Source organism: Hippopotamus amphibius, chromosome 9, assembly GCF_030028045.1.
Source record: "Hippopotamus amphibius kiboko isolate mHipAmp2 chromosome 9, mHipAmp2.hap2, whole genome shotgun sequence".
NCBI classification, from domain to species: domain Eukaryota; kingdom Metazoa; phylum Chordata; class Mammalia; order Artiodactyla; family Hippopotamidae; genus Hippopotamus; species Hippopotamus amphibius.
The window spans coordinates 74,012,462-74,084,550 of NC_080194.1; the positions used below are offsets into that span (position 1 = coordinate 74,012,462).

At 40.8% G+C, this 72,089-nt stretch overlaps 2 protein-coding genes across 2 annotated transcripts; one reads left to right on the top strand and one right to left on the bottom strand.

Moving 5' to 3' along the window:
• Window positions 1-23,829: 23,829 nt before the first annotated feature.
• On the bottom strand, window positions 23,830-25,276 carry GVQW3 (GVQW motif containing 3). Its single transcript, XM_057749016.1, has one exon. It carries the CDS (start codon window positions 24,759-24,761, stop codon window positions 24,129-24,131), a length of 633 nt encoding a protein of 210 aa, XP_057604999.1. The 5' UTR covers window positions 24,762-25,276; the 3' UTR covers window positions 23,830-24,128.
• Window positions 25,277-25,422: 146 nt separating this feature from the next.
• THAP12 (THAP domain containing 12) lies at window positions 25,423-50,705 on the top strand. The gene is made up of 5 exons (XM_057695476.1): window positions 25,423-25,854; window positions 39,462-39,582; window positions 43,011-43,118; window positions 45,904-45,940; window positions 47,820-50,705. Exons 1-5 carry the CDS (start codon window positions 25,766-25,768, stop codon window positions 49,751-49,753), a joined length of 2,289 nt encoding a protein of 762 aa, XP_057551459.1. The 5' UTR covers window positions 25,423-25,765; the 3' UTR covers window positions 49,754-50,705.
• The last annotated feature ends 21,384 nt before the right edge of the window (window positions 50,706-72,089 follow it).

The window sequence follows — 72,089 nt, forward strand, 5'->3', positions numbered from 1 at the left end:
AAATTTTAAATCATCTATAATTTCATCACCCAGGTAAAACCACGGGTAACATTTTGAGTATATCTTGAGACATTTTTTAGCATATAGAAAGTAAAAATGGACTATATAATGCATGTGGTTTTACAGTCTGGCTTTAGCATCTATTCCATTGTGAACATAAACACATCATTGACAATTCTTCAAAAACATCATTTTAAATGGCTGCATTATTTTCATTTAATGTGTATATCACAATTTACCTGACAATTTCCTCATTGTGGGAAATCTGGGCTAGTTACTTCTTTTTACTTTTTTACAAATAAAATGAGTAGCTGTATACATAAATCTTTGTCTGCATCTTTGACTATTTCCCTGAGAAAGATTCCTGGAAATGATTGTCTAGGTTTATACTCTTTAAAGTTTCTTGATGCTCAATGCCAAATTGCTCTGAGAACCAGTTTACAATTCCACCACTCATGCACTGAGCTCACAATGCTCTGACCTACATCTGGTATTATCCCATTGGAATATCTACCAAGCACAGTTTTCTTTTCACAATGCCCCTCAAGGTGAATAATTTTTCTTAAACATGCCAAAAATTATTCAACTACACTTAAAGTTGTCATCTTCCAAGATATCAACCTAGGAGGTATATTTATTTGAACAGTTCTTCTGCTGCTTTAAAGATTTCTATAATTTTGATTTGAAAATTGCCTGAACAGCAGACAACCTGTTCTTTTGCATCTCAATTGCAATACAATTCTGTCTTTGGGGAATGATTTTTTTTATTTTTGGCAACAGTCAAAAGCCATTTGGAACTTGTGGTAAATGAGATGAGGAGCTGCAGCTGGGTTTGGGTCAGAAATGAGGTGTAATTTTACAGTAATGAGATTGAGGTCTTTTTGTGACTTGTAAAGGGGAGTCCCACAGGAGTTCTTGGGCAGTAGTGGCATCATCAGAACAAGTGCCAGGCCTCCCAGCATGACCATTCCAAAGTGGCTACGTGCAGGGGGAGGCATGAGTCTAGCACATGTAATGAGGGGACCTCTTCTCATGACCTCATCGTTACTCCATGTATAACCCCAGGTACAGGTGTCAAGTCATTTCAGAGCTGGTCCTGTTCCACTTTCTCTCTTCATCAAGCGCACTTGGGCCTGATGTGACTCCAAGACAAAGATCTTCAAGGGCCAGTTTAGGGGGAGGGTAGGCCTGGAAAGAGCCTTCGGACTGCAGTCAGAAAGAACTGGGTCTGAAACCTGGCTTTGCCTTTTACCAGCTGTGTGTTAGGCCTCTTTTGTAGATGATTTTACTTCACAGGATTGTTAGGAGAAATGGGGACTACATACAACCACACAGACATAGATACACATACACACGTACACATATGCACATTCATGCGCACAAAATAGCGAACATGTATTGAGCATTTACTCTGTGCCCAGTATTGTGCTTTATATGCATGTGGCAGACACTGCTTTTTGGTCACCCAGAAGCAATTTCTCCCTTGCTACCTCCCACCATGGCTCTCTTGTAGTTGGGGCTGATTGTGTGGTCCAGTTCTAGCCAGTGAGATTTACATAAAACTCTGCTGGGAGTTATTGGGAGAGCTTTTGCTTTCCTGATGAAACAGGACTGCTAAGTCTGAACTGTCTTCCTACCTCCACCCCTTCCTGCCTTAAACTTGGAGGTATAGGTTGGGCATTGCAGCCACCTTGTAATCAAGATGGAAAGGCCAAAGGAGCACCTCTGGAATTCTTGTTACGTCAGAAAGTACCTATTTGTTTAAGTCACTGTTAGTTATTGCTTGCAGCTAATAATATTCTAATACACATGCATAATAGATGTGTGGACACTTTAAAGTGTTTCCATTTACACTCACAGTCAAATATAATTCCTCCATCAGGAGAACTAATGATATAAGTGATGAGCATCTCATGTTTATGCAGTACTTAATTTTCAAAAGATTTTCATATCCATTTTGTCATTTGATCCTCACAACTCTGTAAGGAAGGCAACTTTTTATCCTAAAGACCCTTTTTAATTGCAAAAGGATATTTAAGAAGTATTTTAGAATGCTTATATGTTACACATAGGCTTGTCTTCTTTTCTTCCTTTATTCCTTCCTTCTTTCCTTCCATGCCAATCCTGGGCCTATTTTCCTCACCCCTCAGCCTTTTTCTGCTCTGCTGTGCTCTGTGACACAGGGAGGTTCATCCATCCAGGCTGTGAATCCAGGCCCCAAGACATCTGACTTTGGCCCAACGGAAGTACTAGCAGGAGTCTGGGGGCAAGTTGGTGGGGGAAAGTGGGGAGGAAGAGGGATGCCCGCCCCTTTCCCCACATCTGCCTCAGGTGGCATTTCTGGCTACACATTTTCCATGGCTCCTGCTTCCACTGTTAGGGTTCCAGCTTCTGATCATGTGGCTCCTGGCTTCCGTCTGTTGGCTCCTAGTGCCTGGGAACACTGCCTCCTCCCGCTGCCCCTTTGCCTTAAGGTAGCAGTGGTTTCCTTGATAAGCTCTGGGATGCCTCTTTGTCCCCTATCTTATCACTTGTGTATCAGTCCTCCTCATTAAGGTCCCTCTACTGTAAATACCTGATGTGGCTTCTTTTTCCTCAGTTAGACTCGTTGATCCACATCACCTTCACAGGGCACCCACTCAGGGCCAGGCTCTGTGCAGGATGCACAGGGCAAGAGGTGCTCTAGTCTAAGGAGCATAGTGAAAAGCCTGAGAGTGTACCAGTCTCTGCCATCACCTGGGCTTCTTCCTTCTTCCAGAGGCAAGCCAAACACAATGTGTGAGACCCTTGGTATGTCCCCTTCACTGCCCACTGCACTAGTGAGCTTAGGGATGCTTCTGGATGGTGGCAGAAATGCCTGTTGGCTTTCACCTCCTCCCAGGCAAGTGCTCCTACCAGGCTCAGGACAGCTCAGCTTCCACAACTTGCATTTTACTCCCTCCCCTTCTCTTCCAAACAGCCTTAGCTAAGAAGCAGGAAGAATCTTTTCCAGAGTATTTGCTTCAGCGAAATGCCAGGGGTGAATTATCCATAAAAGTAATAATGTAGAGAAGCCAGAGGTACCAAGTCAACTTTAAGATGTCTAGATACCTTGCATGGGATTCTGCAGACCGATTGGACACAAAACTCACTTCTCCATTTGAAGTTTTATGGCTTTGGCAATTTAGAAAACCATTCTGAGCTTTGGTTTTCTTATCTACAAAATGAAGACAATAAACGTCTTCCTCACACAATGATTCTTTCCGATCTGGGAACTTCCAGAAACATGACCAACTATCCTAATATAAATGGTTTTCCCATCCCACCCCCTGCTACAGATATGTAGAGATGCTGGATGAACTATTACAGACATGTTATATTTTTATTGCCAAATTTGAAAAATATAAAGAGAAATCCCCAGATATCAGAAATAAAAAAGAAATGAAAAACTCAAAGCCAGAACGGGGCTCAGGTGATGTGCCTTAGCTGCCGGAGGGATTTCACACTTAGCTATAGGTCGTGAGAGCTGCAGGCCAGGGTTCCACTGTACACAAAGGAGTAGGAGATGGGGCTTCAGTCCTGGACAGGTGAGAAAGCTGGAACTTAGCCCCCTGCATACAGCCCTGACATTGGAACCTTTGTCCCCTTCCATGAAAAGGAGACTGGAAAAACTCTATCCCAAGGTTAGAGAAGTTCAAGGAAGCTTGATGTCTGAAGAGGTCTTGAGTTGGGAAAGAATGGCACTCATGAGAAACAGAGTGCCAGTCTGTTTGCCCATCACTGCCAAATGCATATGGGGGTTTAAGTTTACTCTACCTGTATGTGCAGGCAGCTACTAAAATAAGTTAACACAAAAATTCGTCCAGACCTTAAAAGTCTTAGGTTAGGGCTGAAGTAAGACCTATTAAAATTCTTAGGTTTAGGCTGAAGCGAGTTCAAAATAGCTCTGCAGGGATGCTTAACAGTCCAGGACTTGCAGAATCCGCTAGAAAAAAACAATCCCCGATGAAGATGCTCACAAAAAGTATCAAACCACACAAGGAAAGAAATGAGCAAAACTGGAGAGTCAACCAACAAAACAAACCAGAGAGAAGGAGGGTAAAAATAGAACTATTTGAAAGAGACTATGAATTAGGATGATTAAAATAGATATGAGAAGCAACAGAAGCCATAATAAAGGAAAAGAATAGTATGAGAGGAAGAGAGTTGGGGGTTTTGAAAAAGAACCATGTAGAACTTCCTGAAATGAAGAACATAGCCACTGAAATGCAAAACTCAAAGGATGTTAAACTACCTACAGATCTAGCTGAAGTGGGAATTAGAAGAGACATTTGAGAAAATCACCCAAAATGAAGTAAAAAGAGAGAAAGAGACAACCTGAACAAGAGTTTAAGAGATATGAGCAATAAAAAGAGAAAGTCAAGCAGATGCCTAATAGGAGTTCCAGAAAGATTTAACAGAGGGAATGGTGGGAAACCATTATTAAAAATATGATAGCTATATAAGTCAGGGTTCTCCAGAGAAACCAAACCAACAGTTTCATAACTAGTCATACCCTGATGAAATTGCAAAACCACAAGGCAAAGAGAAAACTATAAAAGCCCTCAGTGAAAAGGGCCAGATTACCAAAAGGGATGTTAACTACGACAGCAGCCTTTTCATAAGCAACAGTGCAAACCAAAAGACAGGAGGATAATATCTTCAAAATGTGGAAAGAAAATAAATCTCAAACTACAATTCTGCACACAGTTAAATTCATCAGTGACAGCCAAATCCTCAGACATTTTCAGACAAGCAAAGACAATTAGTTTACCTCACACAAACTTTGCTGAAAGAATACTAATGGATATACTTCAATAACAACAAAATGTAATCCAGAAAAATAAATTAGATGTAAGAGGGGGAGGCAAGTGAGGTGCTAGACTCAGTTCACATCAGCGCAAAGAGCCGAATGTTAAAATTTCAGGAATTTTGAGAACTGGTTGTTAAACACAGTCATTGTTAAAAATTAAATTATATAAACTTGCAATTAAATGAATTACTTTAAAAATAAAGGTAAAAAATCATCACAATACATCACTTATTAATTATTTTACTACAATTTTGCTATTATCTATGCTCTTGAAGTTTTTTACATTTCCTACATCTATATGGTAGAAATATTGGTTTCGTGAAAAACCCAAATGAACTTTTTGGTGAACCCAATACTGTAGAATGGTGTGCTGCTGTGTGTCTTTTCCCTTGTCTATATTTTAGTGATGTCACATCAATAGCTTGAGTATTTGCACTTCAGAGATCAACAAATGCTACAAATCAAGACTTCCTTACCCCCTACCACATGAGAGCTGGTTGTTAAATATCTATCAGTGCACCACTGAGTATAAGAAATAATGGTTTCCACTGCTAGGTATATATTCAAGAGAACTGAAAACATAGGTCCCAAAAATACTTGGACACAAATGTTCATAGCAGCATTACGTATAATGGCCAAAAAGTGGAAATAACTCAAATGTCTACCAACTAATGAACAGATGAATAAAATGTAGTTTGTCCATACAATGACTATTATGCAGGTATAAGAAGGAATGAAGTACTGATACATGTTCCAACATGGATGAACCTTGAAAACACTGTGCTGAGTGAAAGAAGCCAGACACAAAAAGCCATAAGTTATATGACTCCATTTATATGAAATATCCAGAATAGGCAAATCCATAGAGACAGAAAGTAGATTCAGGTTTGCCAGGGGCTGGGAATAGAAGGAATGGGAGTGACCAGTAATGGGTATGGGATTAGAGAGTGGTGATGGTTGCATAATTTTTTGAATGTGCTAAAAACTATTGAATTCTAACTTTAAAAGGGTGAATTTTATAGTACACAAATTATATTTCAATAAAAAGAAAGGACTAAAGAAATGTAGGCAGAGAAATTGGTATGCGTGTTTGTAAATCTAAATAAATACTACCTGTTAAAACATCTAATGGAGGGGATGAGTGGTTAAAAGTAAGTTGAAACCAAATTACTTGGAAGATAGGAGGGGGTGGAGATCAGAACTAAAGAATTCTAAAGTTCCTATAATCTTCACAATGAGCTAGAGTTAGTGTTTAACTTAACAATGTTAGGTCAAGTATGCACATTAATAATGCAAGGACACCCATTGAAGGAATATAATTAGAATGTATAACTTCCAAACCACTAGTGAGACTAAAAAGGGAGTAAAGCAAACAGCCAGAGTAAAAGACGGCAGGATAAGAGAATAAAGCAAACAAAACACACGGCAAACGATAAAACAAAGGGGGAAATGTCCCCAGTGTATCATAATAAGAAGAGATATAAACATGCTTAAGAAAAGACAAAGACTCTCAGATTGGATTTTTAAAAATCCAGCTGTATGTTGGTTACAAGAATACATTAAAAAGACAGTGACACAGGGACTTCCCTGGTGGTGCAGCGGTTAAGAGTCCGCCTACCAATGCAGGGTACACAGGTTTGATCCCTGGTCCAGGAAGATCCCACATGCTGTGGAGCAACTAAGCCCATGCACCACAACTACTGAGTCTGTGCTCTAGAACCCGAGAGCCGCAGCTATTGAGCCTGCGTGCCACAACTACTGAAGTCCACACGCTTAGAGCTCCACAACAAGAGAAGCCACTGCAATGAGAAACCCCTGTACCACAACAAAGACTAGCCCCTGTTCACCACAACTAGAGAAAGCCCATGTGCAGCAACAAAGACCCAACTCAGCCAATAAATACATAAATTTATTTAAAAAAAACACACACACAATGCTTTAAAAAAAAAAAGACAATGACAGAAATGTTAAAAGGATGGGGGAAATAGGCAAATACAAAATGAAATAATGCAACAATAATAGATTTCAAGTCAAAAAGCATTATTAGGGGATAGAGTCAAATGCCTTAATGATAAAAGGGATAGTTCCTCAGGAAGATATAATAACCAGAACATATTTGTACCAACTGGAAACATCACCTCCAAATATATAAGACAGAATTACAAGGAGAAATAGACAAATCCACATAGTGGGAGATTTTGACTCATCTCCCTCAGTAGTTGACAGAGTAAGAAGACAAAATATTTGTAAGGCTGTAGAAGATTTGAACAACACAAAGATCATTTTTTCTGTCTTCCATACTTCCATTCCTCCTCACTATAGCTATACACTGAGTTAACTGCCAAGCCTTGTGGATTCTCACTGTACAGTGTGCTGGTTCCCTGCAAACACTTCATCTGGGAGTTAGTTCTTTGGCTCAGGCTTTAGTCGTCTTGCCTGAACCATTGTAATTGGTTCCTAATTGACCCCCTTATATTTATGGACAATTGCCCAAATGACGTGGTTCAGTAGCTTCATGTTGACACTATACATTTTATTGTTGGATTAAGCCAGACCAAAGGTACTACAATATTTCAGCCCCAGTGGAATCATTTTTACTGAACTGACCCCTGGTGTGAAGCTATTGGCTATTTGGAGGGATGGTAAAGACAAAATCCTGGGAAACTCCCTCTGGCTGGTATATTATTCCAGGCACACACAGTATCCTCTTTATGAGGAAATATTGGGAGGAAATATTCTGAAATCTGTACTTCTCTTGTACCAGAGTTTGTATATATTTTATGGACACTAAATCATGTAACCAATATTTCCACTTTGCTAGGGTCACTAGGGAACTCACAGCCAAATTTGCTGGCTAATTTTAACAAGTACAGTAGTCCTCCCCTTATCCGCTGTTTTGCTTTCCACAGTTTTAGTTTCCTGTGGTCAACTATGGTCAGAAAATATTAAATGGAAAATTCTAGAAATAATTCGTAAGTTTTAAATTGCACGCTATTCTGAGTAGCTTGACGAACTCTCATGCTGCCTGCTCTATCCCACCCAGGATCCCCAACCATTAATGTCGTCTGTTCCTGACAGCCAACAGTCAATATTGTCATGGTTCTCCCTAGTTACAGGGCAGGAATAAAGACACAGACGTAGAGAATGGACTTGAGGACACAGCGGAAGAAGGGGAGGCTGGGACGTAGTGAGAGTGTAGCGTTGACATATACACGCTACGAAAGGTAAAATAGATGGCTAGTGGGAAGCTGCTGCAGAGCACAGGGAGATAAGCTCCGTGCTTTATGATGATCTTGAGGGGCGGGATAGGCAGGGTGGGAGGGAGACTCAAGAGGGAGGGGATATGGGGATATCTGTATACATATAGCTGATTCACTTTGTTGTACAGCAGAAACTAACACAATATTGTAAAGCAGTTATACTCCAGTAAAGACATATTAAAAAAATATTGTCATGGTTCCCAATGATCCAGTATCACCTGGAGCAGATGATCCTCATCAATACCTCAGAAGGTCAATAGTAGCCTAATGATACATCACAATGCCAACTTTATTCACCTCACTTCATCCCATCACACAGAGATTTTATCATCTCACATCATCACAGGAAGTGGGGTGAGTACAGTACAAGATATTTTGAGAGAAACCACACGCACATAATTTTTATTATGGTATATCATTATATAATTGTTCTATTTTTTTATTCGTTATCGTTGTTAATCTCTTACTGTGTCTTATTTATTAAACTTTATCATAAGTATGTGTGTATAGATAAACAGTACATACAGGGTTCAGTATTATCCATGGTTTCAAGCATCCACCGGGGGTCTTGGAATGTATCCCTTGCAAATAAGAGGGGGAGACAACTGTATTTAGAATAGTAATAGCTAATATTTATTGAATGCTTGCGCTGAACCAAGCACTTTTTCAAATGCTTTACATGTATCAATCCATTTAGCCCTCATCTCACTCCAATAAGATAGGACCATTATGATCCCCACTTAAAGATGAGGAAATTGAGGCCCAGAAAGATTACATAACTGGCCCAGGGTTTATAGCTAGTAAGATAGGAAGCTAGAATTTGAATCCAGGCAGTCTTTTTCCAGAGTCTTACACTTAACCACTATATGATATTACTTCTCTGAGTTTTATGATGTGCATGCCTGTGTACTGATCATAACCCCTCACTCTATTAATTTTCTATGCTTATACTGTTGCTTCTGGCCAAGATGTAGTAACAGGGATTGGACTTACTTCTGGACAAAATATATGAAACAATGGTTAAGACACTGGATATCAGGCAACTAAAGACAGTGATTCCTAAGAGACAGGAAATAAGTGAAGTAAGCCCTATAATTGTCCCTGCTTACCTCCTGGAGAGGATTTCCAGGCCATGGTACCAAGAGAGGAAACCCAGGCAGTGCCCAATAGTTTCCCTCAGTTGAGGAGATGGAGTGAGGAATCAGGGGTGGTCAAGGTGGTGAGTTCACAGGAAGAATGCCAAAGAGAAGAGAGGTGCACAAAAAGGAAGCTCTGGCTATTTGGTGAAGGTCCCCCTCAAGCCTTCAGCATGCATGTGAGGAAACTACATGAAGTCAGAAAAAGAACCATCCAAGAGAATTAGAAGGAACAATTCTTGGAGATCACACAGGTCCAGTTCCTGTTCCCAGCGTTCAGAGCAGCAAGGCATATTTCACAAGGCATCAGATGGACTTTGCCACAATAGTGGGGCAAAATTAACCCTATGCTAATTTAGTTGCTGTAGTCCCATCTAACAAAGTTTAAAAGTAATACCCAGAACTTCCTAGGTGGTGCAGTGGTAAAGAATCCACCTGCCAATGCAGGGGACATGGGTTCGAGCCCTGCCCTGGGAAGATTCCACATGCCACGGAGCAACTAAGCCCGTGTGCCACAACTATTGAGCCTGTGCTCTAGAGCCCATGAGCCACAACTATTGAGCCCATGTGCCACAACTATTGAAGCCCACGTGCCTAGGGCCCGTGCTCCACAACAAGAGAAGCCACTACAATGAGGAGCCTGCGCACCACAATGAAGAGTAGCCCCCTCTCTCAGCAACTAGAGAAAGCCCGTGTGCAGCAACGAAGACCCAATGCAGCTAAAAAATAAAATAAAATAAAAATAAAAATAAAAAGTAATAGCCAAAAGCTCTTTCCAAAAAGCCAAAGGGCCCATATAGACAGAACTATAATAAGAGGGGAAAAATCAGTCAATTTAAACTAAGACAGAAAGAACGGATAGATAAGAACACTAAAATACTTCTAACTATATTCCACATTATCAAGAAGTTAGAGAAAAGAGTGAGCTTGTTAAATAGAGACATGGACGATATAAAAAAAGACTCAAATCCAAGTAGTAACAAACACAGTGTCACCTGGAGCAAGTGATCCTCATCAATACATCAGAAGGTCAATAGTAGCCTAACGATACATCACAATGTTAACTTCATTCACCTTACTTCATCTCATCACATAGAAAGATAAAGACATTAAAATAGTTATAACACTATTCCACATGATCAAGAAGCTAGAGAAAAGAGCAAGCTTGTTAAATAGAGACATGGACAATATAAAAAAGACCCAGGGACTCCCCTGGTGGTCCAGTGGTTAAGACTCCATGCTTCCACTGTAGGGGGCATGGTTTCTATTCCTGGTCAGAGAACTAAGACCCTGAGTGCCAACAGCATGGCCAAAAATTTGAAAAAATAAAAAATAAATAAAAAATAAGAAAGACCAAAATCCCAGTAGTAACAAACACAGCCAGTGTCCATGTCTTGGCTTCTACATACCATTCTCCAATAAAAGAAACCACAGTTCTTTAGAGAAATGGTTGACTGCAGATTTGGAACAGGGAAAATGCAAGATGATCCTGAAGCATAATGTAATAGTAGAAATTAAGGAAGTATTCAGAAAACAAAAGGATGGAGTATGCTAAAGAGACACAGAAATCAACCTGAAAGGGCATCTAATGACCAAAGCTGGAACAATTTGAGCAATAAAATAAATAACATGGTATTGGATTATAATTCAAAATATTAAATAAGTATACATGAGTCCAAACTGATATAAACAAATCACTGAATAAATAAATAAATTGGGGAGAAAATATAACTATTCCATATAGAGGGATTCTGAATAATATATGCAGATACAACCCCCCCGTAGAAGGTAGAACTTAATCACTCCCCTCTCCTTGAGTGTGGCCTGAACTTAAGTGATTTGCTTCTAAAAAACAGAGTATGGAAGGGGAAGAATAGTAACTTTATGGTAGGAGAATCTAGCAAAACTACCTTAACCAAGTGATTAAAGATAACATCACCAGTGATGTTTTGTGGATATCATGTGCCCTCTAATTTGATGTAATAATAATGACCCTTGACCTCTATGTTATTCTTTCCCAAAACCCATAACCCAGTCTAATCATAAGGAAAACATCAGACAAACCCAAATTAAGGATGTTCTAGGGAATACACGAACAGTACTCTTCAAAACTTTGGAAGTCATAAAAAACAAGAAAAGACTGAGAAACTGTAATGGGTCAGAAGAGAATAAGAGACATAACAACTAAATGAAATGTGATATTTTTAACTGGTTCCTGGAATAGAAAAAAACGTAATGGAAAACTGTTGAAATGTGAATAAAATGTGAAGTTTAGTTACTATTAATGTACTGATGTTGATATCTTAGTTTTGATAAGTGTACTATGGTAGTGTAAGAAAACATTAGAAGAAACTGAAACTGGATGAGAAGCATATGGAATACTTTGCAAATTTTCTGTGAATCTAAAATTATTCCAAAATTAAAAAGCTACTTAAAAAACCCCAAATGCAACTTCTAGGGATAGGGACTTCCCTGGTGATGCAGTGGTTAAGAATCTGCCTGCCAATGGGACTTTCTAGGTGGCGCAGTGGTTAAGAATCCTCCTGCCAATACAGGGAATACCAGTTCAATCCCTGCTCCAGGAGGATCCCACATGCTGCAGAGCAACTATGCCCATGTGCCGCAACTATTGAGACTGTGCTCTAGAGCCTGTGTGCCACAACTATTGAGCCCATGTGCCACAACTACTGAAGCCCACGTGCCTAGAGCCCATGCTCTGCAACAAAAGAAGCCACTGCACTGAGAAGCCCATGCACCACAACGAAGAGTATCCCACACTCGCCGCAACTAGAGAAAGCCCATGTGCGGCAATGAAGACCCAATGCAGCCAATAAATTAATTAATTTTAAAAATTAAAAAAAAAAAAAAAAAAAAGAATCTGCTTGCCAGTGCAGGGGACATGGGTTCAATCCCTGGTCCAGAAAGATCCCACATGCCATGGAGCAACTAAACCCATGCACCTAAAGCCTGTGCTCTGCAAGAAGAGAAACCACACAGTGAGAAGCCCGTGCATCACAATGAAGAGTAGCCCCCGCTCACCACAACTGAAGAAAGCCTGAACGCAGCAACAAAGACCCAATGCAGCCAAACAAAAACAAAAACAAAAAGACTTCTAGGGATAGAAACCACAATGTTTGAGATGAAAATTACATAAAATGGGATAAAAATAGATTAGATATTTCAGAAGAAAAGATTAGTAGATTTGGAGACACAGCAATAAAAACTACACAAAAAGACACAACAAGAAGAAAAGAAGACAAAAAAAAATTTGAACAGAGCAATATTGAGTTAAGGAACAACTTCAAGTGGCCTAACATACATGTAATTGGAGACCCTAAAAGAAGGAGGGGCAAAAAATATTTTTTTGAAGAAATAATAGCCATAAATTTTCCAAATTTGATGAAAACCTTAGGGCCACAAATTTAAGAATCCCAAGGAACCTCAAAGACAAGAAACATGAATAAAACTACACCAGAACATATCTTAATAAAATTGCTAAAGTCAGTGATAAAGAAAAAGTCTTAAGAACAGCATGAGAGGAAACAGTACATACAGAGGACAGAGATTAAGAATCACAACAGACTTTTCATTAGAAACAATGTAACCCAGGAGACAGTGAAACAAAATCTTTAAGATACAGAAAGAAAGAAAAAAAGAACTGTTAACTTATAATTTGAAAATGTCTTTCAAAAACAAATGTGAAAATAAGGAAAGAAGTCTTTTCAACAAATGGTGCAAGGATAACTGGGTATCCACATACAAAACAATGAAGGTGGGCACTTACTTCACACTATATACAAAAACAAACTCAGAATGGATCAAAGACCCTAAATATAAGAGCTAAAACTATAAAACTCTCAGGAGAAAACATAGGGGTAAATCTTCATGACTTTGGATTTGGCAATGGTTTCTTAGCACAAGCAACCAAGGACAAAAATAGATAAATTAGACTTCATCAAAACAAAAGACTTTTGTGCATCAAAGGACACTAATCAAGAAAGTAAAAAGACAATCCATGGGAGTTCCCCGGTGGTCCAGTGGTTAGGACTCTATGCTTTCACTGCAGGGGGCACTGGTTTGATCCCTGGTTGGGGAACTAAGATCCCACAAGCCGTGTGGCACAGCCAAAAAATAAAATACAGTTGTTTCTTTTTTTTTTTTAAGTAAAAAGACAATTCACAAAATGGCAGAAAATATTTGCAAAGGATGTATCTGATCAAGGTTTAGTATTCAGAATATATAAAGAACTCTTACAACTCAACAACAAAAGGACAAATGACCCAAATAGAATGCACAAAAGACTGCAAAAGACTTGAGCTGACATTTCTCCAAAGAAGATAAACACAAGGGCCAAAACATACATGAAAAGATGCACAGCATCATAAGTTATTAGGGACATTTGAATCAAAACCATGATATACCACTTCATACTCAGAATGGATATAGTAAGAAACGAAAAGTGTCAGAGAGAATGTGGAGAAACTGAATCCCTCACTTTGTACATTATTGGTGGGAATGTAAAGTGGTGCAGTTGTTGTGAAAAATAGCCTGGTGGTTCCTCAATAAGTTAAACATAAATCATATTATCAGCAATTCCATTCCTAGGTATATACTCAGGAAAATTAAAAACAGTTGTTTAGGACTTCCTAGGTGGTGCAGTGGTAAAGAATCTGCCTGCCAATGCAGGGGACACAGGTTCAAGCCCTGCCCTGGGAAGATTCCACATGCCACGGAGCAACTAAGCCCGTGTGCCACAACTATCGAGCCTGTGCTCTACAGCCCATGAGCCACAACTACTGAGCCCATGTGCCGCAACTATTGAAGACCACATGCCTAGGGCCCGTGCTCCACAAAAAGAGAAGTCACTACAACGAGGAGCCTGCACACCACAATGAAGAGTAGCCCCCGCTCGAAGCAACTAGAGAAAGCCTGTGTGCAGCAATGAAGACCCAACACAGCCAATAAATAAAATAAACAAACAAATAAATTTATTACAAAAACAAAAAGTTGTTTAAACAAAAACTTGTACATACATGTTCATAGCCACAGCATTCATAACAGTCAAAAGGTGAAAACAACCTAAATGTCCATCAGACACTTAAACATCAACAGATAAACAAGATGTGGTATATCAATACAACAGACTATTACTCAGACCTAAAAAGTGATGAAGTTCTGATGCATGCTACAACACGGATGAATCTTGAAAACATTATGCTAAGTGAAAAAAGCCAGACCCAAAGGCCACATATTGCATGATTCCATTTATTTGAAATGTCCAGAATAGGCACAAAGATAAGAATTTGATTAGTGGTTGCCAGGGGCTAGGGTGGGTTGGGGGGGCGGGGAGTGACTGCTCAATGGATGCAAAGTTTCCTTTTGGAGTGTTCTGGAACTAGATAGTGGTGATGATTGCACAGCACTGTGAATGTGCTAAATGCCACTGAAATGTACCCTTTAAAATGGCTAAATGGGTGAATTTAATCACAAATTTAGAAAAGCAATTTCCATAAAAGTTTACTCTTCCATTCATCTATCAAACATTTATTGAACAGTTCCAGGCAAGCTTTATTCTGGATGCAGGGAACACAGAGAGAAATCAGATGTGGTCTTGTCTTTTGAGTTCATGGATTGGTAGGGGAGGAAAAACATCCTGCAAACAATTAAGTTCAGTTAAGTGTTACAGTTTCCTTGACATAAGAATGGGTATTGTATATTGTGGGGGCTGCCTTTCCAAGAAGTGGAGAGTGGAGGACAGCAATGGTAAGGCTGAGGCTTGAGTGCTGAGTAGGAGTTTGCCAGGTGGATGGCAGCAGGGATGGATTCCAGGCAGAGGGTGTGACTTGAGCAAGTCAAAAAACCTCTGGTTTTTAGCAGACTCCAAACTAAACAGCACGTTTGCAGCCACATAGAGGATGAACTTCAGGACAGTGACGTGACAGGTGGGTGACTACCTCTGTCTGGTTGCAGTAGGTGACACTAAGAAATGTCAGGGGAATTGCCTGGACTTGACTGCGTGTGAGGGTCAAAGGAAGTGTGACTCCAAGATCGAGCCACTTTGTTGGTGGTAGAAACTGCCGGTCCCCAAAATGGGTCTGCAGGGCATCCTGTTCTCAGGAGACATCAAACTAGAATTTACACTCCCCATGTTATATATTCTACTTTTTTTTTTTTTGAAACCTACTTCCCTTTTTCTTGGGCTTCCTGTTTTCCTGTTTGAAATATTGAAATATATGTTACTATGGAACTGTCATGGCACAGTACAGTGGCATTTACAAGTGAAGTGTAAAGAATTTTCAGAACATCAGGAAACGCAAATCTAGGGTTTAGGAATATAAACCCTAATGATGTGATAGCGTTCATGCCTTCAGACACTGTGTCATAAATATAAACACACTCAGAAATATGAGACAGCATAGAGGAGATAGTTGAGAACTTTATTAGGATTTATGTGCCCAGATTTTTAAAAATGTGTATGAGAAATATTAAAAACACAAAACAAAACACACTACTTGGGAAGAACATCTGGCAAAAATGAATGAAAGAATGCCAACATTTACTTATGAATACACACCTCTGGGAGAAGGACCAGGGGGCCTGGAAATCTCAGGAAAACTTAGAAGATCTTTTGCACCACTTTCTATGCCATAAATATGTTCTCCCCAAATTACATGTAAATCAGTTGTTGGTAAATCATATTTATCAAATGCAAGGGTGACCATTATTTTAAAGTTATCTTAAGAATGTATACTTTAGTAAAGGAAATTATTACCAATGGAGTAATGGAAAAAAACTCATTGGACCGAGTGAAATTCAAGGTCCTTCATTATTATCCTGGCTCTGCCACCAACTAGATGTGTGATTCAAGAAAATTCACTCAATCTCCCTGGGCCAATTTCCTCATCTAATCTTGGTTGTAATTCTGAATTTTCACTTATTAGGTTCTTAAAACAAGATACAGGGTTACTGGCCCACAGCCTAATGTCCAGTTTCTTCTGAGAGGTAATACTGCAGGACAGAACTGAGGGCCGTTATTTCAGAGGAGCTGGGGCTGGCAAGGCCAGCAGGCTAGTTACCATTGTTCTGTGTTTTTTGCCTCTTTATACTCCACTTTCTCATTCCCACAGTCACCCTAAATGTGATGATGCCAACTTTTGTTCCAAATTCTTTACAAAAGCTTGTTCATTAGAGCTGTCCTCTGGGAAAGGCTGACAGTCTAGGGTAGGAGCCCATTTTCAGTGGTCTCTCCTCCTCTGGACCTTTCCCTACCCCATAAAGCTGGTACTGCCTAAGGGCAAGAGCTATACCCTTCGTGCCTAGTACAGGCTCAGGCCTAAAGAAGGAATTCAGTAAAAGACTATTCACTGAATGTTTTTGAAGGAGGAAGCTCAGGCAGAGAGATGGGTCTGGTGAAATACCTGAACCCTAGTGGTGAACTTTTGGCTACTTCTTTAAACATTTCTGAACTTCCCAAATTTTCTACAAAGGGCAAAAATATATAGAAACCACAAGTATCAAGCCCTCTTTTTCCTGGCTTTTAGTCAATGCCCTGGTTTCCCATAAATAATGTAAACTTTGCCCAGTTCTCCAATGTTTGGAACAGGACATAGGTCACACATCTTCTCTTTAAGAGAAACAGCCACTACAGTTTCCTAGTCCATTTTGCTTAAGCAGCAAAGAAATTATGCATTTGTCTTTGTGGACAAATGCCATCTAGCTCCAGGCAAGGACTCCTGCCAACTGGCTTCAGAAAAGGCCATTTATTAACAGTGTTTAGGCACCACCTTGATTAATCTGTCATACAGGAAGTACAAAACACATCTGTAAGAATCCTTTTGTCTGCTTAAGCAAAATAGGTTAGGCCTTATGAACTGGGAAGAGGTAGAAGGCAATGGGTCAGGTCTTTTGCTGATTATTACCATGCTGTAAACTAATTCAGGAGCTGTTAGGAAGACTGAAGCAGCAAAGGAAACTACTCTCTGAGTACTTACTACACGCCAGATCTTGTGCTGGGCACTTCATACACATTATTTTAATGTAAGCCTTACATCTAATAATCACTGTCTAACATACTATATTTTCACTCATTTATCTTATTTCTTGTCTGTCTCTCCCACTTAAATGTGAGCTTATAAAGAGGAGCATTTTTTTTTTTTTGTCTTGTTCACTGCTGTATCCTCAGCAAGGTCAGATACATGTAAGCAATCAACAAATATTTGTTGAATGAAAAAAATGAACACCTCCATGAGGTAGGTTTTATTATTTTCCTTTTATGGATGAAGAGCTCCAGGGGTGCAAATGAACTGCCCAAAGTCTCATGGCTTGTTAAGGAGCAGGACTAAAACCCCAGTCTCACTCTTTTGTTCTTTCTATAGACCAAGAGACTTAGACCTTAAAGACTTCTTCCAGCTTGACAAATCTATAACCTAGATGCCTATAAAACGTATTTACCTTGTATACTCCTTTGAAAATGTGAAATTTCACCAAGGAGATATATTTGGCATTTTAATGATAAACATTTTGCTAAAGTAACAGTGAAAGACACACTTCCCCAACAAAACAATTTCATCTATGGATAAACAGGCATTATCTACATCATTTCATATTTGAAAACCCTGTGACATGATTACTCTTCATATATAAATAAAAGCACAGTAATTCTGGACACCAACAAAAAACATTTGCAAACCTTAGAGTTTCATAAGTTACATCATTAAGATGACTATTGGTATTCATGTGGTAGTCTCAGTATAGAATATCAAATACTCCCGGGTACATCTGCATTGAGTGTCCCAGTACGGGAGGAGGTAGACTTGGCACATTGAAAGCCATTCCTATCTTACAGAAATTATATGGAAGGCTCAAGGATTCTTCAAAGAATCAGTTGTAATAAAATCCATCTCAAGAATATTCGTTTTGTATGAGAGAACATAAGAATGACGTTAATTTTGCCCAGGAGAGAATTTCAAATCCTTTCCATTCGTCAGAATATACTTGATCCACATGTGCTCCTTTATCTCCTAGGACCACATAACAGGAATATGCTGTTCATGGTATCTTCTCATACCACTTGGGATTTTTGTAGGGATTCTGGTCCCCATCTCCTTTCAGGAAGGCCCTTTTGCCTTCTGCCCCACTCCTGCCACCAACACAATAGTATCAGTCTCCATGTGGACCCAGCCAGTTAACTATTCCTGGACCAAACTAATGTTTGGTCCCACTCTCTCCATTGACAACTTTTGGTGCTATTGTTTTATTCTGATAATAAAAGTAATAATAGTTTAGAAAAATATTTTTGGATTTATGTATATAATTTCATATATCACTCTTTTCACTTAACATTATAAGTATTTTGCCATGCCGCTTTAACACTTCACAAACATTAATTATAATGACTGCACAATAGTCTATTGTATAGTCATACTGTAATTTACTTAACCAATTTTCTACTGTTGGACTTCTGGATTGTTAAAGCATATATTTTGCCCACATTTAAAGAGTATTTCTTTAGGACAGATTCCCAGAAGTGGAATTAGAGGATCAGAAGATATAACATTTTTAAAGCTCCTGATAGATACTGCCAAATTGCTTTTCAGAAAGCTGTTGCCAATTTACACTTCCAACATTGCCAACGTGTTTCTCTACCAATATAGACTGGTCTAAAGGATAATAAAATTTAAGTGGAACATACAGTCCTTAAACTATAATGCAGCTGGAGAGGCATCATGACCACAGCAAAGCCTGTGGCAAAAAGGTCATACCTTTTTCCAGGTATGCAATTAATGAGTTAGTGTTAGCACATGGAACAGAAGTTTTGCAAGAGTAAAGAGCAATATAATTAGATTTCAGACCATCAAATCGAAGGCTTGTGTCTGCTTTGTCCATTGCTGTACCCTAGCACACAGGACAGTGCCTGACACATAGAGCCAGTCAATAAAAATTTGCTGACAACACAGAATCTTCTTTCAGATGCAGTTTTTCAGCAGCTGTAGGATTTAGCCATTCCTGGATTCAAAGGAAACATGACTGGCTGGATTAAACCCCCTTGCAAAGGTCTGTTCAATCCTGAGATTCTATTGATAGTTCAACTTTGGAAAATCAGTTTAAATGAAGGTGATACAATATGGCTCTCTTTAGAAGAAAAACAAGTAAACACATCTAAAAGGACATAGCTTGGTACTAGTTGCAATTGGAACTACTTCATTTCATTCTGTTATCACTGATTGTAACTTGGCACCATTTTCAGTATCACCATTTTTTTTTTTTTGAGATATTACAAGGGCAAAATATAGGTATTAGTTTGTGTACTACAATTTTTAGTCAAGAATAGCACAAAACTTAAATTTTGTGGATCTGAATATGGTCAAGGTAAACTAGTCAATCATTCAGCTCTAGTTCACTCTCCTGGCACAATAAAGATTCCCTTCAACATTCCACAACTTCTACAGTAGTAAATTGTTGGACGTTGTCAGATCACTTTGGCATTAACAATGTTATTGATGGAAAAGGATCAATCATCTGTCATTTTTATAAACACACTTTATATACATTAGACCAGGGGTAAGCAAACTATGGTCCATGAACCAAATCAGACTCACAATCTGTTTTTCTATGACCTGCAACCTAAGAATTTTTAAAATATTCTTAATGGTTGAAAAAAAATTTTGTGACATGTGAAAACTATCTGAAATTTAAATTCCAATAGCCATAAATGAAATTTTATTAGGACACAGACATGTTCATCTGTTTCCATATTAGCTATGTCTGGTTTTACATTAAAATGTTGAGAAATTACAACAGACACTGTATGGCCCACACAGCCCAAGACATATCCTTTACAGAAGTTTGCTGATCTCTTGACTAAATCCAAGTGGGTCCTTGGAGGTATTAAAGTTTCCCACTACAGATTTTTTGTTTCTGGATATTAATACTGGGAGAAGGGTGATGCAACTGGGACAGTATTTGCAAGGATCTGATAAGGCAGATACTAGAGAAGATAAATACATGAGTGTTGCCTCAAATAAGACGTAAAAACCTGGTAAAATCTGAGAGGTCTGATCCAACTTAGCAGTTGGAGGACACAGGTTACATATACAATCCCAGCTGCAAAGGTGGCTCTTACTGGGTCACATCAGACCCTGGTGACCAATCCCAAGGAGCCTAGTGAGACTTGCTGGCAATGATGTCTGCAGACAGTAGGCTGGCTGATCAGTACATGTGATACACTGACAGACACTTCCCAACAGTACCCCATTACTGTACTAGATATCCTCAAGTCATTCTGCATCCAGATTTATCCAGGCATCTCCAAAGGCAAGTCTGAACTCCAAGAAATGGATCTGAAAGGAAGATCTGGAAAGCAGGTCCCAGGTACACAGTCTTCCCAAACAATAACATTTCAATAAGAACTCAGAGCTAGGGGCAGAATTCAAAAGATGCAGAACAATCCACGGTTTTCAAAATTAAAGATTGGTGAATATTTTATTCTTCCTGTTTTTGATCATCACCAGTGGGACAGGTGGAGAGTGGGATAATGGGTGGAGAAAGGACTGGATAAACTCAATGATGAGATGATCTGCCCTGGAAGGTGTTTATTCCTCCCAGACTTCCAGCTGTGGTGTATAACATTCCATGTAGATTTTTGAACCAGAAGGGGGATGGGGAAGATCAGCCTGAAAGCCAAAGAGATGCCTTGACTGTGTGCTGAGCTTGAGAATTATGGTCAAGGTTTGCAGATGGCCAGCTCTCTTCCTGATGCCCTAGAGAGAGCCAGGCTTCATCTCTTATGGTTAGATGAAGCTTCTCCTGCCAGGGAAAATAACAGTTGCTGGGAGAATGGGATTTGTATATTATATCTCTGAAAAACTTTCATGACTCCTGAGTACCAGAGGTAACCAAACTGCCTCAAGAAACTGGTAATATTGGTTTCCTCTGGGGAGTGGAAGCCCTGGTGGCTAAGGGTGAGAGGGAGTTTTGTTCCTTCCCAGTGCTTTTTTTAAAGCACACTCCCCCTTGTCCCCCTACCCCTCTTCTTGAGGATAAGAAGGCAACTGGGGTCAGGGATGGAGTAATTTCCTTACTCAAGACTATAGGGCCAAAGTGGGGAGCTGGAAGAGGGACCTAAAAATTAGAAGAGTTGCAGTCGAGTGGAAAACCATGATGAAAAGGGGAATTCAAGGTCAGCATAGCAAAGTGGCCAAAAGTGGTTATTGGAGGGTGTGGTCCAGAACCAGAAAACAAAGCCCAGGAAAACAGAAGAGCAAGAGCAGACTAGAGAATAATCTGAGCGATATCTGAGAAAAGTCAAGGACGAGAGCCTGGGGCATGATGATGGGTGGATTCCTGAGATTATAGGATCAAAAGCTCAAGAGGTCTAGGCAGCAAGATACAGGCCAGGCAAAATTCATGTCAGAAATAAAACAGATTGGGTGGGTGGACACATAAGGGGTACTGTTTCATGAGAATTGTCTCATCTGGGGATACTCCTTGAAGATGATGCTCTAACTAGGGTGTAGAGATTCTGAGCAGCCATGTGTGAATGGCTGCTCAGCATGAGTATTTTCACCTCCCCCGACTTTAGGCTTCCTAGGGCTTCTTATCTCACTGAATATTTTTTGGGAAGCCTTGCAAATGGTCAATGGGTTCAGGTAGTATAGTTCAACCTGACTACCACCCAGGACATGATCTAGGGTAATAAATTAAATCCTTCTCACTATAGCTACTTGGAACAATTTGAATTCACCCTCCTGATTACCTGTTTCTGGTTGCTTTGTGTTCAAACCCTGTCTGGGCCAACATTGCTTCTGGTACCTTATACTCCAGCATGGTCTTGGTCCAGCATCTTTGGCAGGGTCACCCCAGCCCTGTTTACAGGACAGGAATAAATCCAGAAATAAGTTCTCTCAGGACCTCTGTGTTATCACAGATTGGAGACAATGCCTGTAGGTACTGTTGAGCGAACCTGGTCTGGGCACAGGAGCATATAATTCTCAACAATTACCCCCCCAGCTGAGCAAGGATTAATATTAGGTTCAGTCACAAAGTTGCCAGCTGTGGGGGCTTTCTTCCAGAAGTACAGTGTACCTGTTGGAAAGGCCTTATGGGGAGCCCCAGGCCTTATCTGACGTAGGAAGATGTAATGATCCTGAGACGGAATGTCTAGAAATTGCTGAGTAGGCAGGAGTCTGTGAATTGCTGCTTGGTTTGAGCATTTTCCTGAACAATATCATTTATTTGTGAGATAAGGTCTAGGTTTCAGGGTGGCTCAAAGCTTACGCGTATTAGTGGGAAACTTGTAATTTTTTGAAGGCGACAGTGAAAGAACTAAAAACAATTATGTTGAATAAATGTTAGGCCTCTACTATTAACCAATATTGTTTACCAGTTAAATAACAGGAGCTGTTATATGTAAAAATCCTTGAGTTAAAACATAGACATTGGCCAATGCTGTGAAATGCTGTTACTAGCCGTTCCCCCCACCCCCGCTCAACACACACACACACACACACACACACACTCCTCCACCAGGCATTCTGAGATGTTTCCAGTCTATGTGGTATTACTTGGAACCCACTTGGGAAAAGGTTCATTCCATAAATCCTGGCAGAGAGCCAGGAAGAGATGAAGGAGTTTAAACTAGTAAAAACTGCTTTTTTGAGGGTTTGATGAGAAAATTAGATAATCAAATAAGTGGGTTATTATAAACCTATCCACAGACTCAGGGGGAGGCAATTCATAAACTACTAGCATAGAGTTGGGGGCGGAAGAGAGGAAGCAAGTTATCCCAAATTGTTCATCTTCTGCACAACATCATTATCTTCCTCTTCAGACTTTGCTATTTCAGTCAATAGTGCCCTCATTTTCCTACTGATGGAGGTTCGAAGCCTTATGCTGTTCCACCTGCCTGGGAAGCATGCCCTAATTTCCTTACCCCCTTGTCCCATCCTTCCTTACAGATCCAGTCTAGGAACTGCCTCATCCATGAAGTCCAACCAGCCCTTGGTGATCTTATTTCATAACCTCACTCTGTCAATGCTCAGCAGTGTTCTAAATACTGCGGGTGCTCAAAAAAACACCTGACAATGTCAGTATTAGTTACTGAAAACAGGCTGCTGTGTGGGAATTAGCAAGTAGGCAGCGGACTCCCTTAACTCAAGGTCTAGAGTGTCACTTTGTCCTTCTCCTCACACATCACAGCCTGGACCTTACTCCCCTGGTTTATATTTTCCAGGACCAGATTCTCTTCCTCCATCAGAGGCGATACACCCAAATGAGTGGGGGGTCCAAAGCACAAGACTAGAATGAAACAAACCCAGCTCTTCTGTGAGGGATAGGTCTGTGAGAAGGACAAGATGCGTGACCAACGCCTGAGTTCTGATGGGTTCCCACTGAGTCATTTGGGCTGGATGGGCCCTTAGCATTTCCCCCTATGTCAGCATGTCACTGCCTTCTGTACCATACCTCAGGCCCTGACTGTGAAGCAGGCTGGAACTGTAGTCCTTCTTTTGGGGTCTTCCCAGAAGAGTATGCCTCCCTGGGCACAGAGAGAGAGACTACAAGAGGTCCTGCTCCCACCTTTCATTCGTATGATCCCCTGATGCAGAATACTGAGAACAAAGGAAGGAGAGAGCCACAACAAGCTAAGGTCTGGGCAGTGAAGAAAAAACTTGTTAAGGAAAAAAAAAAAAATCAAGCACAAGCAAGTACCAGAAATCAACAGCCAAAAGTTCTTCAAAGTTGTGGAGAACAGCAAGGAAGATGGTCCAGGAGTCCAGCAAAGAGTAAGTAGCAGGGCCATAACGCATAAGGAGGAGTAAAGAAGCTGAAAACAGATAAGCAGCAAAGGAAGGTGCCTAACCTGAGGCAGTTTTCTAGTTCGGGTTCAGCTACCCCACATTCCTTTCACCATGGTGTGAACCAATCCTGAGCTGCCCTGCTGGGAAGGCTCGTTGAAGATGAAGTCTGAAGCAGCTGACTGGCAGGGTAATGGATTTTGGGATGGGATACAGACAGAGGCATTTCCCCACCAGCTTCGCACTGGAGATGACTCCATGTTTCAGAACTTGTTACCTTTTTCCTCACACATGAGCTATTTTTCCTAGTTTCATTTGAAAGATCAGACTGAAAGTCAAGTTTTCGATGTTTAGGCTCATCCTTCAAAATATCCGATATAACGTTTGCAGATACTTTCCTCATATTCAGGTTTTCTTTCAGAATGAGCCTAACGGTTTCTTTATCTAAATTTAACTCTTCAGCCATCATTCTCACAGTTAACTGCCTATTTGAACAAACCAAGTCCTTGACCTTCTGGATATTTTCATCCGTCCGGTGGGTGACTGGACGACCACTTCGGGCATCATCTCGAATGTCTTCCCGCCCTTCTTTAAACCTTTTGTGCCAGTCGAAAACTCTGGCCCTTGACATGACTTCATCCCCATAAGCTTCTTTTAAAAGATGGTGGGTCTCACTTGCAGACTTGTTCAATTTCACGCAAAATTTTATACTAATCCTCTGTTCTAGATATCGGTCACTCATTTTGGCACTTAAACAACACAGGAACGTTGAAAGGCCACGACTGTGAGGCGAAGACAGAGGGACCAATCTCTATAGTGCTGCAGGTGGAATCATGTCGTTATTCTTGCTCCTCTGGAAGCCTTATCAGGAAAGAGTATTTGCTTTTCTGAGTTTCAGCCCCTCGGCTTCCCATATAGAAGCTAATGGGGCCAAAGAGTAGCTGCAAAGCTGGGGAAAAGGAAATCTCCTACATTCCACGTCTGCAATGTCCTACATCCAACTCGGGCACGGAGATCTGCTTGGGGTGTGCAAATGAGTCACCAAGGTGGTTCCCTTCCGCGGCCCTTAAGAGTCTAAGGCGATTTCTGCAATAGAAGCCTATGTGGTGGCAATTTAAGCAAGCAAGAAGCGATGCACCGGCGATGTAACGTGCAAGCTCGCCCCAGATCTACAGAAACCCGCGCACGCCAAACCTACCGGAGCTGCCCCGGGCTCGGTGTCTCCAGAATCCCGGGAGACACGCCCGCATGCGCCATTCCCTCCCCTCACAGGGTAGGCCGTGCGCAGGCGCGCTGCGGCAGCCTGAGCCAGGCCCCGCCTCCGCCTCGCCACACCCGAGCAGGCGGGCTTCCTTGCGCGTGCCCGCCTGCGGAGAAGTCGGCGGAAAGGAGGGGGCGGGGGAGGAAGGCTGAGGGAAGAGAGGGCACCCCCGGGCGCCAGGGTGCATTGTGGGAAGGAGGCGGCAGCGTCCCGGGCGGGCGGGAGGTGCACCAGCGGCGGCGGCGGCGGTAAATCCTCCCGGCCGCTCACAGCACTGTGGAGCTGCGTCCCCAGCCCGGCCTCGGACCGCGGCGCCCCTCCTGCCCCTCGCGGCTTCTCGCCCGCCCGCCCCTCCCCCCGGCGCGCCGGCCTTCACGAGCCGGCCGGCCGGCCGGCCCGGCTCCCCTCCCCGGCCCCGACGGGCGGGCGGGCTGCCCTGAGGAGGCGGGGAGGGGAGGGCTGGGCCGGCCGGCGGGCAGACAACGATGCCGAACTTCTGCGCGGCCCCCAATTGCACGCGGAAGAGCACGCAGTCGGACCTGGCCTTCTTCAGGTTCCCGCGGGATCCTGCCAGGTGAGCGGCGGGCGCGGAGCTGGCAGCCCGGGCCCTCCTCAGCGTTGTGCGCTGCCAACCTCCGGCCCTGGGCAGGCGCCGGGACTAAGAGGGGCGTGGGGGGGGGGGGCACAGTTGTCTGCCCCAGCCCGGCTCCGAGGTGGGGAGCGGGCCTCGAGCCGTGGGCGAGCGGGCGCTCGGGGGCCTCGGAGCACGTGTGTCCGCGGGGGCACCACCCGAAATAGGCAACTGGGGCGACGCGGGCCGGATAAGGTGGGTTCTCGCCCTCATTAGCTTGCTGTGACCTCGGACAAGTTGCTTTCTCTTCTGAGCTTTAGTTTCCCCAGCTGTCAAAAGAGGGACTTGGATTCTATGGTTGTGGTCGCCGGGCCCCTTCTGCCCCCCGGACAGTGTTTCTTTTTGGAGTCCGGTCACCTTTGATCTCCAGTCAGGTCGCAACTACTCCCTTCTTCAGACTTGTTCATGGTTCAGATTCTGGCTCTGACCGTTACTCATTATCTCAGTTTATGTGGGGATAACGGGGGGTGGGGTGGGGGCGGGGTACGCGAGAGGGCATGGGAGTTGGTATTGAAACCTCTTCCTTGAGGTAACCCACACGCTCTGAGTTGTATTTAGAGAGTGATAGAGTAGGGACTGCGTTTGAAAGGCTGAGGATTTTTCCTTGGTATCTCTTGTTGATTCATTCATTTCAGATCAGTACTAGTGGGTGCCAGGGCACTAACGTTAGAGGTGCCGGAAATTCAGAGTTAAGGAGACAGCGTTGCAGCCTGCAGAAAGCTTACAGTGCATTAAGGAGGCAGATGTATAAACAGGTGATTATAATATGGCATGCTGTTATTAGTTCTACGAATATTTATCGAAGGCCTACTATGTACTAGGCATTGTTCTGAGCACTGGGAGGGTACGGATTAATAAATCGAAGTCCCTGCTCTCATGGAGTTTACGTTCTAGTGGAGGGAAATAAGTAACTGTACAGTGTGTCAGAGGGTGATAGATACTATAGAGAAAAAGCAAATGTTTGACGGGAGGGTAGGGTAGGGGAATAGGAGTAGCAGGGGAGGCACAATTGCTATTTTAAATAGCTTTATGAGAGAGGCCTTACTAAGAATATGTATTTGACCGGAAGTACGTAAAGGGGTCAGCCGTGGAGGTATCTAGGGGAAGAGCATTTCAGTCTGTGGAAACAGTAAATGCAAAGGCAGTGCATGCTTGTTAGAGGTACAACCAGAAGTCCATGGACTGCTAAAGCTGGTTTAAGGAAAGAGAGAGAGGAAAAGATTAGACCAGAAAAGTGTGCGTGTGTGTGCACGCGCGTGTATGTGGTAGGGGCAAATTGTGTAAGCCATTGTAGGCGGTGGAAAGCACTATGGCATTTATAGTGAGTAAAATAGGAAGTCATTGAAGGGTTTGAAAGAGAGAGATCTATACTTTAAACAGGGCCATTGGCTGCTTGTTAAATAGTTTGTAGGGAGGCAAAGGTGAGAGCAGAAAGACCGTTAAAGGCAATTGCAGTAATCCAGGTTAATAGAGGAGAAGGTGGTAAGTAGTTGCATTTGAGGTATGTTTGGAAGTTGAAGCCAACAGGATTTGTTAATGGTGTAGATGTAGGTTGTAAGAGAAAAACTGAAGTCGAGTGCCTCTAAGATTTTTTTTTTGCGTTTTTTAAAAAATTGAAGTATATTTGATTTCCAGTGTTGCGTTATTTCTGATGTACAGCAAAGTGATTCAGTTATATATACACACATTCTTTAAAAAAATTTTTTCCATTATATTTTGTCACAGGAAACCTGTGCTACACAGGAGGAACTTGTTTATCCATTCTATATATAATAATTTTTATCTGCTAACCCCAAACTCTCAATCTATCCCTCCTTAATCCATTGGCAACCACAGGTGTGTTCTCTATGTCTGTAAGTCTGTTTCTTAGGTTCATTTATGTCATATTTTGGGTTCCACATATAAGTGATATATGGTATTTGTCTTTTTGTTTCTGACTTACTTAGTATGGTAATCTCTGAGTCCATCCATGTTGCTGAAAGTGGCATTATTAAATTCTTTTTTATGGCTGAGTAGTATTCCATTGTAGATATGTAGCACATTTTCTTTATCCATTCGTCTGTCGATGGACATTTAGATTGTTTCCATGTCTTGGCTGTTGTAAATGATGCTGCTATGAACATAGTGGTGCATTATCTTTTTGAATTATTGTTTTGTCCGGATATATGCCCAGGAGTGGGATCGCTGGCTCATACAATAATTCGGTTTTTAGTTTTTTCAGGAACCTCCATGCTGTTCATAGTGGCTGCACCAGCTTACATTCCCACCAACAATGTAGGAGGGTTCCCTTTTCTCCACACCCTCTCTAGCATTTATTGTTTGTAGACTTTTTAATGATGGCCATTCTGACCCATGTGAGGTGGTACCTTATTGTAGTTTTAATTTCACTTCTCTAATAATTAGCCATGTTGAGCATCTTTTCATGTGCCTGTTAGCTATCTATATGAAGAATGACTCTAAGATTTTTAACCAGAGCCTTTATTGAGCTATGGAAGACTGGGAGGAGCAGGTTTGGTGGAGGAATATTAAAAGTTTGGTTTAGGATGTGAAGTTTGAGAGGCCTGATAGACATTCAAGAATAGATGTCTTTCTTCATACCATATCCATAAATGAACTCAAAATGGCCCATATTTAGATCAATGACCTAAATGTTTAAGAGCTAAAACCATAAAAAGATACACAAGTCTGGAATTTAGAGACTTCCAGAATGGAGATTGTAAATACGGGTGTTCTCAGTTTATAGCGGGTATTTAAAACCATGGAACTGTGTAAATAAATCAGAATAGGTCTGAGAATTGAGTCCTGGGGTGTTCCTAGTGTTTAAAGCTCAGGGAGATGTAGGGAGAACCAGCTCAGGAGAGTGAGGAATAGCTGTTGGGTTCTGTGGGAGCAGGGAAGAGGAGCATCTTAATCTGACTGGGCCTCACTGCATGAAGCCAAATTGGGAGTATATTTCGCTTGCATAATGAGGGCACCATAGTCACTTCTGGACCACAGGTTGTTCATGTTCATAGGTAGTGAATACATTTTTCATTATACTACTTAGTCAAGGAGTATGGCTTGTGGAGGCTTACAGTCTCAGATTTGGAAGCAGTTTTTAGATCTAGTGCACTATTCCTTGAAGTGCTGAAATTCCCTCAAGAGTAGTGGCTCTTAAACCTCGTTTGGGTCTCTGTCTCCTTTGAGAATCTAATGTAAGGACTGCTGAGAAACGATATAGATGCAATTTCGTATCAAATTATTTATGGACCCTTTAGGGGCCCTGCACATTTCTGACAGGTAGGCCTTTGCTAAAACACCTCCTGTGCCAGTTTGTCAGCTTTATGAGGGGATACTTGAGGATTCCGGACAGCATGGGCTATTATTTCTTCCCTGGATGGAGTGGAAATGTGCCTCCCTATAATTTATGCTTTGGAGGTCCTAGTTTTGTTCTCATAGTGACAACGAACAAAGCTGTGCACTATTTTATTTTATTTTTTTAAATTGTTTTATTTATTTTATTTTTAAATTGTTGGCCTTGTTATTTTATTTTTTATTTTTAGCCTTGCCATGTGGCATGCAGGATCTAGTTCCCTGACTAGAGATGGAACCCATGCCGCCTACAGTGGAAGTGTGGAATCTTAACCACTGGACCACCAGGGAAGTCCCTTGTGCCCTTTTTTTTTTTTTTCTTTTGCGCACGGACTTAGTTGCTCCGCGGCATGTGGGATCTTCCTGGAGCAGGGATTGAACCTGTGTCCTCTGCATTGGCAGGCAGATTCTTAACCACTGCGCCACCTAGGAAGCCCCCCTTGTGCCCTTTTTTATGTAAGAGCTTTTGAGTATTTCAAGATCAAATTATGAACTTTTTTTAACTTTTTTTTTTAAATCTTCATTGAGATATTCACATACCATACAATTAACCCATTTAAAGTATGTAATTCAATGTCTTTTGGTATATTACATTATTAATTTTTAATTTTTTTGAAAAAAATATACAGTCATCTCTTGGTATCTGCAGGGGACTGGTTCCAGGACCCCCCTGCGGATCCCAAAATCCATGGATGCTCAAGTCCCTTATATAAAATGGCTGCAGTATAACATAAAATTTGCCATTTTAACCATTTTTTTAAAACCATTTTTTTAATAAATTTTTTATTTGAAAATGTCTCATTACAGCTTTTCCTTTGTTTCTGGATGTGCGGTATCTTTTTTGGTGAGTTCCAGTGTCTTCCTGTCGATGATTGTTCTGCAGTTAGTTGTGATTCCGGTGCTCTTGCAAGAGGGAGTGAGCACATGTCCTTCTACTCCGCCATCTTGAACTGTCTCCTAAAAATCATTTTTGAGTGTATAATCCAGTTACATTAGTTACATTCACTATGTTCTACAATCATTACCGCTATCTATTTCCACAGCTTTTTCATTACCCTGAGCAAAACCTCTAACCATTAAGCAGTAACTGCTCATATCCCAGTCCACTCAGTCTCCATGAATTTGTCTGTTTTAGGTACTTTATAATCATACTCATATTGTATGAGCATGAGTGGAATCATACAATAATAGTCCTTTCATGTCTGGCTAATTTCACTTAACATAATGTATTAAAGGTCTTGACTTTTTATCTGAACCAAAGGTCAGTACTATAGGATTTCAAATTCTACTGTATTTGACAATTTTTTTCACTATGCCCAGAGTTAATTATAATAAAGAAGTACGGTAGTTTCCAGAGTTGTTATTGAATTAGTAACAGTATTTTTAGGGTTAGTGGTTATAACTAATTTTTTTTTTCTGTAAATGAGTTGTAGGAAGGATTGATAAAAGGTGACATTGTCCGCTTATCTATTATTCAAAAGTTAACTCACATTGTTAACTAACAATAAAGATAAATATATTTAATGCTATTAAATAGTACATTTCCCATTAATCATATTTATAATTTCTTGCACACTTTTAGAAACAGCTATTCAGAAGTAACTTAAAATTCAAGAGTGTAATTAATAAAGGGCACTATGGAATTTCATACCCTAATACCTCATATTGGTTTAGAAAAAGTGGCATTAATGTACTTTAAAAATATATATATAAAATAGAATCAACTCACCTTAGGGCAGTGGCGGGGAGATAGATTACCTAAAATTAAAGTTTTTTAAAAAATGCCTGTCATGATTACCCCAGGATGGCTTGACTAATGCCAAAGCTTGGCAGGAACCTGGGGGCAATTCACAGTGGAACTCATCCCCAGACCAGGTGAAGGTACAAACAGAGCTAATGAATTGCTCTTACTATTAGAGTAGGTTGGGCAGTTGAGGTGCTCTTCTTCCTCCTCAGGCATTTAGTACTAGCTAATCCCAGAGGTAGTGAGGTCTTCCAAGGTTCTTTGGTAACTTAATCAAAGTTAATTGAGAGTTGATGTACTCTAATATGTAAAATGTAAAACTGGTTTTCCAGGCACTCATAAGAGTCCCCAAGACCCTTTCAAGGAGTCTACAAGGTAAAAACTACTTCATAATAACACTGACATTGTTTGCCTTTTTCCTGCTCATTCTCTCAGGAGTGTACAGTGGAGTTTTTCAGGGGCTACGTAACATTATGATATCACTGCTCAGATAAGTTATATGTTGTGTTTTACAAAATTTTCGAAGTGTGATTGTTCAGATGCACGTGTTTGGTAGATATTTTCTTGGAAATGAACAAAATAAGCCTGCCACTTCAAGGAAAACAACTGACAACCAAGCATTCAAGCAGAAATTAAAATTTTGGAAAATTTATATTCATCACTTTGAGCTTGACAGTTCTCTAATATTTAGACTTTTCTGATGAGATCAGTGGTGATATTGATAAATGTGACTTTTAAAAAATACATTGTTTAATGAAATGTTACCATTCAGATGGTCTGCCTAACTCACTGAACTAATATTTTTCAAACTGATAAATTCGTGCTTTTACAAAGACAAGCATGGATAAAAGTTCTATTCAAAGTGCAAGTTAGACTAATGGATTTTTTTTTTTTTGGGGGGGGTACACCAGGTTCAATCATCTGTTTTTATACACATATCCCCATATTCCCTCCCTCCTTTGACTACCCCCCCCTCGAGTCCCCCCCGCCCTCCCCGCCCCAGAGACTAATGGATTTTAATGAAACAGCGTGAAAAGGCTCATTGGTCTGGTTTCAGATTCCTCATTGCAGCTAATCTTTAAGAAACCACCGTTTGTGGAGTTTTGGTGTCCTATGAAAGAATATTCACAATTAGGTAGGAAACAGAGGAATATTGTAATAACCTTTTAAACTGCATATCATTGAGAAGTCATTTTCTTCATATACTTCAACCAAAACAACATATGGCAACAGATTAAATGCAAGAGCCGATATGAGAATCTAGCTTATCTTCTGTTGTTAGACGTTAATGACATTTGCAAAGATGGTGAACAGTGCCATTTTTTAAAATGTTTTTTGTTTTGGAAAATATGGTTATTTCATTAAAATGTTATCTATGTTAATATGTAATGGGATTGCTATTTTTAATGAATTAATAAGTATTTTTCTAATTTCTAAGTTTTAGTTTGTATGATGATAAATATTGTTAGATAAAATGCTCATAAACAAAAGTTCTTTAGATACTCAATAATTTAAGAGGTAAAGGGGTCCTGAGGCTATGAAGTTTGAGGATCACTTCTGTAAGATACAATCCTTAAATACTTTCATATGATCTCATTTAATCCTCCAAACAATGCTGTGAGTTGTAATAATAATAATACTTAGAGAATATTTCATATTCTGTTTGTCAGGCACTATTCTGTGTGTTTTATGTACACTGCTTCAATTAACCCTTGCAATAAATTTTGAGATAGTCCCTGCTCTTGAAACAGGAGGGAAGGGGACAGGGCACAACCTTTAAAAGAATGACATAGCCATAGGACAAGACAAAAACTGGTTAGAACCAACTAGGTCTAAGGTGGTGGAAGATTAAACTTCCAGTAGACCTTGAGCCTCGTGTAATGCATTAGCTAAATGACACACCCACCAGTGCCATGACAGTTCTGAGATCAACCATAAAAGGCCAAAAAGTGGGCAGTGGCCCAATTCCTAGAAATCCCCACCCCTTCCCCCAAAATAGTTGGAATAATCCTCCCACTCATTAGCCTATGAAATTACCCAGTGCATAAAAGCTAACCATGCTGTGTTTCGGGGCTCTCTTGCCTTCTGACATGGCCCACACTCTGTCTGTGGAGTGTGTTTTTCTCTAAATAAATCCACTTCTTACCTATCACTTCATCTCTGAATTCTTTTGTAACGAGGCAAGAACCTTAAATTCACTGGGAAAACTTTCAGATGAGCAAAGCAGGCACAGAGAGGTTAGCTAACTTATTCAGAGTCCTCCAGGAATATTTAAAACCCCAAATGGAAGATAAAGTATGTACTATTATCCAAACTTGATCATGAAACCTTCTCTTTTTTTATATTTATTATTATTTTTTTATTGGAACAATTCTTTGACTAGTGTTCCTTAGAATATGTTTTGGAAATCCTGCATTAGTTGGAGACCATTGAAGGAAAAAAATTACAAACAAAACTTGAAAAAGGAGTGGTCAGTGATGGTTGACTAGTACTGAAAGAGTGATTAAGTTGAGAATAGAAAGTGACTGTTGGATTTGGCAGGATGAAATTCACAGCATGTAGCTGTTTTGGGTAGCGATGATGAAATCTTGCACCATCCTGCTCTGTCCTGCCCAGAATTTGAATCATCCCTTTGTCCAACCTATCCATACTGTATATAGTACCCACCTGTTAGTATTGGAAAAACATAGTATATATAGGGTTCAAACTATACGTGGTTTCAGGCATCCACTGAGGGTCTTGGAATATATCCCCCACGGATAAGGGGGAGACTACTATACAGAGAGGTAGAGGAGTCTTACCTACCTGGGTGCATGCGTGTGTGTGTGTGTGCGTGTACATTTTTCAAATCTGAGAAGTTTTCCTCAATAAGTATTTGAGCTAAGATCTGAAGGCTGATCTTTGTATAGGTTTTCCTGTGCAAAGGAAGTGAAAAATGGCAACAAGAAGGGGATTCTAGGTTGAATAAGCAGCATGAGGAACAGCTCTAGGATAAAAGGGATCACAGTGCATTCATGAAACTGAAGTAAGGCATGTGAGGGGGCAAAGAGTGCAAGGGTGGATGTAATATGAATAGGGAAAGGTTGACAAGGTCTAGATTGTACAGAATGTTATAAGACATGTGAGGGGTGAGGGGTTGGTACTTTATCCTAAGAGTAATGGGAAGTCACTAAAAGATCTTAAACAGGGAAAGATATTCTCGAATTGGCTTTTTAAAGCATTTTCCACTTGGTGAAGGGGTTAGAGAAAGGCAAGACTAGTTTGGAAGTAGATGGATTTGAGAAGTCATGCTACTTTGCCAGGGAAAAAAAAAGGTTACAGAATCTGGAGTACGAGGCACAGAACAATGACAGGGAGAGCTAGGACAGGGAGGACACTGGTTAAAAAAAAAGAGATAACTGTATAAGTGTGTATATACACTTTAACACATACACAAATGTATGTATGTAAAAAAGACTTGTGGTTATATGTAATTTTTATAACTTATTGATGTAAATACAGAAGATCACAAATCATAAGTGAATGGCTTGTTAGATTTTCAGATTAACATGTCCATGAAACTTTTACCTAGGTTTAAAAAAAAGAATGTTACTAACATCCCAAATTTCCTTTCCCCGTGGCCCTTTCAGTTATTATCCTACTCTCTCCCGTGGTAGCCACTGTTTGACTTTACGCACATTATTTTTTTTAAGACTTTATTTTTTTAATGTGGACCATTTTTTTAAAAGTCTTTATTGAATTTGTTACAGTATTGCTTCTGTTCTAGGCCTTGGTCTTTTGGCCATAAGGCATGTGGGATCCCAGCTCCCTGACCAGGGATCAGACCACACCCCCTGCATTGGAAGACGAAGTCTCAGCCATTGGACCACCAGGGAAGTCCCTGATTTCACACACATTAGATTAGTTGGTTGTTGAGGAGAAGGGGAAGAGTGATGGGAAGCTGTTTTATTGGTTTATGACATACATGGGGAAAAGTGCAAAAATGGTAGTCTAGAACTTGATGATTTTTAAAAATATTTATTTATTTAGTTGTGCTGTGTTTAGTTGTGGTAGGCAGGCTCCTTAGTTGTGTGGCTCCTGGGCTCCTTAGTTGTGGCAGGCAGCCTCCTTAGTTGTGGTTCAAGGACTCCTTAGTTGTGGTTCAAGGACTCCTTAGTTGTGGCTCACAAGCTCCTTAGTTGGAGCATGTGGGCTTCTTTAGTTGCAGCAGTCAGGCTCCTTAGTTGTGGCTCACTAGCCCCCTAGTTGTGGCATGCATTGGGAGCTCGGAGTCTTAACCACTTAGCCACCGAACTTGATTAATTTTTACAAAATGAATAAAGGTCATGTTCAAGATATAGAACATTACCAGCATCTCAGAAGACTTCTTTGTGCCCACTCCTAGTCATTAACTCTCCCCAAATGTATCCACTATTTTCACTATCATTACTGTTTTGGGGGGTCTCCAAACCACCCCCATATGCAGAGATTCACCAGGACTCATGGAACTCAGTATATAGTTGTACTCACAGCTAAGATTTATTACAGCAATGTAGTAAGAACACACATCTGGGTCATAAGAGAGGGAAAAGACACAGGTGGAATATGGAAGGATCTCTGTGTAGGCTTCCTTATGCTCTCTCCCTCCCATGACGGGTCACTCAGAGCCCCCTTTTCCCCAGCAATGAAAATGCAACGTGTGCCATGTTTCTGCCCAGAGAAGCCCATTAGAGACCCAGTGCCCAAAGTTTCTGTTGAGGTTTGGTCATTTAGATGCTCTCTGCTTAGCATATGCTAACGTTCCAGACTCCCAGAAGAAAGGCAGGTGTTCATTAAAAGTCATACTGTTTGTGCAAACAGTCTAGGCACCACAAGTCACCTTATCATTTAGAAAAGGTTTTAGTCAGTGTAGGGTACTATTTACCAGACAAGTTCCCAGAAATCAGCCAAAAGACCAGTCTTACAAACAAGCCTTTCTGAGGACAGCAGTCTCAGGCCTGCTGTGTTAACTCTTTTCTGCACAACCACCGTAGGTGAGTTTTGCCTCCTCTTGAACTTAATATGAAAGGAATCACATTGTATGTACTCCTGGCTTATTTTGCTCAACATTTTGTTTGTGGGATCTATCGAGCTCATTCATTCCCATTGCTAAATAGTAGTCTGTATATAATAGTATACCACAGTTTATCCTTTCTACCCTTGATGGGCAGAGTTGTTTCACCTTCTCATCAACATCTGGTATTATTTCTTTTATATTGGGTATGTAATAATAGTTACAGTTTTAATTAGCGTTTTCCTAGTGACTAATGAGATTGAGCTTTTTAAAAAAAGTTTATTTTTTTACTGAGCATTTTTTTTCATGTGTATTGGCCATCTTTTTTTTTAATTAATTAATTTATTTGTTGGCTGTGTTGGGTCTTTGTTACTGTACACGGGCTTTCTCTAGTTGCATCGAGCAGGGGCTACTCTTCATTGTGGTGCACAGGCTCCTAATTGCTATGGCTTTTCTCATTGCAGAGCACGGGCTGTAGGCACTCGAGCTTCAGTAGTTGCAGCATACAGGCTCGATAGTTGTGGCTCATGGGCTCTAAAGCGCAGGCTCGTTAGTTGTGGCACACGGGCTTAGTTGCTCCGTGGCATGTGGGATCTTCCTGAGCAGGGATCGAACCTGTGTCCCCTGCATTTGCAGGCGGATTCTTAACCACTGCGCCACCAGGGAAGCCCTGGCCATCTTTTTATTGTTAATTGCCTGTTCAAGTCTCTTGCCCATTTTTTTTAATATTTATTTTATAATTTATTTTTTGGCTGCATCAGGTCTTCGTTGCTGTGCCTGGGCTTTCTCTAGTTGTGGCAAGTGGGAGCTACTCTTCGTTGTGGTGTGCTGGTTTCTCATTGCAGTGTGCGGTTTCTCTTGTTGCGGAGACGGGCTCTAGGCAAGCGGGCTTCAGTAGTTGCGGTTCGTGGTCTCAGTAGTTGTGGCTCGTAGGAGTTGTGGCGCACGGGCTTAGTTGCTCCCGAGACGTGTGGGATCTTCCCGGCCCAGGGATCGATCTCTTGTCCCCTGCGTCGGCAGGCGGATTCTTAACCACTGAGCCACCAGGGAAGCCCCCTCTTGCCCATTTTTATATAGGGTTATCTGACTTATTTGTAGGAGTTCATCGTATGTATTTTGCATATGAATTCATTGTTGTATTGCAGATACCTTCTTCCATTTTGTGGGTTGCCATTTCACTCTTAAGTGACTTCTTTTAGTGAAGAAAGTTATTAACTTTAAAGTAGCCTAATTATTCATCTTTTCCTCTAGATTTTGTTTTCTGTTGCCTTTTTAAGAGATCTTTGTGCCAAGGTAATGAAGATAGTCTCCCGTGTTATATTTTAGAAACTTTGTTTTACCTTTCATATTTAGATCTATAGTTCATTTGGAATTTATTTTTTTGGCATATGATGTAAAAATACAGGTCAAGATTCATTTTTTTCATATGGATATCCAATTCAGCACTATTGAAAAAATTTGACTTCACTGCTGTGCAATGCTACCTTCGTCTTAAGCATCCACAGCTCTCCATTTTGTTCCTTGTGCCAATACCACACTATCTTAATAAGCTTTGTAATAAGTCTTAATATCTGGTAGTATAAGTCTTTCAACTTTTTTTTCCCCAAGATTGTCTCAACTATGCTTGGTCCTTTGAATTTCTATGTAAAAAGTTTTAGAATGATCTTTGTCATTTCTTTCTCTTTCTCTTTCTCTCTCTCTCTCTCTCTCTCTCTCTCTCTCTCTCTCACACACACACACACACACACACACACACACAGAGACATGCACAAGAGAACTTGTGATTGTATTAACTCAATAAATCATTTTGAGGAGAATTGACATCTTTAGGATTCAGTGTACCAATCCATGAACTTGTATGTCCCTCCATTTATTTGTTATTGGAACTTTTTTTTCTATTAGAGGTCTTACACATCTTTCACTAGGTTTATTTCTAGGTATTTGATATGGAACACGTAGGTGTAGTTAATTGGGCTCTCTGCTTAACCTATTCTTGATTGAATCTGAGTGTTCTTTTTATCAGAAAGCTATTTCAGCTTAGTTCAGAAATAATACAGACAGCAGTGTTCTGTGTGGAAGGTCTCCAGAGATTTAAGAATTAAAAAACAAACTTAACTCTATCAATATGGCAAGTCATTTTATACCAAATAATTTAGATGTTGAAACATGAAATATTTATAATCATATTGTACAGCTTTATAAAAATATGATTAAAATATGGACATCTTAGGCGTCATTACTGTGTATGGTATTACTTCTTGGTCAAGTGAGATGCTGTACAATTTAGGTGTGGTTTTAGTTTAGGTTAGATAATCAACATTTTACCATGCTTTTACATATTGAGAGTAGAGGGAATTAAGTGTCAGAGTGTGTGTGTTTAGGGGTGAATTGTAATGTTAAGACATAAGAAAAAATACTATGATGTAATTATAAAATGAATATGTTTCCAAATTTGTGACAGTGTATATTTATGGCAGACTTTTATTCTTAGAAGCTTGAAGAATGAAGGAAAGATCTAGTTGTAACGTTTAGCAAATTATTTAACATTTCCGTGCCTTTATTTCTTCATCTGCACGAGGGGGGATAATAATAGTACTCCCTTTGTTTTGTTTTTTTGTTTAAACAACTTATATTAAATTTTGTTTTCCTGAAATTTCTACCAGTAGAGCTTATTTTTGCACTTTTAGGTACATGGAACATTTCTATCCCCTTTGAAAACAAGTTAGAACAGTGTCTGGCTCTTAATAAGTGCTTAGTAAGCATGATGGTGATGATGGTGATGATAATTTTTTTTTGCAGATATTTAAGCACCAAGAGGACATGGACTTTGTCTCGTTCACTATCTGTGTACTAGATTGTGCAGACACAAGCCCCACATTCATTTAACTTGCAGTCTAGTTTGTACATATCATTGTAGATAATCAGGTTTATAATAGAGCAAATGAATACAGCCATCATACTTCCATAATAAACTCTATTTATAGAACATCTACTTACCGATTTTCTACAACTACAATATGTTTTCATATGCTTAAGTTGAAATCCTGAGGGGAATGTTAAGCCATTGGCCTCATGTTTGTGCAGTTTTTTGCTTGTACTGCTGATGATTGAGTCCTCTCTGATGCTAGGATGTCTTGGGAGTTAAAAGATTCAGGTTTAAGTTCCAGTTTTGCTGCTGATTTTGTACATGACTCTGAGTGAGTTACTTCTTAACCTTGTCTGTAATTGAATGTACTAAATGAATTCTGAGGTTTCTTCCAGCTCTCATTTTGTTATTAATCAACTCCAAATTATGTTATGTTCTTTGGATATAGAGGAGCAGGAATCCATTGTCCATAATAGATATTTAACTTAAAACTGAATGCTGAAAATTTAAATGTTGAGCCCATATTCCATAATTGTATTTTGGTTTTACTTTTATAGATGCCAGAAGTGGGTGGAGAATTGTAGGAGAGCAGACCTAGAAGATAAAACACCTGATCAACTAAATAAACATTATCGATTATGTGCCAAACACTTTGAGACTTCTATGATCTGTAGAACTGTAAGTAACTGGAGGGCTTGTTTTTGTTTTGTTTTGTTTTCTCTCACTCACTATTTGGTTGGAAATGTACATCTTTATATACTAATATTCAAGAGTATCCTTACGCCCTGCCACTTTTTTTTTAAACATGAAGACAAATTTGGAGCTTAATACAATCTGTTTGGTTCTTAAAAACCTATGTTTTTTGGTTTTTTTTTTAAACCTTCTGTTTCTGATGGCCCATTGTAGCCATTTTAAAGCTTCTTTTGTAGCCTTCAGAAAATTTTAGGTGACTATAAATGTGTGTATTTAAAGTTTGCATTTTTCTTTGGAGCAGCTTCTCTAGAACTTTTTCATCAGTGAAATCTTCATCAAGGAATACAGCTCTTTGTTTCAAATTTTTTTATGTACTGTTAGAACCAACCCTTAATTTTTATGTGCTGGATACAACAGGAAGAAAATCATGCAATTAATGTGAAAAAACATTTCCATCAACAATTTGCAGTTTCATATCAAGACCTGAATCTCTCAGCTTAACTGCTGTTAACTGTGAATTTGGCCAAGTCACTTGCCCTCTCTGAGCCCCAATTTCTAATGAAGAGATTAGACCAGATAATTCTTGAGGTCTAAGATTTTTAATCCTCTGTGATTCTGTTATTGCTGTGATTCATAAAAGGCACCGATAGGACAGATTTGATTGAAATGAAGCAGACTTGAAACACTTAAAACTAGTTAGGAAGACAGTTTTGTTAAACGAATCGTATATTCTTGTTTAGGTATTAAAAAATGTATCATCTCAGTTATTGGGATAGACATAAACTTGATTTGAAGGTACACTATTTATTGTTATGCAGCAATTTATTTTGATATTTTTTTCAGATACATTTTGCAGAGGCATCAGAAAACTAAAGAATGATTGGGTTATTTTATTTCTCAAAATTAATTGAAGCAGATACTTGTGAAGTCATTGGGAGGTGAGCCAATTCCGGTTCAACAGTTTAATCACAAATATTTGAGGGATATTTTTGCCTTGCTTTGTTAAGAGGGTAATAATGATCAAAATAAGAGATTTCATATGTTTAAAAGGCAAACCTTATGTTCTTGACATTAAGTAAAAATATCCCAAATTATTTTAAATAACAAGCCATATGCATTTTTACATTTTTATTTTATTAATAAATATGGTCTCTTTGTTAATTCCAACAAGAGTAATGTGGGAAGTATAAAATATAGTTCACTCATATTCTTGTTTAGTCAGAGCATAGAACAGAACTATTTTCGCTTTTTAAATTTCCACATAATTCTTTAATCTTGAATCAGTTAATACAAATGTGAGACATTTTCTTTCTACACATGTAGAAGAAGATATTACTATTAAAAGCTGGATTGTCTAATATTTATCCCCAAATGTTTTATGAGTTTTGACTTCATTAGTTTGGCATTTAAGATCTCATCAGTAAACATTTGTGGCTAGTGCAGCCAAAGCCAGGTATTATCTTTGATGCAAGAATAAGATCATTACTTTATGCTCAGATCTTAATTCAGCAGTTAAAGGTTAAATCTTGATACCAAATAAAAATTATCATGCATGTGAAGTGAATATAGCCCTTTTTGGCATGCATACTTATAAATAGATATAAAAATTGCATGTTTTTCATTCATATATGGTTTTCTGGTCTATGATATCTTTGCTTTATAGCAAATTAATTTTACTTGAATTTTTAAAGTTCTTTACAATGTTTTATCCCTCCTCTATTTAGTTGGTAAGATATCAGGAGTTGACTGTATGTGGATATGTTTGCTTTTTGAGATGTTTGCTAAGTAGAAAAGATGAGATGCTTGGGGTATATTATAGTTTTTGTTCCTTTTCATGATTGTGTCCCAAATCAATCCCTGAGTCAAACTCCCTAGTAGACTCAGGATAATTGACCCAACACTAGAAGCTGAACATCATTAAGAAATAGATTTTCTTCTTTGGGTTTTCTATGAGGCTTGGGATTGAACTAGAAAATATTGACTCTAAATAGAAATTCTTCCCAAATGTGTTGAACAGATCTTTAGATAAAACCTAAGCTAGTGTGTTCCCTTTAATTATATATTTTTCCATCATATTTTCCTAACCTTCTTTCCTTGGGCAAAAAAATAAGAATTGTTATTTTTGTTTGGCATATACTTTGAATATGCTTTTATTAGTCACCTTTGAAACAATCACTGCTTCCATAAAAGCTTTTTAAACTGAAGTGTGCTTTGTTTTTAGCAGCGCAACTTTGAGAAGAAATTAAAGGCACTGTTTCTTTGGACTAGCTAGGGGAATGTAGTAGCAGTTATTCATCTGTTACTCTACCTCTTAATAAACTTCTTGTCCCTGCCTGACCTCCTCTGGTCTGGCTGTGGAAGACTATCACCATCTAAGTATGCATCCAGCTTCTAGCCAGGTTGGATTAGGTTAACAGGAATTAGGATAGATAATGGTCATCCTACAATGATAACATTAGAATTAGAAGGGAATTTAGAAATACGTAGTTCATTGTTTGCAAAAATGTGATTATGTATATGAGTGATTTCAGGTGGCACATGAATCAATTTTTATTTTAGAAGTTCTGTAATGTGTGTTAAAAATATAGCTAGCTTATCAAATCATTGTTTTATAGTTTTTATTGATTAAAATAATGTGAACTATGGGGATATGTGTATAAAAACAGATGATTGAACTTGGTGTACCCCCAAAAAAATAAAATTAAAAAAAAAAATAATGTGAACTAAAAAAGTGAGTGGATTATGAAAAAGTATAGATGGTTGTGTAACTGAAGTGGCAAGCATTATGATCATTAGTATGTTAATTGCTTCATTTTGGGAAATATTGATCTAATTCAATACCTGAGTTTTATTCAGAAGAGGAAACTGAGTCAAGAAAGGGAAAGTATTTGGCCAGGGTCTCAGAGTAAGTCACTGGTAATTTGGACTAGCCCCTAGGTCTCCTGGGTCCTCATCCAATATTATTTCAGGGTGCCTTGATGCTCCTCAGTAATAGTAGCAAAAGTGGAGTGAACAGCAGGTAAAGGAGGGAAGAATTATTATAAAACATACAAGAGGATAGATTATTTGAAAAACTTTTGTGCCTGCTGTGTTTTGTGCCCTTATGGAAGAACAGAAAAGTAGCTGGGAGATTGAATTAGGAAAATATATGTAAAATGCAAATACATTTTATTTTTTATGCCTAACATCAATTCAGTTCTTTCATTTATAATAGTAAGATTGCCAGAAGGGAAAATGGCAAAAAGAGTTAGAAATAATAAGCTGATCTGGACTGGCATCATCAATTCTACAGGTCTCCACACTTTAGAATTGGAGTTGAAGGAGTACTGGGGAAATCATTAACAATAGAATTTTATTTATGTGTAATACGTTCTTAAGGACCGTCTCTGAATTAATACATTTTTCTCTTTCAGAGCCCTTATAGGACAGTTCTTCGAGATAATGCAATACCAACAATATTTGATCTTACCAGCCATTTGAATAATCCGCATAGTAGACACAGAAAACGAATAAAAGAATTGGTATGTCAGTGTGCTTCCAGCTTTCCTATCCTCTATAATATTATGAAATCAAGTGTAGATGCATTCATGTTAAAATTGAACCACGTTACTCTCTACTTTACAGGTAGCATTATGGGAAATTAATGCCATGGTTATTATTGAAGTAGCGTAGACATGAGACATTAGTTTGTTTGAGCATTTACACTGGAAAATCTTCCTCAAATTTAGCCAGTTGATACTCGTTGACTTGAGCCAAAGTATGCTGTTAATTATAGGCTCCTAACTCATTCTCGTCCAGGGAAGAAGGAAGAAAAAAGCAGCTCTTCTTTTGTAGTAAGGAAAGTGGGACTGAGGTACATTTTCCAAAATTTGGCACAAAGGGATAAAGAAAGGGAAAATGTAAAAGTTAAGACATGGATAGTTTTACTGGGAGTAAGAATTCTATCGTTATTAAGTACTGACAGGGTTTACAAAAAGCTTTTAAATCTATGTGCATGTTTTTATAAACCTTTGATATCCTTGAAACCTACCTGTTTTTTGTGAACCTCAAATGAACAAAATTAAATTACTCAGACTCCTCAGACCACGGCTTTGTGTCATCATTGCCACCAGGGAGCCCCTTATTTGTTTATTTTTTTCCTTCTTCCATTGTTACCATTCCCATCCCACCCCCCACCCCACTCCCGCCTTTTGTATCCATGCTAGTGTACTGAATATGTCATTTCAATCTACCTGCTCTGTGCTTTATTAAGATAACATTTTTCCAATTTTCCTCATTTTCTTGTATGTTTACCTTTCATATTTAGATCTTTGATCCATTTGAACTTGTATATATGGTGTCCAGTAGAGATCTAATTTTATTTTTCTCTTTATAGAGATCAGGTTTTCCCAACATGGTATAAGATGCCACCTCTGTCATATATCAAGTTTAGATATACATGCAAGGCTCTTTCTGGAAACTCTGTTATGTTCCATTGGAAGATTTGTTTGTTTACAAGTGTACCACACTTTTTAAAATTACCATTGCTTTATAGTGTATCTTGTATTCAAATAGGGTGATTTCTTAACTCTTCTTTTTCGAAATTGTCTTAGCTATTTGTAGACCTTTATTCCTCCATGTGAATTGTTTTTTATGTTTCCAAAAGTTTATGAACTTCATCTAGGATTTTAGGATGCTTGCCTTCCTCTGCTCCTAAAATTACTCTTAATAGTCTGTTCAAAGAAATAGTAATGAGTTTTATCACTGATTGCTGTACTTGTGAGCTGTTTTATTGGTTTCTTCTTGATTTGAAGGATTTACTTTTTGGCTCTTTTTTAGCTTCTTGGATGTTTAACTCTTATGTGTATTCAAAGCTGTATCCTACAATTTTAGACATGTAGTGCTTTAATTGTTCAGCTATGAGTGTTTTGTAATTTCTCCTATTTCTTTAACATAAGATTATTTTTGTTTTTAGTTTCCATACGTGGATTTATTTTTTAAAACTTTCTTTCCCCTCCAAATGTTAAGTGATGCACAGAGGGTATGTATAGTCTATGTGATAGTCTTTCTAGTTTTTTTGTATCCATTATTGCTGTTGAAGTCTGATGCCAGCCTGATTCTTGTTCCTTTTTAGGTGATTATGTTTTTCTCCTTCAAAGCCTTTAGTATTTTTTCTTTATATTTGATATTTCAAATTTCACTAAGCTATATCTAGATGTGATGTTTTTTTCTTATCCAGACGTACATCTTAAAGTTCTGAAAAATCCTCAATTTTTATTTCTTCATGCATTTCTTCCCCTTTGTTTTTTTCTGGGACTCCTCATAGATGAATGCTGACACTACCCAACAGTCCTCCACATCAGCTTTCTTCTTAGTAATATGAACTGGGGTGAGGAGCTCAGGAACCTCAGTTATCTTACAGCAGGCACACTCTTCCAGGTCTGCCATCCTTGTAACTCTACAGCCTGTAGGATAAGCAGGGAATCTTCCAGATTGGCTAGCACGCTGACGTTTCTTGTTATCAATATCATGTCCCATGCTACCCAGCAGGTACCCTGCTGTCTCCAACTGTCATTGGTACTGCTGCTTTCATGCCCCACAATAGTAATGGGATGGGTTGTGATCTAAGAATTGTAGTGGGTTAGAGGGAGAGAAAAGGATGTAATTGGAAAGTTCCTCCTCAGTCTAACCGTGTGTATGCCACTTGGCTATCTGTGCTGTATGTATCCATTTCTCTTTCATGTTGGCAGTATTACTTCCTGCTTCCCAGAGATTTCTCATACCTTTTGTGTTAGGTTCTGGGATCCAACAACTCCCTCTTTTACATGGCAACCCCAGAAGTTAGATTGGGCGAGGGGTATGATTTATGGCCCCTTGGATTTGACCTCAAATGCCATCATATACTTTCATGCCTTTTATCAATATTAGCCAGTACACACCTGAAACCCCAAATTATGAAAATTTATGTATAAAGTAAGTTAAATGATGCATTCTTTACCCTCTAGTATTTTATTATAAATTTGGAGTCATTAGCAAATTATTGTTCTGGTTTTCCTGTCATCTGTTTGAAGAATATATTCTTTATGAAGAATTTATTCTCTTGAAGGAATTAAATTTAGGACTTCCCTGGTGGTCAGTGGTTAAGACCCTGCACTTCCACTTCAGGGGGCACGGGTTCAATCCCTGGTTGAGGAACTAAGATCCTGCATACCAGAAAAAAAAAATTAAATTTGATTCATAATATGCTTTTTACTTGTGAGTCTGTGATGATATACTTGGAGTTCAGTTTTCTCAAAGATACTTTGTTCTTTTTTTCTTGTCATTTAGAGTGAAGATGAAATCAGGACACTGAAACAGAAAAAAAGTAAGTGATAGTGTTAATGACTCAACTTCTGAATGCCTTTTTAAAAGGCCTTGACCTGGTAAGGACAAATAAATATGTTTTATGTCCAAAAACCTACTGTGAGAATGATGTAAGAGTGTGGTAGGCATTGTCCTGTGGTCTGGAATTATCTGAGAGGTAAAGCCTTAGTTCAGTTTGTCTTTATTGAGTGCCATTATGCCATGCACTTGGCCTTTTCTCTCTGCACTAGGTGCTCCCAGTGTGGTAGGGGTGGCAGTCATATAGGTAGTGTCCCAGTGTAGGGAAGGAAAGGAGCAGCATCTCTGTTCACCCAACATGTGGTGCATACTAAGTTCTTGGTAAATATTTAAGGAATAAATGCTGTTGAGACACTTGGCCTTATAGAGAGTAGAAGTCACAATAGCTGTTCTCCAGGTACTGATGCCTGAGCTGTGTCACCAAAGAATGAGGACTAGAAGGTTTTTTTTATTCTTGTCAGTTGTCACTATTTTCCTTTCCTGTCTCCTCCTACTACCGCTATTATTATTATTAACATAATTTTTTATTGAATGCTTACTGTGTGCCAAGTCATTATTCTAAGTGCTTTACTTATATATATATTTTTAAATTCATTTATTTATTTATTTATTGGCTGCATTGGGTCTCCGTTGCTGTGCGTGGGCTTTCTCTAGTTGCAGCAAGCGGGGGTTACTCATCCTTGCAGTGTGCAGGCTTCTCACTGAGGTGGCTTCTCTTGTGAAGCACGGGCTCTGGGTGCACAGGCTTCAGTAGTTATGGCACATAGGCTCAGTAGTTGTGGCTCATGGGCTCTAGAGCACAGGCTCAGTAGTTGTGGCACACGGACTTAGTTGCTCCGAAGCATGTGGAATCTTCCCAGCCCAGGGCTCGAACCCATGTCCCTTGCATTGGTAGGCAGATTCTTAACCACTGCGCCACCTGGGAAGTCCGTGCTTTACTTACATTAATTCATGTAATTTTCACAGTAACCCTGAGGTAAGTACTATTATTTTCCCCCTTTATAGATGAGGAGACATGGACTCAGGCAAAGAAAGGAGGGAAAGATATTTTGTGCAGTGCCTTAAAACAGGGTGCCAGATTTGGGGAACTAATTTTGTTGTTGGAGCTTCTAATAACCCATTATGGTTAAAAAATGAACCTGAAGGAACCACAGGGACCAGGACTTGCAGGATTGTGTGTGTGACTGTGGTCAGGACACTTAACCTCAGGGCCTTAGTTTTCCCATCGAAATATGAAGAGATTAGGCTAAGATTTCTGATATTCTAATATAGCCCTAGAAATTGAATGAATATACTTTATATTGTATTGTCTCATCTCCCATATAAAAGCGTAGCTTAATGGTTTGATAGAAACAGTGTCAGCGTGGACCTTGGAGTCAGACAAGCTTGGATTTGAATTTTGCCTCCATCAGTGATCTTGGGCAATCATTTACTGTCTTCAGTTGTAAAATGGGGTTGATACCACACACCTGTAGAGGGAGCAGTGTGCTACATATAAAATGCCAACACAGTGCCTCAGTAAATAGTAGTTCTCTTCCCCTTCCATTTTGTGCGGGCATGGACTGTCTGTTACTACTCTGTATATGTGATGTGCCTTATTAAGTTTATAAGAAGTCGTTGCTCTCATAATAGCATTGACATATAGGATTAAAATATATCTGTTCACAGTGTTTGTCTCCTCCACTAGAGTGTGAGTGTCTTATTTTAATCTGTGTATCCTAGTCTGTGGTCCAGTAGGTGCCCCCTGGGTGCTGAATGAATGAATTTGTGGATTTTAAATATTTAATCAATCAAAAATACAATGTTTTTGTTTGTGTGATTCCTTATGAGCCTGTTTATAAAGTTAATTCTTTGTTTTCCAGTTGATGAAACTTCTGAACAGGAACCAAAACATAAGGAAATAAACAACAGCAATGCTCAGAACCCCAGTGCAGAAGAAGGGGGTGAAGAGCAGGATGAAGACATTTTACCTTTAACTCTTGAAGAGAAGGAAAACAAAGAATACTTAAAATCTTTATTTGAAATTTTGATTCTTATGGGAAAACAGAACATACCTCTGGATGGACATGAAGCTGATGAAATCCCAGAAGGTCTCTTTACTCCTGATAATTTTCAAGCTCTGCTGGAGTGCCGGATCAATTCTGGTGAAGAGGTTCTGAGAAAGCGTTTTGAGACAACAGCAGTTAACACATTGTTCTGTTCAAAAACACAGCAGAAACAGATGCTAGAGATCTGTGAGAGCTGCATTCGGGAAGAAACCCTCAGGGAAGTGAGAGACTCTCACTTCTTTTCCATCATCACTGACGATGTGGTGGACATAGCAGGGGAAGAGCACCTTCCTGTGCTGGTGAGGTTTGTGGATGAAGCTCATAACCTAAGAGAGGAATTTGTGGGCTTCCTGCCTTATGAAGCGGATGCAGAAATTTTGGCTGTGAAATTTCACACTACGATAACTGAGAAGTGGGGATTAAACATGGAGTACTGTCGTGGCCAGGCTTACATTGTGTCCAGTGGATTTTCTTCCAAAATGAAAGTTGTTGCTTCTAGACTTTTAGAGAAATATCCCCAAGCTATCTACACACTCTGTTCTTCCTGTGCCTTAAATATGTGGCTGGCAAAATCAGTGCCTGTTATGGGAGTATCTGTTGCATTAGGAACAATTGAGGAAGTTTGTTCTTTTTTCCATCGATCACCACAACTGCTTTTAGAGCTTGACAATGTTATTTCTGCCCTCTTTCAGAACAATGAAGAAAGGGGCAAAGAGCTGAAGGAAATTTGCCATTCTCAGTGGACAGGCAGGCATGATGCTTTTGAAATCTTAGTGGACCTCCTACAAGCACTTGTTTTATGTTTAGATGGTATAAATAGTGATACAAATGTTAGATGGAATAATTGTATAGCTGGCCGAGCATTTGTACTCTGTAGTGCGGTAACAGATTTTGATTTCATCGTTACCATTGTTGTTCTTAAAAATGTTCTGTCTTTTACAAGAGCCTTTGGGAAAAATCTTCAGGGGCAAACTTCTGATGTATTCTTTGCAGCAAGTAGCTTGACTGCAGTGCTGCATTCACTAAATGAAGTGATGGAAAATATCGAAGTTTATCATGAATTTTGGTTTGAGGAAGCCACAAATTTGGCAACCAAACTTGATATTCAGATGAAACTCCCAGGGAAATTTCGCAGAGCTCAACACAGTAACTTGGAATCTCAGCTAACCTCTGAGAGTTACTATAAAGAAACTCTAAGTGTTCCAACAGTGGAGCACATTATTCAGGAACTGAAAGATATATTCTCAGAACAGCACCTCAGAGCTCTTAAATGCTTATCTCTGGTACCCTCTGTCATGGGACAGCTCAAATTTAACACATCAGAGGAGCACCATGCTGACATGTACAAAAGTGACTTACCTAATCCTGACACACTCTCTGCTGAGCTACATTGTTGGAGAATCAAGTGGAAACACAGAGGGAAAGATATAGAACTCCCATCCACTATTTATGAAGCCCTTCATCTGCCAGACATCAAGTTTTTTCCTAATGTTTATGCATTACTGAAGGTCCTATGTATTCTTCCTGTGATGAAGGTTGAGAATGAACGCTATGAAAATGGGCGAAAGCGTCTCAAAGCATACCTGAGGAACACTTTGACAGACCAAAGGTCAAGTAACTTGGCTTTGCTTAACATAAATTTTGATATAAAACATGATTTGGATTTAATGGTGGATACATATATCAAACTCTATACAAGTAAGTCAGAGCTTCCTACAGATAATTCAGAAACCATTGAAAATATCTAAGAGACTTTTAAAATAGGCTTTCTCTTATATTTGATATTTGAAAAAACTCTATAAGAAATTTGAAAATAACTTACGGAAAAGTTGTAAGGTGTATGTAGGCCACTTAATCACTGAATATCTTGACCTGTAGGCCTCTCATTGAGTACCTTAGTCATTGATAATCTGCCTGTTTAAATGGCCCATTTGAACTCCCATGCTTTGGAGACCTTACTGTTCTTCCAGCAGATAGCATTAAAAGTACCATGTTACACTTCTGTGTGATCTCTGCTAATGGCACTTTGGAACTGTTTTAGTTAAGTCATTTTAGACATAACATTTATTACTGTGGATCTAATTATCGGGTATTGAGTTATCAGTTCTTTGAAGAAATACTTTCAAGGAGGTATGGGAGGAAGGAATACATTTTATAAAATGTTACAGTGAAGCTCATGACTGACCTTTGAATAGTAGGAGTTTTAAGTATGCTGTTAAAAATCTGTAAGGGACAGTTAAGAAAATTAAAGAGAAATGTGTAAGCTCTCCAAACAAGGGTTTCAGTGTAGATTTTGTCTTTATCAAATGAAGTTAAAGGAACAAGTTAAAATTTGAATGGAAGAGCCTGCCATTGTTGTTCCACATCTGGTTGTTACTGTTTACATTCCTTTATTGAGCCTACATCTTCATAAGCTTTTTGGCAGGTATCAGTGTATGTTGAACACATCTGTTTCATGGTCAAGACAGGATCAGAGGCCATGGATACTGACAACTGATCTGTCTGTTTTCTTCTGTCTTCTTCCATGACTGTATCTACTGCCTCATCTTGATTTACAAGCAAAACCTAGAAAACCTACAAAAATCAGTGGTTTGTGGTTTATCTAGGGATAATACAGAAAATATTGCTGTTATTTTTGGTGAAGAAAATCAATTTTGTATAGTTTATTTCAACCTAAATAAAATGTGAATTTTGTTTAAAGTTCAGGTATATTGTTTTTGGTGGGGGCAAAACAGATTCTTGTGGTAAATTCTCTTCAAAAATATTTATCACTTTCACTATTGAAGATAAGTTCTTTCTTTTTCCTTTGGTATATGGTTTACTACTTGGGGGAATAAAAAAAAGCCATTTTAACTGTGAAATTATTAAATGTAAGATTTATCTAACTTTTTAAATGTTATATGCTGTATAGCCCCAATATAAATTGTTAGTGTTTGCCTGATTATTGCCGGCTAAAATGTAGATGAATGAATAATATTTCAGAGATGTCATTGAATTATTTTATGTTGGGATAAGTTAGTGTTATTTGAGTTTCAGAAAACAGAATGGGGGTATATTTGTGGAGCGCTGGATCTTACTGATAGCAGCGCATTTCCCTGTTGTGGACAAACCTGGTAGTTGTGTCAAATCAGGACACGTTACCCATTCAGGCTGTAAAAAAAGATAACAGAGTTTATCTTATATCCAGGGCTCTAAGAGGTGCCTCTGTCCTTGACAGAAAGAACTGATCAGGTTCATGATGGCAGGATGACAGAGAAGGAGACACAGAGCTGGACTTTTAATAGCTCCATCCAGTTCTTAGGACACTTAATAATGTTGTGACTTTGGCAGATTATGTAATCTGGGTTATTTCCTCAACTATAAAACTACACTTATGCTTGTGCTGTGAGGGTTAGATAGTTTATAATCAGTTATCTATTACTACTTAAAGGTATCCCAAAGCTTAGTGGCTTTAAAAAAAAAAAAGTTTACAGTTTTGTGGTTTAGTTGAATGGTTCTTTTGCTGGTCTCACCTGGACTCTCTGCATTCAGCTGGCAGATTGGCTGGGGGCCTAGATGGAACAATTGGCCCTGTCCATCTTTGGCATGGTGGGTTTTGGCATGGTGGTCTCAGAGTACCAAGAAGGCAAAGGCAATAACTTCAAAGCCTGGGCTCAAGAACTCACAGAATGTCATTTCACCACATCTTTTGGTCAGAGCAAGTCACAAGGCTGGCCCAGAAAGGATGAGGATGATAGACTCCTCATCTTGATGGGCAGAGCTGTAAAATAGGGCCCTGTTTTCAGTCTACTATAATAATTTATCCAAAACATTCATGCAGCAAGAGTTGGTTAAGCTTTTAAGGTGCCCACCACTTGTTTTTATAATCTCTATGTGTTATCCAAGTTAATTTGAGAATTTATTGAAAGCTTAAAAACCCTCATTTGTTAAGAAGCATCTTCACAGACTCTGGTCTTTGAAGGTAGATTGAGTCGATGGTAGTCTCCCCATGTATGAAAGAGAGATTATCATTTTTGCAAGATTAGATAGTTAGAAAAGAGGTTGGTGTAGTGACTATTCCACAAATATTAGTTGAATGCTTATTGTGTGCCAGGCTTCTGGGTTAAGTGCTGGCAATAACAGATGCACTTTCTTACGGAGCTTATAGCCTAGAGTTGGCCCACAGGGCTATAGTTGTACTTATTTATAACCACACAAACACAAAAACACACATACTTTATAGAGTTAGGTGGATCAGATTATTGAAATTAAAAGAAAAGAAAATAACACATAGGGTATCCATAAAAGCCTTGTGCAATTTGTAAAAAAATTCTGTATCATATCTAAACAGTTTTTAAAAGATGCTAGGAAATATATTCAAGATTTAGCATGTATAATTGGAGGAATTTTTGCTTTTGACATATCCACTCTCATTTTGGGGGGAGAAAAAGTTGAAGCCTAACGTAGGGTTTGTTACCTGTAAATTAATGAGAACAAATGCTTTATTAATAATTTTATGTAATTTTTATTTAATTCTTAACAGTGACCCCATGAAGTAAATAGTAGTTGAGTTGAAAGAGACTCTTCCCCCAACACACATGTGCGCGTGCGCACAAACACTCACACACACTCCACTCTTGAGGCCAGTTCCTCTGCAGTAACTTAGTTGGATCTGGTTTTTGTTTCATACCAGGGACAGCCACCTTTTAAGTGCTGTTTAGAGTAATTCATAAAACATAGGAAAATTGTACTTACAGTGTTTATTAATATTTATATACTTTAGAGCTTACAGAGCACCTTGATTATATCATTCAAATTCTAAGAAAAATTCAGGCAAGAATTATCCCCATTTTTCAGTTGAGAAATCAAGCTCACAGAGTTAAATGAATTGCCCCAGATTATATAGCTAATAAGTACCAGAGCCAGGTACTTCAGTCCTTCAGTCTTAAAATTGATTGTGAAAGCCACTTCATTCTTAAGGTTTGTAAAGGAAATATTTGCTTTAGAAATAGGCTTCTTTTATATTCTTGCTTTATCCATTGCCAGCTTTCAGCACAGCGTCTCTAAAATGTGTTCATTAGAGTCAACGTGGGTTCCTTGCAAAAAAACCCAAAAAACAAACAAACAAAAAACCCTGAAGCCTAAAACTTCTGAGACTTTACAAACTAGGTGTAAAAATGCTGCCACCTTTGTTCTGCTGCCAAGACACTACCACAAAGGACTGTAGATCCAGGTCCATTTACTTCTCGGTAGTGGGTGCAGCTGTCTTCTTGCTGTAATCAAATGCTGCTCTGTAGCCAGGTTTCTGTGGCCAGAAAAAGCAAAGTAATTTTTAATACAGATTATCATAAAGATTTCTGTTAGATCAGTTTCAGGAAACAATTACTAGCTTAGAAACAACAATAAGTGTGATCTATAGGTTGGCTAAAATGGCAATTAATTTCCAGACCTTTTTAAATGCCCCTTATTTCTCACCATGAATACTATATAAATAGAACACACTACCTGCCACTGTATTTGATTTCATAAATTATTTGGACAGGGTGAACAACAGACTTCAAAACTAAGTAGAGGTAGTAAATCTGCACTTTTTAATGAGTTTGAATTTACAGTAGTAGTTTAAACATCTGGAAGTTTAAAGTCTTAATTCATTCCAAATGTTCCACAAGGATATACTGCAAAGAGGATATTGTAATTGAGGGATCAAGAAAACTACTGTTGACTCAGTCTGAAGCCTTTTCTAATTTTCTCTATATACATTAATCACATAAAACTTGAGAGGCTGACAGTTCAAAAAGAGAAGAGAGGATCCAAATATCCAAGTCGGCATGCTTATAGAAAAATAACTTTTAAAAGAGGGCATAGTTACAACAAGGATGAAGTTTAAATGCTGTTAATTAAAATGTCTAGGATGTGGCCAGATAGTGCTGCTGTGTTCTATGTTCTGTGCTTGTGAATATGAGATGGGGTTTTCTTTTGTTATTATTTAAACTGGACTTAGAAGAGTCAAACCTTTTGACTTCTAAATTGTAATTTTTTTTTTTTTTTTTTTTGGCCACACGGTGTGGCATGTAGGATCTTAGTTCCCCAACCAGGGATCAAACCCATGCCCCCTTGCAGTGGAAGCACAGGGCCTTAACCATTGGACCTCCAGGGAAGTCCAACTAAATTGTAATTTTGATGAATGCATTTTGTAATCCAGCTATCTAGTCTGCTGCCAGCTTGGTCTAGCATAAGGCCAAGCATTCGTTTAGTGCACACTTATTGAGTGCCTACTGGATGCTTGTTAGGTGTTGGTTTAATTTACTTAGAGCAGTTTTCTTAGAGTAGGGTTGCAGCAGCAGGAGGAGGGCTCATCATTGTCTGTGGGAGCAGCTGCTGCTTACAAGAGTGCTTGCTGTGTTCCAGTGCTGTGCTCAAGCACTTTACCTGGATTATCTTATTTAAACTTTTCCACCCTACGAAAAAGGTAATATTGCCCCTGTTTTTTCAGGTGAAAACCTAAGGATTAGAAGGCCTAGAAGGCCACACAGCCAGTGTAAGGTGGAACCATGATTCTAACATGATATAAAGATTTGCAAATCTAATTCCTTGTCTCATATTTGCCTTTCATTCTTATTTTAAATATTGTATTGAATGCCTGTGATGCTCAATCTAAATTTAGCCTTAGGCATGAGGCGATGGTCATGGACACAGAGATGAATGAGATGAATCCATGCCATGGATGCCAAGGTCAGTAAGACTGAATCCATACCCTCAGTGAGCTCAGTCACACGGGGGAGCCAGACTTGCAAGCCAGGAGCTGCCAGGAGCAGGGCTAAGGGTAGGGTAATCCTATCATTGATCATCCCAACCAGGGCACTTGTGATAGTATGAGGGGGCACTATTATTAGTTATGCCAGGAGCACAGGTAAAGCAGGACTGTCAGGAACAAACCAGGACTTACGGTCACCCTAGCTGGAGGAAAACCCATGGTGTAAAGGGAGGGCCCTGGGTGACTCAGGAGGTGATGCCCTAGCTAGACCTAGAAAAGTGTGAGACATGCTCGTCTCCAGTCCTCACCCTTACACCCTTGCTGTTCAGACTTCAGCTGAGATAGAATTTTCTCTAGGGGCTCCCCCTTCCCTGACATCTGAGTCAAGTGGCTCTCACATGAGCTCCCAGGTTTGCCTGACTCTCCTACTAGGTGTAAGCACAGCAAGAACCTGTGTGGTTCCAGCGCATCTCCCAGAATATAGCTAAAAGTAAATGGTCAGTGTTGAGTGTAGGAAGTCAAAGGGTAGGCAGCAGCTTTTTCAGAAACCTATAAAAACAGCAGTGTTTGTTTTCCCATCTATTACCTCATCTAATTAATGAGTAATGATGGTATGTAAAACTAAGCCAAATTCACCACCAACATTGCCAGTAAGAGGTCCGTTTGGAATGTTTGAAGCCACTGAGAAAGTGTCGTTTGCTAAGAGATCTACCTTTTTTATATATATAAATTTATTTATTTGTTTATTGGCTGTGTTGGGTCTTCATTGCTACACATATGCTTTCTCTAGTTGCAGAGACCGAGGGTTCCTCATTGCAGTGTCTTCTCTTGTTGCGGAGCATGGGCTCTAGGCACATGGAGCCTTCAGTAGTTGCGGCTCACCGGCTCTAGAGCGCAGGCTCAATAGTGCGCAGGCTCAATAGTTGTGGCGCAGGGGCTTAGTTGCCCCACGGCATGTGGGATCTTCCCCGAGAGGGCTTGAACCTGGGTCCCCTGCATTGGCAGGCAGATTCTTAACCACTGTGCCACCTAGGAAGTCCCAAGAAGATCTACGTTTGAAAATGGTGTGTACCGTGGGACTTCATAACCCCAAATATTTTCAAGTTAGTCTCTCAATGAAAATGTGACAGTTTTATTTTAGTATTAGAAAAATGCCCAATGTGATTCATTCCTCTCCCCCAAAGGAACCCCAGATGATCATTCTGATATTCAGTATGCTATTTAAGGTTTTCAAGATACCCGATTAAGATGTGATACTTTTTAAAAAAAAAAAAAAAAAAAGATGTGATACTTCTTCCTTAAACCAGTATTATACATATTAAATTAAAATCTGCATGGTAGTAGAGTTTTAGAGCAGTAGAGTTGTACAGACAACACCTCATTTTACAGAGGACTAGACAGGACAGCTTGCTCAGGATCAGACCACTCGGTGGTGGCAGAGGCCAGGGGAGAGCAGAAGTGTCCTGACAGTGCTGTGCTCTGTCCTACCACACAGATGAAAATGAAGATGGAAAGCCTGAAAGAATCATTTCTTGGCAGGTGAGTAGTGTCCACCCTTAAAACTTATTAATGTAAACGGTAATCCCATAAGTATGTCAGCTTTATAGGAGAGAGATTTATTAAACCGGCCAGGATCTGGGGTTAGTTCTTGGCACATTGCTGTTTCGTGTTACCGTAAAATTTTGGTTTTAAAAATATTTGGTATCGCTTACATCTTGTTTGGCGAATTACTCTTCTTGGTATGATTATTTTTCTTTGGAAGAGCACATGTGGTTAGACTGTGGGTTTGCAAAGCCTTTTTCCTAAAAAATGAGATGTTGAAAGCTTTCCTTATAATTGTGTCTTGTGGGATTTGGACTTCCTTTTATTAATAGCAGCTACTATATATTGAGCACTTGCTATGTTCCAAGCGTTGTATTAGGTACTTTGTATGAATGATTTTATTTAGGCTCATAGTAACCCGAGGCAGTAGGTGTTACTATCCTCATATTATGGATCTGAAAGTGACTTGTAAAAGGCCATTCAGCTCAAACCCTGACCAACTGATCCTAGTAGAGCAGGCTGCTCCTCAGAGTGGAAAGCCTCACCTTTAAAAAAAAAATGTGTGTGGAAAGACTGGGGTGGGAGGAAGCACATCAAAATACTAATGTTTGTCTCTAGGTGGTGGGAGTATGGGGAATTAAAATTTTTCCTTATTTTCTACAAGGTATTTATTTTTCTCATCTTTGGAAGGATTGTATAGCTCTCTGAAATAGAAAACTCAAGATTAGTCACGTGAAAACATTTTTCTTCCAAAAGATTTGTCGCTATTTTTCCAGTTCCATTTAACACACATCACGCCAGGCATTATGCCAGGTGTTTTGGCTACAAAGATAAGTAATTGACCCTAGTGGCAAGTTGTTAGGCTGCTGATTCTTCAAGGCCCAGCTCAAGTGTCTATCACCAGTGCATCCCCATCACTTGCTCCCAGTTACTTCTCACCACCTCTGCTGTTACCACCTCAGTTCAAACGACTTTCGCCTCTCACTTTTTTTTCTCCAAGTCTGTTTTCCATGCAACAGTCACAGTTATCATGAACCGCCTCTCCTCAGACCCTTCCGGTGGTCTTAGGCCAGAATCCAAACTCCAACTATGACCCTAAAGCCCTAAGTGATCTAGTCCATGCTTACCTCTGGCCACATCTCCTAGTCTGATTCTTGTTCACTCTGCCCAGCTATTATGGTCTTTTTTTGTTTCTCCCACTCACCAAGCTCATTCACAGAAGCCTGTTCACAACCCTTACACTTGCTATGCCTTGTAAGCTGTTAGCCCAGTTAGCTCCTAGCTCATTTTTTGCATCATTCAGATCTTTGCTTAAATATTATCTCCACAGAGCAGCTTTCTCTGGTGACCCTTTTGAAACTAGCCTACCTTTTCTAGAAATGAGTACGCTTCCTGTGTTAGCATATAAGTTCTGCAAGGGCTGGGGCCTCGTAATGTTTGTTGTGGTTGTATCCTGCTACCTTTAATAGTGCCTGCCACGTAGCTGGTGCTCCATATTTGTTGAATGAATGGACAAATGATGTGTACTAGGACCAATGGGAAATTCAGAGTGGCTGGAAAATTGAGGGGAGGGGAAAGCAACTGGAAATAAAGATGTAAAGGCAGTTAGGGGCCAATACATGAAAACCCTTGAAATTCCTGCTCAGGAGCTGGCCATCACCCTCTGGTCAGGGGAGTCCTCCAAGAGATGCTGAGCCTCAACCCCTTGTCTGTGTGAACTGGACATAGGAGTGGCCATAGGTGAGGTATATGGTAAAGTCTGGTCTGCAGTTTCTGGGCATGTTTAGAAGATGAGAGAACATGGTTGAATTAAAAAGCAAACCCCATACTGGTCACAGTTAATTGTAATTAATAAGTCTATGATTTGTATAATCTTTCTTCCAAAGTGTTCCAAGACTTGAGACATGATCCCTTTGGTCTCCCCAGGTCCTGCCACAATAACAACCTTGGCATGTGACTCACCACCCTCCCCTGCCATATAATACCCTTCTATTTGTCACCCATCTTATCCCTACCTTTCCAAGTCAAGTGATTTCTGCCTTGTTTTTTTCTTCTCTTCCTTCCCTTCTCAAACCACAACCCAGATAATTTTCATTGCCCTCTTTAGAACCTGCTTGTGTCTCAGCTCCAGCCTTTTTGTAGGGAAGGGGAGCAGACATGAAAAAGTGTGGAGAGGGAGATGTGCACTGTTAATTTACCTCTGTTACATAGTAGCATTTTCCTCTGGACTGCAATTCCTTTTCCAGCTTTGCAGCCCCTCTGGAATGTAGATGACTAAACACAAAGGTGACTGCTGGTGCCTTAAAGTTGTTAGTGATCTCAGTGCTCATTTGAGGTTAGAGTCCCTACCCATAGCATGCAATTGGTCAGTGTGCTTAAATAATAGAATTAAGGTATTGATTTCTGCTGTGCTTCATGTAATGACGCTTATAACTTAGGGAGGAATTTAATATTGAGTGCCTCCTGTATGCCAGGCACGGTATGAGATGCTTTATGTGTATAATCTCACTTAAGACTCATATTTTCATGAGGCTGATATATCATCCCCATGAGAGAACTGAGTTTCAAGGAAATTTTTGCCCACAGTCACACAGTCCGTGTCTGTCCAAAGCAAGAGCCTGTGTCCTAGCATACACGGCACAGCCAGCCCCAACCCTGCCGCAACACTTGAAAGTGCACCAAGGGTCTTCACAAACATTGTCATTCCAGTCTTCATAGCAACCTGTAGGATTGGCAGAGTCATCCCCAACTGACTTGTCAAAATGCACCATTACAGGGACTTCCTCCAGCCCTGTTGCTCTCTGGTTTGGAGTCTGGGGCTTGGGCAGGGTCCTGGGCCTGTCACTGTGCTGGATGTGGGATTTGAATCCATCTCTAGAAGAGTTAGATCATTGGTGAGCAATGCTGGAGGGGCCAGACCACAACCCCTGTGACATCAGTGAGAGCAGGGATGTGGGGTCTCATTCTCTGAGGGAGGTCTGGAAGAGCTGCTGTCCCTTTCCTGCTTGGGAGAGAAGAGGCAGGCCTGTCCAGGACCTGGAAGCACTGGAGTGAGAGAAGTTTGGCCAAACCAGCAGTGAGGAACAGGGGAAAGAGCAGAGGTTTGGTGTTAGGAGACCCAGTCTGAGGGCTGCTGCTTTGGAGTTGTGGGGCCTTGGGCAAACCACTTCACCACTGTGAGCTCAGATGTCACAGCGTTCATTGTGCCATCATGGTCAAACCTCACCACAGCATGGAATGCCACTTTCTCCCAGGGGAAGTCTTGGCTAACCTGACTGCTAACCAGCTAGTTACGGTTAACTATCCGAGAACAAGCCTGAGTACTGATGTGAAGAGCCTGGAGACTCGTTTCTCTTCCCTGCCCTTGAGAGAGAGGCTAGGCAAGTTGCTGCCCCTCTCTGGGCATCAGTCTTCTCATCTGTAAAGCGAAGATGCTAATATCATCCATGATTAAGGGGAGAGTGTTTAGTCAGCTATATGCTCTATCATGTCCCTGCAATGCTCTGAAAGAGCCTTAGATAAAAGCCTCTAGATGAAATTAGAAAGGACGAGCTTCATGCCAAAAGACCTGGAAAGACGACTTCGAGGAGTGTGGTATGACCTAGGTCACAAAGGCTGGATAGGGGTCGGCAGGGAAGGATGCAGGGTTTTGGTGGACAGCTGGGGCAGAGGACCAGGCAACATCCTAGGACGGGAAGGGCTACTGCTATGTCTCTTTCCTTCCCATCTGACTCCAGCATCTCCCACATTCACAGCTCCTGCCCTCAATTCTCAATTCTAAGAGGCTGTTAGTTATGAGACACACTTTTAATTAAATAGTAGCTTTGGGGAGAAAAAAAATATTTCTATGTAAACAAACATTGGTTTTAGCTGCATCTAAATTTCAAAACTATTAAATTGTGGGGAGAAAGTGTATGTTAGAATTGAGAAAATACAGAATATGTCACTTTAGAAATGAATACTACCAGACAAGTTTGTCATGTGGACCTTGCGACCGCTGTTCATGTTCTTTTTCTGCCACATACCAGCTTTGTTATTTTGGGCAAATTGCTTGATTTCCCTAAGCGTCAATGCATTTTTTAAATGGTCTATAAATTGCCTGGGCATAGGAGGCGACCAGTTAGGTTGTTTGAATCTGAATGTTGATTCATTTTGGAAAGAGGTCTACAGAACATATTTTGTCTGAAATCAGAGATTGTTATATTAAAAAGAAAAACTATATATTGTCATTTTAGAATAGCATAACAGAGCAGTAGTTCTTAACCAGGGGCGATTTTACCCCCTAAGTGGTATTTGGCAATATTTGGAGGCATTTTTGGTTGTCATAACTATGGTGGTGGTGGTGGTGGGGATGTTACTGGCATCTAGTGTGTAGAGCCTAGGGATGCTGCTAAACATCCTACATTTCACAGAATAGACCCCCAGAACAAAGGATTCTCTGGCCCCAAATGTCCATAGCACAAGGCTAAGAAGCCCTGACATAGAGACTGAGAATGTGGATTGTGGAGCCCAGCTCTCTGGATTTGAACCCTAGCTCTGCCACCTGCTAGAGCTGTGTATCCTTAGGTCAATTACTTGACCTCTGTCATCTGGAAAAGAATAGTGAATTTCTGCCACGGGGGTGCTTGTGAGGATTACTAGGACTTTATGTCAGTAGAGCATTTCGAATGGAGACTGGCTTCTATAAGGCCCCTAGTGAGTGTCCACTCTTATTTTTTTTTCCCACGTTTCCTTTTTATTATTATTTTGTGATACAAACACTTATCATAACTATATTCTTTTAGCAAATTTTTACGTATACATACAGTATTGTTTTTGTTTTTTTTTTAACTTTTTATTTTTTACAATAAACTGCATATATTTAGAGTGTACAATTTGGTATCCCAATCTCCCAATTCATTCCCCCCCCAACCCTCTCCACTTTCCCCACTTGGTGTCCATATGTTTGTTCTCTACACCTGTGTCTCTATTTCTGCCTTGAAAACCGGTTGATCTGTACCATTTTTCTATAATCCACATATATGTGTTAATATACGATATTTGTTTTTCTCTTTCTGACTCACTTCACTCTGTATGACAGTCTCTAGGTCCATCCATGTCTCTAAAAATGTTCCGGTTTCATTGTTTTTTACAGCTGAGTAATATTCCATTGTATGTATGTACCACATCTTTATCCATTCATCTGTGGATGGACATTTAGGTTGCTTCCATGTCCTGGCTATTGTAAATAGTGCTGCAATGAACATTGGAGTGCATGTGTCTTTTTGAATGATGGTGTTCTCTGGGTGTATGCCCAGGAGTGGGATTGCTGGGTCATATGGTAGTTCTATTTTTAGTTTTGCGAGGAACCTCCATACTGTTTTCCATAGTGGCTGTATCAATTTACATTCCCACCAGCAGTGTAAGAGTGTTCCTTTTTCTCCACACCCTCTCCAGCATTTACTGTTTGCAGATTTTCTGATGATGCCCATTCTAACCGGTGTGAGGTGATACCTCATTGTCGTTTTGATTTGCATTTCTCTAATAATTAGTGATGTTGAGTAACTTTTTCTTTTTTTCTTTTTTTTTTTTTTTCGTTTTTGATGTTGAGCAGCTTTTAATGTGCCTCTTGGCCATCCGTATGTCTTCTTTGGAGAAATGCCTATTTAGGTCTTCTGCCCATTTTTTGATTGGGTTTTTTGTTTTTTTGATATTGAGCTGGATAAACTGTTTATATATTTTGGAGATTAGTCCTTTGTCTGTTGATTCGTTTGCAAATATTTTCTCCCATTCTGAGGGTTGTCTTTTCATCTTGCTTATAGTTTCCTTTGCTGTGCAGAAGCTTTGAAGTTTCATTAGGTCCCACTTATTTGTTTTTGTTTTTATTTCCATTATTCTAGGGGGTGGATCAGAAAAGATATTGCTGTTATTTACGTCGAAGAGTGTTCTTCCTATGTTTTCCTCTAGGAGTTTTATAGTGTCTGACCTTACATTTAGGTCTTTAATCCATTTGGAGTTTATTTTTGTGTATGGTGTTAGGAAGTGTTCTAATTTCATTCTTTTATATGTAGCTGTCCAGTTTTCCCAGCACCACTTATTGAAGAGGCTGCCTTTTCTCCATTGTATATCCTTGCCTCCTTTGTCATAGATTAGTTGACCGTAGTTTATCTCTGGGCTTTCTATCCTGTTCCATTGATCTATATTTCTGTTTTTGTGCCAGTACCATACTGTCTTGATCACTGTAGCCTTGTAGTATAGCCTGAAGTCGGGAAGCCTGATTCCACCAACTCTCTTTCCTTCTCAAGATTGCTTTGGCTATTCGGGGTCTTTTGCGTTTCCATACAAATTGTAAGATTTCTTGTTCTAGTTCTGTGACGAATGCCATTGGTAATTTGATAGGGATTGTGTTGAATCTGTAAATTGCTTTGGGTAGTACAGTCATTTTCACAATGTTGATTCTTCCAATCCAAGAACATGGTATGTCTCTCCATCTGTTTGTATTGTCTTTGATTTCTTTCATCAGTGTCTTGTAGTTTTCTGAGTACAGGTCTTTTACCTCCTTGGTTAGGTTTATTCCTAGGTATTTTATTCTTTTTGTTGCAATGGTGAGTGGGATTGTTTCCTTAATTTCTCTTTCTGATCTTTCATTGTTGGTGTATAGATATGCAAGAGATTTCTGTGTGTACATTTTGTATCCTGCAACTTTACCAAATTCATTGATTAGCTCAAGTAGTTTTCTGGTGGCATCTTTAGGATTTTCTATGTATAGTATCATGTCATCTGCATACAGTGACAGTTTTACTTCTTCTTTTCCACCCACTCTTATTTTAAGTAATTGAATACACACTAGACTTTGTGAAAATACTGTGACTGGTACCAGGATCTCAGATAAGTTACTTAACTCCTTGTGCCTCAGTTTTTCCATCTGTTAAAAAAATGTTGTGGAGGTCAGATGAAATCAGGGATGTGACAGCAGGATGGAAACAGTGGAAAAATACACTTGTATCATTATTATTGCCTCAAACTCCAGTAAGAGAATGTTCTGGGGGTGAAGCAATAAACTCTCCTGGGCCAGGCTGTAACTCAGCAGAAGGGACAGCCAGAGAGAGGAGGTGCTCTGAGCAGCACATTGCAGTCCCAGCAGTGGATTGTGCCTTAAGTACATCCTCAGCTGTGAATCCAGGAAGTCGCCTTTATTGCACTGTTACGTGCAAACTACGCCCCAGCTTCACATACCACTTTCCCCGGAGGAGTGCTTGGCGAATCAGCATACACGCCTGCTCTGCAGGCTCTAAACTCAGGGAAAAACAACAGCTCAGATGGAAAGATTGCCCTGAAAGCCCCTGGCCAGGGATCTGTTAACTGTTCCTCCTCTATCTTCTCTGGCCCCAGTTTTCTCAGCTCTCAGATGAAGAAACTGGATTGCTGGCCTGGACTGCAAGACTTGCTGGGGCCCTGGCTCTAACCACACAGGATTGAATCAGGATTATTATTCTCTTTAACAATTATATCTGTAAACAGTAATCTAGCAGGGATTGTCTCAAACAATTTACATAAATAAACTGATACAATTCTCAGGACAACCTTGTGAAACAGTGAGTATTATGACTTTATTTCTGATGCTATCACTGAGGCTCAGAGACATTAAGCAACTTGCCCAAGAATGCACAGAGCCAGATCTTCATCTCTCTTGAGCAACACCCTGCAGTATCACAAGCCAGAATATGCAAAGAACCTGGCAAACTCTAGGCACTTAATTTTGTTCATTGTGTTTAATGAGTGAATGCCTAAGGGCAAATCACAAAGTAGCTTGTCCCTCATCCAGCTCTGTCCATCCCTGACTCTCACCACCTCATCCCTTCTCCTTGCCTGGGCTCCCAGTGCCTGCTCTCTCTTGCCGAGAGCCTGGCACTTTCTCGACAGCAAGTAAAACTGTTCTTCAAGGGATCTTCAGTGACAATTGCAGAGACTATCCTTTCCCACTACTCCATCGGGTGAGCCTGCTCTATGCCAAGCATTGAGGGGGGCTTGGGGACATAGAGCTGAGTCTTCCCCAGCGCCTGATCTGAGAGGAATCTACGTCTGTGGACGGTGGGTGGGGGTGGGAGGGGAGACTGATGAGAAAACCAACTGATCACAAGCGGAATGATCAAAGCAAAACCCTTAAAGGGAAAGGCTCAGGAAAGCCTTCCCTGGGGCTGAGGCTGCTTTTGAAATTTGCATACCTGTACTGGGCCCCAGCTGCCTTCTCCCATCTGTCCCAACTTATCCTTCTTTCAGTGTCCTGACACCGCACAATGGAAAACTCAGGAGCAGTCTCTCCAGCAGCTCAGAATCCACACTGGGGAGAAAGGGAGAGAGAAACTGCCATGAAAAACTTGCTATGTGCCAGATACTTTCATCTACTTTGTTTATCCTAAAACTCATAAGTAGCCAATGAGGTAGACATACCCATTGTAGTGAGGGTTAGGCAGTTTGCTGAACGTTCCAGAGGAAATTGCTTACGAGGAAATTTGCTTAAAGATAAGCAGGTGAAGTGGCTTCTCCATTTTGGATCCCTGTGCAGGTCCACTCTCATAGGGTCCCTGAGAGGCACAGTGTTGGGGTGTCCAGTGGGCCGCAGAGTGAGGGTAGGGAGTGAGGAAAGCTCAGTTTCTACAGATCCCCACAGGTTCTCTGGTCAAATCAGCTCAGGGGATGCTCACCTCCTAGGGAGTGCCCATGTAGACAAGGGCGAGAACACATATTATGGCAAGACATCCCCAGATCCACAACCAAAGGTAGGCATTTTTCCTGGTGGGGCTTTGGATAGGGATAAGGGCCCAGGGGAGAGGCTTGGGAGAGAGGGACCTCTCCCCTCTACCTAGTACTTCCCAAGAGCAGGCCAACAGACTGCTTTGGGGCCCTCAATCATATCTACAGAGCTGGAGTTCTGCCTGCACCACCCATGATGAATAGATTTGTAGACACAGGTATAACAAGCTACTGCATTCCCACTCATTAACCCAATCACAATCACCCCCAGCAATATAACCCTCCATCCATTCATCCCTCTGTCCCTTCCTCCTCCCTCCCTCAAGCATTCCTCTATTGCACTCAATAATTTCTTTCTTTCAACAAGGGTCTGGGACACTTGTCAGGCATCTCTAGGACTTTGCCAGGATCCAAGAAGCCTTCATCCTGATGTAGAAAGCATGAGACTCAAGGCTTGACAGATAAGCTGGAATTTTGGCAGGAAGAAGTGGGTTAAAATAAAGAGCAGTCCAGATGGAAGGGATGGTGTGAGCAAAGGCAGAGAAGCCATAAAATCTGGGAGAAGTGTAAGCAATAATTTGTCATCCACATTGGCAGACAGCATTTCCCAAGAATATCTGACCACAGAGCATCTCATGAGATCAGCTACCTGAGGAATGCCCTTAAGGAAATTCTTCGGTTGTGTGTGTATGTGTGTGTGTGTGTGTGTGTGTGTGGTGGGGGGTGGTGGTGGTGGGAATAAGAGAGAAAGAGGCAGGGAGGAAGGGAGAGAGAGAGAATAAAGGCAGGATGAAGGCATTTGTGCTTGCTTCTAGGGATGGGGATTCCCAGCATCTAGTCACAGAATACTAGCTCCCAGAGATGCTCTGTGGAAACATGTTCCCACCATAGGCATATGGTGTCTTCCTTGGGAGTCACATGGCACACCAGCATATTAAAGGCCACTCCCCCCCCCCCAATCCTATGCAAAGACACCTTAACTTTGTTTAACCCTGCATGGACCAAACTTATTTCACCACAAATCCATTTGTTTCAGGGAACATCTTGATTTGGAGGACTAAGGGATTATTTTGTTTTTTATGTTAACATGTATTTACAGTATGAATATGTTTCAAACAGAGCAATGGGGTATGCTTTGAAAAGTTTTCCTCCCACCCTTGCTCCCTTGGACTCCCAGTTTCCTCCTTCCAGAGAAAGTTATGTGTAGCTCTTCTGCATTTTCCTAGGGAATTCTAGGTTACAGAGGATGTGTTCCTTTCAAAATGCAGTTGGAGGCAATTGATAAGCACATCTCTTCTGCAGGCATGTTCCACCCTAGGCATATGTCATGTGTGTTTAGCCATTCTTCCTCTGATGGACGTTGAGATCATTTCTAAACTTTTATCAATCTGAACCACGGGTTGGCAAACTATGGCCTGCTGGCTAAGTCTGGCCCAACGCCTATTCTTGTAGCAATGATCCTATACGGTCCTCAAGCCTAAAATGGTTACTATCTGGTCCTTTATAGTTCTAAACAATACTGCATTGAATATCCTTATCCATTACTGCAGACACATGCAAGTAGATCTCTCATAAATAGCATCCTATTTGATCTAAGCCAATCTGAGGGCCATATCTCAAAAAGTACATTTCACTGTTATTTTTAGTTGATTTTTCTTTTTTTTTTTTTTTTTGAGTGAGGTTAAATGTCTTTTCACAGGTATAAATATTTATTTTTCTCTTTTTTGTAGATTTTATTTTTTTCCAATTGGATAAAAAATAACAAAGGTATTTTTTCTATTGCTTTATAAAATATTAAGGGAATTAGCATTTTGTCTGTCTTGTGTATGTTTTCTCCATTTGTCATTTGTCTGACTTTATGATTTTTTTTTTCATGCAGAAATGCTCACTTCTCAGTGAAGTGACGGTGGGTTTGCGTGCTGGCAGCAAAGGGGGTGGGAGTCCTGGGCCAGGCAGGCAGTTCTCGTTTTTGAGCCCCTAGCTTGTCCCAGGCCCTGGGAATCCAGTGATGAAAGAGATAGGCAGAAGCTCTACCTATCACTGGTGGCAGTGATGGGCGGTGGGGCAGTGTTCAGCGAGAATGTCACAGGGACATCTCTGCAGCCGGATGTGATGAATGAGGAGGGACTACCCAGGGTCCAGGTTGCAGGGGGGGAGTTCTGAGCAGTGACTCATACAAGGCTAAACCTCAGAAAGACAGAGGTTTCAGAGTCAGGTTCCTGGAGCCCAAACTGTGCTTGGATAGTGATGAGGCACCTGGCACAGCCATGCCTGGGTGAGTGCGGGGGACAAGGACAGAGTCCAAGGAGTCTCCTCAAGTCCCTGAGTGGACAGAAAGCTGCTCCACTAGGGCCTGCTCTAGGCATGGATTTCCTCTCTTTGTACAGGGGTAGAAAGTGACTCTCAGACGTGAAGCCAACTGGCCAGTGGAGACTTGAACCGAGGTCTGAGTGGTTAGGACAGGCCAGGGTGGCGATGAAGTGTTGCTCTAGGAGCGGCAGAGGATGGGCATACAATGCTGACCTCTCCTGGAGTGAAGGCCTCTTCCTGCCTCTCCACAGCCCTGGCCCTGTTCACACCTCTCCAGAGAATCAAAGACCAGGTGGCAGCACAGGAGGGGAGGAAGGGCGCCGGAGGGAGATGTGACTGGAGAGGGGGTTGAGACCAGACCCTTGGGCCTTGAATGCCAGGCTCAGACAGTTAGAGATTGCTGGAGGTGAGGGGGGCCAGGGAACCTGGGAACTGCTCCCCTGCCTGGAGCCCCACCTCAGGGCTTCTTGCAGGTGATGACAGGATGAGGGGGGCAGCTATGGGGAGAGCCAAGAGCTCACAAAGGTTCCGCTGTGCTTGGTCAGGGCCTCTGCCAGAGCCTGCTTGCTTGCTGGGAGGGAAGGATATGATTTAGAAAGGTGATTGCTGGGGGCTCAGGGCCAGGCCTGCTGGCTGCCAGCCAAGCACAGCGCCCCCACTGCAAGCTCCCCGTCTTGGGGCCTCCTCATTTCCCTTTATTTTGATGCTCCTGATTACACCCAAGTAGGATTCCACAGCCTTGAACTGAGGACTTACTAAACACCAGGGGCCAGTGCTTACATGAGGACCTGGTGGGGGTGGGTAGGGGTGTAACACTGGCCCTCTGGCACTTCATGGAGAAAGAAACACATGAAGGCTGCCCTTCACTGAGCACCTACCATATGCCAAGCACTGGGCATTTATAGGTTCATACTTCATCCTCTCAACAACCCAGCAAGGTAGGTATTATTATCTCCATTTTACAGATGAGAAAAGATAGTCCTAGAAAGGCTACATGACTTGCCAGGGTCACATAGTGAGTCAGTGGTAGGGTCAGAATTCTAACTCAGGTTGGCCCTGACTGTGAATCTAATCTCTGCTTAATGCCTACCCTGCTTTGTGCAGGAAGTGATCCTGTGTCCCACACATCTCTGGCAAAGAGTAAGGGGTGGGGGTGGGGGGCTGTCCCATAAATGTTGACTTTATCATGCACTCTCTCTGTTAGAGCTTGTCAACCTCACAGTAAGCCTTCAGGGTCAGTAATGTTTCTCTCAATTTAATGATGCAAGCTCAGAGAAGCTGAGCAACTTGCTCAAGGTCACATAGCTTACAGCAGAGAATGGGGAACTTTGAGGAAATTCAAAAGAAGGGGGTGTGAAGTGAGCAAGCTAGCCCAAGGAATAACAGGGAATTTTCAAGAAGCTCAGGGTGCCCAGTGAAGACTGGGAGTGTCCCTGGGAGCTACAGATTTGAGGGTGGAGCAGTGGGGGTGTTCATTCAGCCCTGACCTTCGATGTGCTCTCAGTCATCTGGAGAGCAGCACTCAAAAAGCTGGGCTCAAGACACCTGTCTGGCCCCATGTGTTCTCTGTGTGACCTTCAGCAAGAAAGGGCCCTTCATCAGCCCTGTTTCCTCTTTGTCAGATGAGTGCAGCTGGACTAGGTCTTTGTTTCTCTTTTTTTCAAGCAGTGGCAACTTTCTTAAAAATAACCTTAAGCTAAACCTTAATATTCTTTCATCCATTCAACAAATATTTATTGAGACCTTCCAGGTACCTGGAACACATGGTTAACTGGATTTTCTTCCTGCCTTGAGGCATTCTGACACATGGTAGGAAAATGAAGGGTCCCCACCCCTCCGCTCAGGGTAGGAGTCAGCCACCTGGGCTGCCAAGGGTCCACGTCCTCATCTGGGAGCCCACCCGCCACAGAGCTGACCTGAGAGGCTCCACGTCTGCGCTGACAGGATCCTTAGAGACATTGCCGTGCTCAAAACCGTCCATTTCACAGATCAGGCGACAAAGGCCCACAATGTAGACCAGGCCTCGGGTCCCCAGTCAAAGAGGCTTTGTGGAGGCAGGCGTGTCTAAGAGGAAAGAGAAGCAGGAAAAAGGCATGGCCTAAGCAAAGCCCTCAGGAGGGAAAGAAGCCGTCTTGCAGAGGCCAAGCCCTCCCACCCCTTTCCCTCCCCTGCCTGGCAGAGCCTTCTGAACAACCACCCCCTGCCCCCCACCTCCCGTACCCACCCCCGCCATCCTCTGCCCAGAGCCAAGGTGTCAGCTTGGGTTTGGTGACAGCAGCTCCAAAGGAGGTGTTGGATCGCTGAAGCCCTCCATTGTGGAAACTCTGGGCCCAGCCTCACCAAGCTGTCCTCCTGCCAAGCTGGAGAGCGGCTGGCTCCTGGGGGAACCTACTCCAAGCAGGTAACTTGATCCCCTGCAGCCCAGCACCAGCCTATCTCTGGCCACCAGAGCTGGAGCCCTGAAGAGTTTATGGCAACATGGCAGGACCTGTGAGCTGCTTTCAGGGTCAGGAAAGGAGACCAATAGGAGCCCCTGCACCAAGAGGGGTGGGGAGAATACGGGGCTGACAGGCCAGAGACCCAGTTCTAGCCCCAACTCTTCACAGATTTTCTGTGTGACTTTGGGTAAATCACCTCCTGTCTCTGGGCTTCAGTGTTCATGTAAAGGAGTCTGATAGAGGGATAGTTTCCAAAAGCTTGCAAAGGCACTGACTGGCCAGGGCCTCTAACACAATTCTCCTTGGTCTGCAGCATCCCTTTCAGGTAAATATCTTACTTCTCTGTGCCAGGTGATCTTGGGGCCCACTGGCTCTGAGTCGCACCACCTGGTCACCTGCTCCCTCAAGCAGTAGGGGGAGCAGGGGCTGGTGGTTGCCGTCTTGGTTCTCAGCTTCTCTCAGCCCTGGTGGAATATTCCAAATTGAGTGGAACTATGCTGGGTGTGGCTTTCATTTCCCTCAAGATAACCAAATGAAACGGGCTTTCCTCAAGAACTGTGATAAAGTTTAAGAACAGGCTGGATATAGACTCCTAAATTGACAAAACCAATGTATGAGTCATATTGTAAAATAAAGCTTTATTTCTCCCCTGGATTTTTTTTTTACTGTCATACATGCAAACTATGCTATTATAAATTTACTACTGCCCCTTTTTAGGACTGACTGCCCTTTATTGAAATTATGCCTTTCCCATTTTATAGCATTAAAATGTCTTTTAAGATGAAATGATGGGGACTTCCCTGGTGATGCAGTGGTTAGAAATCTGCCTGCCAATGCAGGGGACACGGGTTCGATCCCTGGGCCTGGAAGATCCCACATGCCTCGGAGCAGTTAAACCTGTGTGCTAGAGACTGTGAGCCACAACTATTGAGCCCATATGCCACAACTACTGAAGCCTCCACGCCTAGAGCCTGTGCTCTGCCATAAGAGAAGCCACCGCAATAAGAAGCCCATGCAATGCAACAAAGAGTAGCCCCTGCTCACCACAACTAGAGAAAGCCCACGTGCAGCAATGAAGACCCAACACAGCCAATAAATAAATAAATTTATTTTTTAAAAAAAGATGAAATGATGGTGTGATAGTACATGATAGTTCTTTGAGTAAACTTTTTATAAATTCTAACACATAGTCATGCTCACAAATGTCCAGCCTGATGCATTTCCGTTAAGTGAACACGCTCTGTAACAACCACCCAGATTAAGAAGCCGAACAAGCAAAATAAAGAGTTGGCGACTTTACGCTGGTCTTCTCCCTCTTTATTTAAAATTTATCCATCTGTAAGACAAAATTTGGCTAGATGATCTCATGTCCTGTGCAGCGTGAGCCCTCTGTGGTTCTGAGTCCTTGGAACTGACATCTTCAGAGATGCACCAACCAGAGGCAAGCAGGCCGGCCTGGGATTCTGCAGCCCACTCCTGGGGGATAGGGAAGGTCTGGACAAATGTCCCTCCAGATGCAGGACTCAGCACCACTGGCTGCTGGAAGCCAGAGCCAAGGGACAATGAGGAGGAGTGGCTTTGGGCAGGAGATGCAGGGGATGATTCATTCCTCCCGTCCAGGCCTTTCTCTAGCTGCTTCTCATTAGCTGTCACTCTTCCTTTCCACCCACCCGCCCTCCTGGACACCCAAGAATCCCTGGGGGCTCTTTTGTGCACAATCATTACCACCTCCTCTCCCCCCAGACCCAGAAAATCATTCTCTACCTCTTTTTTTTCTCTTTATTGATATATGGGGAAATCCTGGCACCTTTCTGAAAGGTTAAGAAATGTGTTAAAATCATACAGCAGGCTGGGAGTCCAGGAGGCCATATTCGCTCCACTGAGGCAATGCACATTTATCAAGGACTTGCTTTGTACCAAAAACACAGGTGAGAGTGATTCTAAGGAATAAGATCCTTTCTGTTCAATTAAGTATTATTCTGTTCAGTAAGTATGTGCCCAGGCCTCACTAGGTGCTGACCATTCACGCATTCAGCAAATATGCATTGAGCAGCTTCTCTGCGTCACTTGGCTGAAGTCACTGTCCTTAGGGAATTCACAGCCTGGTAAGACAGACAAAATATCTACAGTTGAAGCCAGACAGTGATCACAGTAACGGCAGTGGGATAAGGGTGAGGGGAAAGGAAGCATCCATGAGGTTGCAGGGACTACAGAGTCTTCTGGAAGGTGTGGCATGTGATTTGCTGCCGACAGATGAATTGCATTCCACCAACTCAGCTTAGCTCCCCAGAGTCCCCCAGAATGTTCCTCTCCTGCTAACATTTCAGA

Excerpts from the sequence above, each read along its gene's own strand:
- GVQW3 (XM_057749016.1), bottom strand. The coding sequence starts at position 24,761 with ATGAGTGACCGATATCTAGAACAGAGGATTAGTATAAAATTTTGCGTG.
- THAP12 (XM_057695476.1), top strand. The coding sequence starts at position 25,766 with ATGCCGAACTTCTGCGCGGCCCCCAATTGCACGCGGAAGAGCACGCAG. Across the intron at positions 43,119-45,903 it reads GAAAACGAATAAAAGAATTG|AGTGAAGATGAAATCAGGAC; the intron begins GTATGTCAGTGT and ends CTTGTCATTTAG. Across the intron at positions 45,941-47,819 it reads GACACTGAAACAGAAAAAAA|TTGATGAAACTTCTGAACAG; the intron begins GTAAGTGATAGT and ends TTTGTTTTCCAG.